Here is a 72,089-nt window from a genome sequence, read left to right as displayed (position 1 = left end):
ACTGGCAGGTTTCTAGAGCAAAAAAAAGAAGATTATTGGGACATTATTTGTAGGGCCAGTGACAGGAAACTTTACCACCAATTTAGGGTTGGTTCCCTACCCACCAGATCGTTCACCAAAAGCTGGAAGGGAGAGGTGAGTGATTCCTGTCGCTGGTGCTCCGACTGTGTTGAATCCGTTGGCCATATATTTTTTGTCTGCCCGGCCTATGTAGCCCCCCGGGCAAAATGGCTCAAACCCATATGTCGAAACTTGGGTACCAGAGTGGGGCTCGAGGCGTTAAGAATATTAAGATCTGATACTAGTAATTGCACTGTAATTGCCGTGGCCAAATTTTTGGGTTGGGCCTGGATTATCAGAAATAGGACATAATAGGCACACAGCACTGTGTTTTATTTAGTTTTTTATCTAGCTTTTACCATTGAACTGTCTTTCTTTTTTACTGTATGGAATATCCTTTTTACACTGTACTGTCTTTTGTGATGAATATAATCGATAATAAAGACTTATATGATATGATATATATATGATATGAATCGGTCGAAATCAGGAAGTGTCGGCCGCCATTTTGTGTGTTTGGTGTGTGACAGTGGAAAAGAAAGGTGGAGAACGTGAAAAGGGGGCAGGGTAGAGAGTTCCTGACCCCCTAGCCTTTGTCAGGGGGTCCCTGAAGGACCCCAAAGGGTGAAAAAAATAATTATTTTATTTTTCAAAAAATTCGCGGGGTGCGCGCACCATGCGCGCACGGTGCGCGCACTGTGTAGAACCTTAAAAAAAAAAAAAAAACATTTTAAACGAGCCATTCCATATTACAGGATACAGTCAATCTATAACTATATACATAGGTAGTTTATTGTAAAATAAATATATAAAAAATATAATAATACATACATAACTTAGCATTTAAAAAACCTTACAAATTCACTTAAAAAACCATAGGTTTCACACACGTTATAGTTAGGAATTAGCATTTAAAAACCTTGCAAATTCACTTAAAAAACCATAGGTTTCACACATGTTATAGTTAGCTGGACATTTCACTCGTAAAAAACCAATGAAATTCCCCTGTTAAAGTTAGTTCAGATAACTATAACTCGCGCGACCGCCACTCTATCACAAGGATGATGTCATCAGTGATGTCATGAGTGATGCCACTGACCATGTCATGAGTGATGTAATATGTGACGTCATGAGCAGTGGTTTGCGGGTGCGCGAGTTATAGTTATCTGAACTAACTATAACGGGGGAATTTCATTGTTTTTTTACGAGTGAAATGTCCAGCTAACTATAACATGCGTGAAACCTATGGTTTTTTAAGTGAATATAGATATATATAAACCGATATTTTTTACATCTATATTTATGCCATTGATATTTTTGTTTCATATTTTTGTACTTACCTTTTTAAATATAGGATGTTGATATTTTTGACATTGATCGAGCGCAAAACCAGGGGGGGCAAAATTTACAAATCCTCCCTGCGTCGCAGACCCGTTGTCACGCTAACTCATTCAAACACGCATTCATTGGTGGGGCCCATAACACCAACACTCATACGTTTCTCTCACAGGTCTGCACACAGGAGGAATGATGCTGTGCTGGACATGTGGGGGGGTACCTTATTACCTATAGGGAAGAAAAGTTATATTACAGAATATACATTTGCATCACCACCTATAGGATCCTAACCTTAAACATCAAGGCGCTCCACCACTTGGTCGACGGACCAATTAGTTGGACTGGTTGATGGTGATTTGGAACCACCTAAAACACATTTAAGCTTCAAAATCCTCAATTGACTTAATGGAAAAAACACAAACTCATAATATCTTGTTAATCAAATTATTTTATCTAAATCTTATTTGCAATTGGCCTTTTAGTCAATCAAAGTTGAAATTTAGTCAAATAACACAAATCGCATGACAATTTATATTTACCTATTCTTTCTTATGGGGTCTTTTCTAATGCAATTGGCTCTGCATAAACCGAATTCTCTGCTCAGTTGTCCCAAATAAAGCAGACAAGACTCAAAGTCCAGAAATTTCTTTGCTCAGCACGTCACAGTCCCAAAGATCTCCAAAGGACCAGAAAACGTGCAAGCATCTGTCATCGCCTGTGGGGTCGGTAGGGGTGTGCGGTCATCAATCGATCTCCATTCTAACTCCTCCCTATTCTACTGCCCTTTTTATAATACATTTCTGGGTAACATGAAACATTCTTTACCAATGCTACAATCTGATTGGTCAATTTGAAGGAAATTTTAACATCGTCGAATTTTCACAGACTTTTGGTTCCCAAAGAATATGTTAAGTCACTTCCTCGGTCCTGGACGTGTCCAAGATACAATGTATTCTCTTCTGGTAGTGGATATTCATTGTTCTTGTATTGGTTTTTACTAACTGAAGTTAGGCAGTCCTCCATGTTCCTATCCTTGACCAGGAAAACTGTGCTCTGACTTGAGGTTGCCCGGAGGTCTACGGAGCCATCCGAGTCTGCGCAGTAGACATCGCGCTCACGAGACGGTGGCCACTTCCGAACTCCATTTTGGATGTCATGGTTTGGTAGGCCCAAATGCCAACTTAAGCAAAACAAACACAAAAGAGTAATTAATACACAGAAATTAAGATTCTAATGTTAAACCCTCACTAATCCCTTTATGTGTTAGTAATTTCCTAGCTTTTAGCGACATTTAAAGCAATAAAAACTCACCCTTCGGTCCAAACGGGAACGCAAACGTCACAAAAGCAACATATATCATGCAATATTCTATCACCACACGTACTATTGTTAATAGGCGTACCACAGTTAGTTATTAGGTTATTCTGCCATGCAAATAGCAATGAGTCCTGCTTGTAATTGGTGTTTAGTAAAAGTGAAAAAGGTTGATTAATATAACACTGCAAACAGTTAATTCAAATTATAATATAAGTCGGTTAAGTGATTAGTATTTTCATGCAAAATAGAGGAGGTATGCGAAATTTTGCTTTACCTGCTCCATCAACATCTATATATATGACCCGATATTGTGGCATGGAGATGTTTTGGGTGTCGATGTTTTGTCAGTGAACTCTTTACAACCACACTGGTATAGCTGATAAATTGCGCAAGAACAGTTGGCAGGTTAGCACGCCCCCCATATGCAATACTGCCTTTAAACGTACATTTTAGTGGGGGTAATTAATGGCATGGTTTAGAGTGCATAGATGTCTATGCATCCTAAAAAGGAGTGTGGGACATCTGCCAATTTTTGAGGATGTCCTGCAACTGCCAAACTCTAAACTAGGCCCTACTCTTGTACTACTCCTGGCTTAATCCTACATTCCAGGAGTAAGCTAGATATACTATAAAAACCTTGGTGAAGTGGGCCCAATAGGTTGTATTTGCAATATTTCTTAATGTAGCAAGATGATTTGTCTAAAGTAAAGTTATACTATAAGCCATCTAGAGTGATAATGATTTCTGTGGCTTGTGAACTCTTCTGTTACACCTTTTAATAACTAAAAAACGAATACAAACATGAACACGTGAAAGTTCTGTAAAGATAGGATTGGCATTCGTGTAATGATTACATAGTTGCTCGAATGAAAAAGGTTGTGCCAATTCTGGTGGCATCACAGACACTGTGGACTGCCAGCCCTCTTTGATTTTTATAAACGCTCATTAACCCTGAGAATCAGACTGTATCAAGAGAAATGTGCTTCAGCGCTGATCAGGATACTGAGGGAGGCTCTTCAAAAGGACTCCTGGCCTCATGAAGCTCCTTTGTGTCTCTACAATTAGCATAAGTTTATGAAAAGATGAACACGAGATGTGATTTGCATACCAGCCTAATATTTCCTCCCCACCATACGTTCTGTTAGTCATTGTGTGCACTGTGTGTATAACAAGTTAATTTGCATTACTGCTTATGTTTGGATTGGTCTCATTGGGGTTGCGAGAGCAGGGGCAGAGGAACATGATTTGCATGTTGCAGGAGCCAAAACACTGAAGAACAGGATCGTCGCTGCCTGCTAAAGAACAGTGAGATTCTCAGCTCCACATAGAAGTAGGCACACAACTTTATTTGCTAAATAAAGTAAAATATAAAGTAACAAAAAGTACAGCTCTGGTGCATACTTTTTCGCAGTCACAGGCGGAATGACTTGATGCATTTGTATTCTCTGCCTTACTTTGCAACACGTTCATGTGTGAGTTCGTTTGTTGACATTTGGCACCCTCTAGTGGCCTTTTGTGTTGGCATTGCAAGGCAGCTGCCTAGTGTGGCCATAAAAAGGCACTGGCCCTGAAGATGATTATATATTTTGAAAATAGCTGTTCTAGCCATCTTAGTAACAAGACAAAATGTGTGACTTTTTTGTTATGAAAAAAGAAGGAGATCTAGTTTAGTTGTTAAGCTGTTCCCTTTTAAAAAGGGGGGCTTGCTTGAACCCCTTTCTATTTCTCTGTGAGTGTTGGTGTTCTGGGCAAATCCCACATCTTCCCTCTAATTTAAAAGGTATAATATAGTTGAAATTATATAGTTCAAAAAATGTTCTGACAATATGCAAGCTCCTGTGGCATGGCAGTGGTGAGACACAAAATTACAGGGCCCCCTGTCACGCAACAGGATTGACCCGGAAGAGGAAGTGACGAAGTGAAGAGCAGCGAGCAGGGAGCAGTCGGCCGGCATTTGCGCCCGAGCTCCTATTGCGCTCCTATCACCGTAACCCAGTTACCCCACTGCTGCTGCCCTACTACAGATCCAGGCCCAGACCAAGTGCGACTGAGGTAGGTGGGGGTGGGGGGTACAGGAGCCTTAAAGGAGCAGACTGGACCGCCGCCCGATCCGCCGACGAATCACCTACACTGTACTGCTGCTGTCTGCTGCTGTCTGTGAAGTGAGAGACCAGAGATGGGCAGCAAGCCCGGAGCCGTCAGAATTGCTCAAACGATGTCAGGGAGGGGAGGAGCGGCACGGTGCAGCGGGCAGCAGTTTGTCGCTCACTGCCCTTTCTCTGCCTGGCCTCGGCCCCCCCATAGCTCCTAAACCACATCTGCCTGGCATTTGGAAGAAGGCTCTGGCCCCCCACACCCCCAGACCAGAAAAACATCCTTGGGACTGTGAGTGCAGCCGCAGAGACCCAGCGGCTGCAGAGAGAGGCCATTGGAGGCCCCCTCCCCGACCAGTCATTATTTTTGAGATCGCAAGTGTGGTTGCTGACAATCAGCAGCAGCAGAGAGTGGCCCCTGGAGACTCATGGAGGCGGGTGCGGCTTGTGGGCAACAAGAGGGGCCCACTTGCTAAACACATCTACACCAACCAGTGCTGGTTGGGAGAACGTATTTCTGTCCTAGCTACAGATACTGGAGTTATTCTTTGCTGCAGTTGCCTGCTACACCTACGGCGCTGGATTCCAAGCCAGGTGGAGGAGCTGGCAAATCGGACACCACGTCGGGGTGCACCTTAAACTGCGAAAGAGAGGTAAGAGTGGCGAGGTGGTTAAAAGTGAGGCGGGGGATAGACCAGCGAGTAGCGGTAGTGAGCGGTGCCCTCATTGTTCCTCCATCTTTCTGAACCTTCCTCCACCGCCAGGTCTAGAGTCTCACCCCTCCCACTGCTCTACGATGGCATACAAGAAACTTAGGACCAGAACTATCCAGATGAAACGATTAGGCATGGAACAGCCCTTAAGTAAGAATAAATGTAAAGCTCTTCATATTGGAGCCATCCCTGGAACCATCCCTGGAACCATTGGAATAACAACAATTCTCTCAAGCATACCAAAATCAAGCGGCTCAATAATAGGAGCCAACCATGGAAATCTTCGGAGAAAACATATGCATCTGGAGAACGAATCTTTAACTTCATAAATGATCCGGCTCCTGAACAAGAAAGGAACCTTCCTAAGATTATATAAAAGGAGAACAACCTCAAGACCGTCAGAAACTAAAAGGACAAAAGACAGAGGAGATACCACCCTCAATATCAGTAAATGACTGTACCCTACCAGACATAAATCTTAAAGCAGCTCCTCCTTCAGTGCTCTTAAAACCAACAAAGGAGACTTTGCTAATACTCAACAGTACTCATAGCCCTACCTCTGACCAAATAGAAAACCTTTCTCAGTCGCCAGATTTTCCGTTATTTAACTCATTGCACTCGCTTAATAGACTAGATACAATATCCAGGGCACTTTTTCCTCTCCAAAACATTCTAGAATCTATATTGGCCTCAATGGAAAACTACATGGATAACTCTGATCAGATATTGGAAACCCAAACTGGTATTCTCCAATACCTCATAGACAAAAAAAGGGAAAAACAATGTAACCATAATCTACAAATCCCACCAAGAAAACCAGAAAAAACAGATGAGGAAACAGTACAAAGTTTGGCACTTTTTCCACCAACTGAATTTTACCCTCCAGTAAAGATTCAATGGGCGACGCAGACTGATAGGACTGCTGTTAATAAAGATGCAACTAAAGTGCCACTCGAAGACAAAATGTATTCACTTCGGAAATTATTTAAGGAGTCTTCAAGTGACATCAATATAAAAGAAGGTATTTCATTTTTTCCAATCTTTGACCAGAAAAGGAGCCAAGTATTGACAAATCAAATACTTGGTAATGAGGCAACAGTCACTACTGAATCTCCAACCGCATCATAGACAGGTTGCAGTTAAAGCAAAAGGGAAAGAGAAACAAAAATCATTGTAAAGGTAAAGGGCATAAGAAGAGAGTAAAATGAAGACTCTCTCGGCAATCAACAAGGAAAATAAAATTCCCACCATTTACATCCCCAGAAGGGAAACAGAGCATAATACTCAACTCTCAAAAACTCCAGAGATCTCCTTAATAAAAGGCCAGCTGTCACTTTTGTACTATACTAACGTTAACTTGTCGCAATTAAATCCTCTTGCACCAAACTTTACCACAGATAATTCAGATGATCTCCTTCTAGTGAACACCTCAGATAACAAAGGTTATTCTTTCCCAGGAAATTCAAAAGAAAAAGAGAAGCCGATTGTCCCTTCTAACCTAGAGATAACCGATCTGTTTCCTGTAGGAAAAGCTCTCCTGAACAGTGGGAGAATAGTAAACCTGCTCCAGAAATAGATCTGCTCCATTCTTTAACACCCTTGTAAATCAAACTAGTGGCCTTTCCAAATAAATCCCAGTATACGATGGCAAATGTTGAATTCTGGTCGAATGTGATACCCTCAAATATCCTAAAAGAGAAGGCTATCATCCATAAAAATGGATTTGATGTAGTCAAAATTGAGGAAAAATGCCCAAAAAATCAAAAGGTACAGGCAGATATTAAGATCACTTACCATACCCACATTTCTCACAGTGCAGGAACACAAACTAATGCACCTGAAGGATCACTAACAATCTCTTCTCTATAAATAATGGGGAGCGACAAATTCGGGACCACACCAAAAAAATCCTAGGTCTCAGTCCCATGATCTCTCTTGGTCTTGGATATCCAAAAACCTGAACTGTCACAAGCAGGGCAAGGCAAACAAGCTACCCTTTTAGCAGATCTTTAAGCATTGCATCATGGATCATAGCTGGAAAGGATCCTGGGAAGCTAGCTCTGATCCTGGAAAACTCACCGTTGATTGTGACCTTGCAGGAAACATGGGCACTAACATCCTTCGATCAAAAAGATTACATAATATATGATCTACCGGCAGAGGTGGCGAGAAGGGGTCACGCAAAAGGAGGCCTCCCAATCCTATTGAAGGAAGATATATTCTGGGATCAGGAAGTAGTCAATATGTGTCTGCCGAATATCCAATGTATAAAGATCAAGTATAGGAAAGAGAACCCGAACTCAATGCATGACCTCTTTATTTTTAATGTTTACATCCCCCCAGGGCCTGCGAACAATCACTTAATGATCAAAGTATTTGCCAAAATTGATTCTGTCATAGAACCAATAGGATTTCCATTGGTACTGATAGCGGGGGACTTTAATGGGAAAATCTCTAATACTTTACTGACTGAATCGGCACCTACGCATATGAGGAAATGTTGTCAATTCCATCACCGCTATTCCGTACAAAGGCCAAAGCTGATAAAAGGGGGAAAATGCTTGTTGCCTCTGTGATGGCATTTAATGGACTCATATTAAATGGGAGACTAGAAGGGGATATTCCCGCGGCTTACACCTAAAAGGGGCCATTTAGCTCCTCCATTCTTGACTACGTAATCTGCAGTTTTGACCTCTTCGGGAAAATGCAAACCCTGATTGTTAAAATCACAAAAGAAAGTGATCACGCAATTCTGTCTTTGGCAACTGAGATCCCTTTGCAATCCTCTGATAGATTGTCCCTATCTCAATGAAACGGAACCATAGAAGTCGATGCAAAACTGGGCAAATAAAATGGAACTCTAAAGCAATTGCAAAAATAAACTCTGCTATCATTACTTCATTACTGATCAATGGAAACACAGTTGCCGACCAGATAACAGTCTATGAGGATACGGCTACTGAGATAGTGGTCTCTCTGACCGGCCGCACAGCTAGGTGTGGTAAGCGTAGGGGTCACTCAGTCCTAAAGCACTCAGACTGCGTAATTTCTCTAATTTAAACAACTTGATTAGACTGCAATTTTAAAAATATTCTAGAGCCAGACTCAAAGAGATCGCAAAGCTGAAAAAAAAACGCAAACGACAGAATGCAAAAATCAGACGTGCACAAAATGATATAAACTTGGCAGATATTCAGAGTGCAGTAAACCGAAAAAACAGTAAGGAGTTCTGGAGGATAGTTGCAAACCAACAGGCACAAGGAAGAGTACTCTTCTGCAGTTCCCCCTTCAGAGTGGCAAAAGTATCTCTTTGAGCTTTATGAACCAAATTTTTATGGCTTGGCAAAACCAATACAATCTTGGCACAGAAAGGAGGAAAAACTTCACAACACGTTAGCATCATCAGAGAAAGAAATAGCATAATACATAAAGGCAGCAAGATCAACCGCCGCAACAGGCCCAGATAAAATCTCCATTAAAGTTCTTCAAAGTAATCCCGAAGACTGGAGCAAGTTTTTGGCCTCTTTATTATCTCATTGTTTCTCCACCGGGAGAATTCCCAAAACATGGCAGGGGAGCATTGTGGCTCCCATCCTGAAAAGGGATCCCGACTGTCGTCCTACGACTATTGACAGATAGCCCTACTGGATGCTACATGGAAGATTTTTGCAACATGCGTATTGGAACACCTGAAAGATTGGGCCTTCTCCACAGGAGTGATGTCAACGACTCAGGCTGGCTTTCAACCAAAGCATTCTGTGATGGATAACATTGCATCGCTGCAAACAGTCAAAGATGAATATGTAGCAATACAGCAGCAAGTTGTTTATTGCGTCTTGCTCACCATAATCGTGGCATTTTATTCTGCAACATGGTTTAAAGTCCAGCTGGGGGGCGAAAAGGGTCTGACGGGGCCTATTGCCACGAGGAACGGCCTGAAGCAAGGCTATGCTGTAGCCCCCATTCTATTTTCTCTGTATACAAGTGACCTCCCAGAGTGTTTACAAATAATTAATAATTTTCCACCAAAAATAGCTTCAAGCGACATGCACATTTTAATGTACGGCGATGATGTAGCAATTATGGATCTTACTCCGAGAGGCTTACAGAGAAACCTCAATGCCCTAAACCAGTATGCCAAAGAAAATGTACTTATACCAAACACCTCTAAAACTAAAATCCTTCCCTTTAGAGGGAGAAAGCACTGCCTTCACTATAACTGGACATTAGACGGCAAGCCTTTAGAGATTGTTAAGGAATATGCTTACTTGAGGAGAATTTTTCACAGATCTTACAAAATTCTTCCCATTTTGGGCACTTCAGCCTAAAGGCTGAAGCCCACGTAGGTGGACTATTGAGATTTTACTCCTCCTCCTCAGGTAACAGACCTTTTGCACCCATGTGTAAGGTCTACTGTTCAAAAATACCACCAATTCTAATATACGCCTCAGAATATATTCTGATCAAGGCATGGTATCGACTAAATGTAAAAGAAGGGATTTTACTACGTAAACTGCTAAGAGTCAATCAGTCAGTCCGTCCCTGTCCAAGCAATCCGCCTTGAGCTATCACAAATATACTTCGCTGGGCCTACAATCTTCTACACGCAGACCTAGGGTCTATAAGGCATGTTTTAAAATTGGTGACTTCTAGAGACGAGCCATCTCACCATACTTTTAACAAGAACTTAAGTATTGCACTAACTCAGTCTGGTTGCATGATTGCACTTTTGACATCTATGACTACGAGTCGGATGTAGACCATTGTCCCCGGCTAAAACACTATGCACACCTCTTAGACAGTCTACAATATAAAACTCCACAATGATACATCTTTTTTTCATTAGAGTATAGGGTCCAGCGTACCATAATTTTAATGAGGCTGGGGATTCTTCCCTTAAAGACCCAGACTTTTAAATGAGATAAATCGGAAAGTTCCACAGAAATTTGTAACGGAGGACGGCGAGATTTCTTCCACGTGTTATTAGTCTGTCCAAATTCGACTCTGGTAGAGGCCCGGCGCCGACATATAAAGCCTATGGGGCAGATTTACAATGCCCTTGCGCCACTTTTGTGCCGCCCTTGCGTCACTTTTGTGACGCAGCGGCGGCGTAAACCATGCGCCACTTTGCGCCCCATTTACAACGTGACGCATCTAGGGAGGTGCGTCACTTTGTAAACCCCTGCGCCACATGAAACCTGCGTCAGGTTTCATGTGCGCGTTCCAGCGCATGGGGGGCATTCCGGCGCAGGAACGGCTCGGAAAAGTGACGCAGTGAAATCTACAAGATTTCACGCAGTCACTTTTCCGACGCTGGTGCGTCAAATCCTTACGCCTGCTTCAAGCAGACGTAAGGTCTGACGCACCATGTTAGGGATAGGGCAGGTTGGAACAGTGTTGGAGTTGCGTCGTGCTTGCGACACAACTTCAGCACTGCGCCAACGTTACACTGGCAGATGCGTCATGCATCTGCTTATCCTTGCGCCACGATGCACCGCATTGTAAATGCGGCGCATCAGCGGTGGCGCAAGGACAAACTTGCGTGACGCATCTTCCCTGGCGCATCCTTGCTGATTTGCAGGGATGCGCCAGGGAACGTAAATCTGCCCCTATATGTTTCAGACATAATCTCTGCTCTGCAAAAAGTTTAATTGACTTTTGTAAACCTCCGCTTGAGATGAATTTGCTTGTTATAACCTGTATACATTTTTTTTACGTTTTTAAAAAACAGTTTTAATGTCTGAATAGTATAACTGTTTTACTACCTATTAATCATGTATTTATTGACCTTAGATCTAAATCAAATTTAATACATTCTTATTTCTTATAGTTCAAACATGTGAATCTTCACTTTATGTACTAAATCTTGCATTGTCTCGCACCCCAATAAATACATTGGTATGTAATTCTTGAGCATACAATAACAAGCATTGGCAAAGTCTGTAAGTCTATGTTTTTTTTGTTTTTCTACATATGTTAAAGGCTTTAAAGTTGTAGAAGTAATGAAACATTAAAATTCTGCTGTCAAAAGTTGGTGTGCATATGATTGCAAAAAAGTAAAATAAATCCCCATAAGAAACATATTTTTTTTACAAATTAAATGAAAGCAGAAACACAGTGGAATGGACTACCCTATTGGATTGTGTGTGCTCCAGAAAAATTATGGCGATCACAATAAAGGGAGCCACAATTTTTATACCAATAAATAACATCTAAAAACAAACACAATAAAATTAAAAAAACAACAAGCTCAAACCAATAAATAATACTACATTCATTGTCGTCTCTTTCTGAGGGGTGTGTTTTGTAAACTCATCTATAAGGTCAATGACAACGTAAAGTTTTAAACTAAAAAGGCTCTGAAATTCACCAGTTATAGTTATCTCCAGTAACTATAACTCTCCTAAGGTAACTATAGCTCACTGTCTTGTCATCAATGATGTCATATCAAACGTTGCAGTGTTGTTATCAATGATGTTATAGAACATGTTATCAGTGATGTCATGTGTGATAATTAGCTGTGTATGGAGAGTGCACAAGTACCTTAGGGCATGAGTTATAGTTACTAGAGATAACTACAACTTGTGAATTTCAGGGTTTTTTGAGATTCAAACATTGCGTTGTCACTGACATTTGCACCCTACTATAACGCCACTCAAGCCTTTGTTTTTATCAGCAAATTTCTAGGGATTTCTTAACGTACAGTAATATTTTATTACCATACATAAAGCCTACCCCTAGTGTGCAAGGCCTTCAACCATGCACTGCGGGCGGGGGGGGGAGTTTGGCCACAGGGCTTGGCCTGAATTGATTGGATTGGAGCAGAATTGATAATGGTCATTAATGGGATGGGAACTTGATAATGATAAATGGTAATGATAAAAAAGGGGAGAGGAACTTGCGGCTCCCTCCCTGTGCCTCTATTGGGCCCAATTGACCTAAATCCCTGGGGTGTTTTTTGGGGTGGGGATTCCGTAAGAGGAGGCGGCACAAAGACCACCTCCCCAAGAATCTTTGTGCCCCAAGGACCCAATCCCCCAGGGCCTTTCTTTTTTTATGCAAAGAATGGCGTGCAGCCCCCTTTCCCAAGCCAATGGTGGCCCTTGGGACCCCATCCCTGGGGCCTTTGTTTTCAATTTCAATTTATTGATCACATTTGTTTGTTAATTAAAACCATACCTGCTATTAAAACACTTTACAGTAAGAAAACTTTGTCTTTTAGGTGAGTTTCAAGTATTTCCAAAAAGACAACACAATACAATTCTACAGGTGAAGTAAAAACAAAGCAAACACATAAATGGATTATAAAAAATATAAAAAGAAGATTTTTCAGAATTGCAAATTGACAAAGTAGTGTGTTTCGTGACAACTACAGTGACCATCTTCAGTCAGCTCACTATACAAGGGCCAAAACTGTTCCAGGAGCTCTTCTCCAACAACCATTGTACTGGTTATCAATGAACAAAAGATTAAAGTGCAGGTGCTAAGAAGAACATCTATTGTAAAGAGCAAAGTTTGATTTTATCCAAGCGTTTGAGGCCCCAACACAGTTTTCAAAACAGCTTTTCTGAGTGCTAAATCAGTGCAGGTACCTTGTGTCTGATTTTGTAAGTTCAATGTCTGTTATGTTATGTTATGTTAAAGGGACTTGTAAAGCGCACTGTTACCGTTAGGTGTCCTGGCGCTGAAATGCGTTGCCTGCTGGTTGAGAGGATGAAGTACTGTCAGGTGATGCCACCCTGAGCTTTCGTTCTACAATATGCATAAACTTCACAAAGGGCACAGCAAGTGGTATATGTATTTTCTGATGGTATGCCATCACCGCTTAGCTGCAGGAACGGAGTCCCAACTGATTAAAAAGAGATTTCAGAAGAGCACGCCTTTCCTTCAGTAGCATTGGACATATACATACCATGTGGATTATGGAGTCCTTGTAGCTATTGCACAGCCTACAGTTTGTGGTGAATGTTTAATTTAGCCCTTTTCTGATGCACTCAAGAGTTCAGTACTACAATAGTTTGTATTTGATGATCTTGGAAAAACAGACAATCAAAATTGGTTGGGGGCCAAATCTTATGTAGGTGTCTAGGATTAAACAAGCATGTGCCCGCTTCACCAGTTGCTGCTTGTCTTCCACCTTTGATAAGTGCCGGATAGATTTTTGTAGAAATCTTTTAATGAAACTGTGGTGAACCATAGGTTGCGAACCTGAAGATTCTTCACCACTTTATCCAAAAAAGTACATGCTGCGGGCCTCCTTTCCAGGTCTAAAATCTACGACCACAACAAATGGTTTAGCTTGAAACTGATTTTCCGAAAAGCCCCTTGTCTTCCCAATAGTTGCTGTCATAAATCAAATTCCAACCGAATCTGAAAAGGGGACCTGTGCTTTGGCAGACAAAATACTTGTCCATAGGTGTTTATTATGAGTTGATCTAAAAGCCAAGATCCACTTCCTAGCATTGCTAAGTTCTGACTCAAATGAAATGGTAAGGAGGCGTTTTGCATGAATGACTTGTGTGATCCGGCCGACAGAAGGGCCCCAAACCTCTTTTCTCAAGCTTAGGAAAGCATGCCGCATGTAGGTGTTGGAGTCCAACACTGGTTCTGGACATCAAAAGTGCATTATCGGCATACATAGGGCATGTGATGGGCGAACCGCTAAGCTTTGGAGCCATGCACATTGACCATCATCAGTTCCTCTATTAGGTCAGCAATAAATACATCAAAAAGTGTTGGGGCCAAAATGCAGCCCTGTGTTAAGCCAGTCATGGTCTTGATTATAAGAGTGAGGATGCTGCCATTTCCCCTTTGGGCATTTGGTATTTTTTAAGCCACATTGGGCCTTTCTTTAATTGATGGGGGGGTGCGCGCGGGACCCTCGCTGAGCCAATAGTGGCCCCAAGAACCCCATCCCCCAGGGCCTTTGTTATTTTTTAAGGGAAGGGTGCACACGGCCTCCCTCCTTGGGCCAATAGTGGCTCCTGGGACCCCATCCCCCAAGGCCTCTTGTGAGTGCTTGGGTACCCACCCTGGGCACCTACAAAACATTATGTTGTGGGTCATGGGGGGGAGCCCCAAGGCCCCTGTGGCCCCAGTCAGCTACCGAGCCAGCACCACACTGGGTGTTGGCAGGAGCCAGCTGATTTTCTTTGCTCCTGCCTGGGTGGGAGCAGCATTTTCTACTGCTTCTGCTGAGCAGGAACAAAGTGGAGTTCCCTGTCTGGGAAACTGTAAAGTAGAGTTGGGGTCCCTGTGGCTGATACTAGCATGGGGGAAGGGGTGTGGCCCCCTGCCTTTCTTTAAGTAATTTGGCCTTGGAGATTGAGGTCCCCAGGCCCAAAATGGGCTTGAGGGGGGTTCACCCTCACCTTTTTTGAAGACATTAGGCCTGGGGGATGGGGTCCCCAGGGTTCAATGATGGCTCTGTGAAGGGGGCCACATGATCCCTCCCAATTAATATTCAATCAGCCCTGGGGAATGGGGTCCCCGAGCCCATTAGGGGCTCGGGAGACTGGCTGAATACCCACCTCCCCTTTATTGTGAATCCAGTGTTTGGGTAAAGGGTCCACTGGACGAGGACTCTTCCACCTCAGGGGTCAAATAATTTAACTAAAAAAGAATGCCACACAACATTTTTCCTCTTCTTTTTTTTCTAAGCCACAATCTCACAGCTTTGTAAAAAATATATATATTTTGGCCCCAACGGTGGGTCCTCCAAGACTCCCCAGCAAGGCCTGGGGGCAGGGCATTCCTACCCTTCCCCCTTAAATTGTTTTTTTTTAATTCAGGACAGGGGGCTAAGTTCCCAAGTTCTGTAATGACTGCAACTTTTTTCCTTATGTTGCAGGCAGTCAATCAGAGTGCTCGCTCCTGCAGGAGCCTGGCTTGGCCCAAGGAAAAAACCCCTGGGAAACTCAGATCATGCTATCTTTTAAAATTAGGTGCGAGGGACTCTTACGAGAGTACTTTAACCCCAACCATCTAGATATATAAATACGTTTGAACCTTCATTTCTCAAAAAACTGCGGAACAGATTTACACCAAATTACAAATAGCACACTTTCTGGACCAATATGTAGCTTCCTGAAAAATGTAGTGTAATTCTGTTCAGCAATTTTTGCAGTAGTGCTTTCTAAAAAATTCTATATATAATGAATGAGGATTTTTGACTATTTTTCTCAGCCACCACTTGATGGTTCACCCCGAAACATTCCATAAGAAACTAGTCAAAGAAGAAAATCTTTTTGGAAAGTTTTTGGAAGATTTTTCTAATGGCCCCAAAGTTATTAGCAAAATAAATAATGCTTTTTCTATGGAAACGCAAACCTAACTACAACTACCAGTGGTGACCACCAGTGGGTCATATATGTATTTATAGAGATGCGCTGCTTGTAATATGCTATTTATTACTGTTGTTGAGTGTGGGGAGGGGTACTCTGCACATCTCCATATATAGTTCATGCAATGGCATTCTTTCATGTGTATTTGTTTTTAAAAAAAAATATTTAGCCAAAGCAAGGATCCAAGGGGCTACAGTGAAAATCCCATCCACCTCAGAATATACAGAGTTTCTTGTGTGGGCCTCACTGGCAGAACTGGGTGGAATGTTTCCATGAGGAGCAGGGTAAGTACTGATGTGCATAAGGTGGGCCTTTGTATCTAAGAACAGTGGTAAAAAGACAATGATTTGGAACTCTACCCAGAGTGATTGCCTGTGGGTCCAGCTATTGGCAAGCATTCCTTCAATCACCTGTTTGTATGTTGATGTAATGCCCTAAGTGGACAAAGGTATGTCACAGACCGACTGGTTTAACCATTTTAAATCCTTGTACACTGATGAAACGCAGACATGGATCCTCTTATCCAGCTATAATGCTGGGGCAGGACGATTTGTTTGATCTAAGTGACATCACTACTTCCTTAGATGCCATAGTTCGCGGCAAAGCTCCAGGGCCTGATGGCATACCAAGGAGACATTTTTATTCATGGAAAAAATGTTGGCCCAAACACATTCTTGCCCTGTCAAATGCACTTGCAAGGGGCACTCCTATTTCTGGATCCTTGAAAGGAGTGAGGTGGTACCCATCTTTAAGAAGAGTGACAGAAATTCACCTATGAACCATAGACCAATTTGTTTATTTGACTGTATCCAAAAGGTATTCTGTCGAGCAATTTTGACCAAAATCCAGCATTCGGTTGATGAAAAAGATATACTAACTCCCTTGCAGGCTGGCTTCAGGAAGAAAACCAGTACCATAGATCAGGTTTTTTTCCCATTTTCTACCTTTGTACTGGAAAATTGTGCTAATCAGAAGGGCCATCTTTATGTGCCCTTTGTCGGTTTGAAATCAGCCTTTGATTTGGTAACCCAGCAAATGTTTTGGCTTGTACCTAGTGATTTGGGAATGACGCTGTTTTTTTTAGCTTTAGTTATATACCTCCAGAAGGGCAATTTTTCCAAAATTCGTTGGGACGGGCAAAGGCAGCTCACAGACCAAATTCCTGTATACAAGGGTGTCCATCAAGGATGTGTGTTAGCTCCTACACTGTTTTCATTATACTTGAATTAAGTTGTCCATTACCTTTCCCTTTGTCCTGCGGATGCCCCCTGCTTTGCTAATGAAAAAGTACTAACACTTCTCTTTGCTCAAGATACGCTACTAGTATCTAAAACCCCAGACGACTTTCAACACCAGCTAACTCTCCTCGGGGAATTGTGTTCCATCCGTGGCCTCGAGGTTAACAAGACCAAGACCAAATATAGGGCTATAAATGTGCACAAATCCTATAGGGGGAGGATTTCTATGAGGGGAGCTGAACTTGAAAGGGTGAACGCTTTTGATTATTTGGGTATTAAGCTAGCAGCTAGCATGTCATGGAAGCCCCACTTTGACAAAATGACGATGAAACATAGACAAGTCGTAGGTGTTCTACTGAAAGAGCATTGCACATCTTATAGTAAGCCAGTAGCACCCCCTCTACAGATCTATGACTTGAAAGCTGTGGGTTCGGCCATTAACGGAGCTGAACTTTTGAGTTTTTCTAACATTATAGATATGACGAGGTCAGAAGTTTAGTTCCTAAGAAAACTAGTCCTTCTGCCAGTCAGCACTCTGTTAGATCGCCTAAAGTTTGACATGGGTAGAAAATCGATCCAAAACAGAGCTAGGTTACAACCACTTCTGTTTTGGAGGAGACTAGTCTCCACAACTGAACTTGTGCCCTATGCCCAAGCTTTCCAGGAATTAATCAAGTTGGATAGATTCCATAAAATGGCCTGGTTCAGCAATATTAAAAAGTTTCTATCTTCCCTGGCTATGCATGATGCTTGGGACTCTCTTACACCGGAGCTTATTCCCACAAAAGAGCAATTGAAGAGGCACAATTGGGAGTGGGGAGCGCAGAACAATGATTTACTTGCCACTGACAAGGGAGCTCGGAGATTTTAAACCTGTCAGTGCATTTGTGAAATATCTGGTCATCATAACAGATCCTATGAACAGGAAGCTCTACATCCAATTCAGGGTCTGCACTTTGCCTCTCAAAGCATTTACAGCTAAATGGTATGCTTCATCATCAAAATCTTTGTTCTGCCCAGGCTGTAAAATCACTAACGAAACTGTAGCACATGTTCTGTTTGCCTGTGCGGCTTATTTCATTTGTGAACTACTTGGATTAAGCCAGTTTGTAGGCAGTTGGGTACTTGTCGTCATGAGGTTGCCCTGAGACTATTGAGATCTGATCTCAACCCTTCATTTGTCTGCGCAGTTGTAAAATTCCTGGGTAGGATGTGGAATGTTAGGAGGAAGGCGCTAAGGACTTAGGCGCAATGCTATTAGATTTTGCTTCCCTTATACCATCCCTTATAGAGACACTATGTTTCAGCTTCGGAGCCCCATTGCCTGTACCTGCACTTTCTAGAATGTTATATCCAATGCATCGAGATGAAGGTTACCCAATACTGCCAGAATACGAATTAGGTTAACATATAAATCATTCACATACTTGTAATGATGGATTTTCTTTTTTAGATTGGCATGTTTAGCACATTTTTATTGAGGCTTACGTGTCTTTTTATATGATTGTTTTTATTGTTGTCTCCCTAAAACTTTTATGGCACTTGATGCCGAAATAAAGTAATGTACTTACTTAAATACTTACCAGAAAACTCAAGATAACAAAGTGGTGGAAACCTGTACACAGCTAGTCTTCCTACACTGACCTTACTTGGTCTCTTCATCACAACAAGCCTAAACACATTCAAACATGGTTGCCGTTGCCACAGACAGACACAGCAGTGCCTGTCTTCCCAAATTAATTCATTACAAAGTTGTTATGCTGGAGTTCCAATTCCTTTCAAGATTACATCATGACAATATTACTTCTTCATAAGGATATTGCAAGGATTTCCCAGTAACTTAATAGTAAATGACCTCCACCAGGAAGCCCCAGATAAATACTGCCTGTTTTCTCTCCCACTTTTTTTTAGTGAGGGTTATTTTCACTTATAGCAAGACAACGTCATGGTACCAATGCCTGCATCATCTACCAAAGGCTGCATCATGGTACTGAAGTTGGGTTAGATGTGATTGTTCCTAAACACAATAATTTTAATATATGATCTTTACCTTTGTGAATCTGGCCTGTGGTATTTAAAAGCCTTACATAGTCAACATCAATAATAAATACAAATGGTTAGGATGTTTACCTGCTTAGTGACTAACAGTATCCTTTTTCTGCTGTACAGCGCTCTGATACCGATACGGGTCATGTTCGCGCTATATAAAATTTTACAAATAAATAAAATAAAATAATGTAAGTCCCATGATTTTTCAGACAAGGTCAGTGCTTACTTAGAACAAATTCTATATGAACAACTGTTTTGAATTGATCTTACACCAGAAATATAATGCAAATGAACATCATTTAAACAAATATTTTTGAGAGAAATTACATCCTGAATACATATTGTGATGTAAGCAGTAATCAAAACTCTGAGCCCCACAATTTGATGAACCAATCAGAACTCATCAAATTTAAAAAACAGAAGAACATTCACTGTATCAAAATACTTATATCAAACCTCAGTAAGATCGAGGTTCACTAAAATGGAGACTTCACTTCAACCTTATATAATCAAAATCAATAGTAATGTCGGCCACATCATTTTTCAGACAAGGCAGGCATCAAGAATGAAAATAGTTTGTGATGAAAGCCAAGTCTGTTAAATTGTAGCTAATAGAGACCATTCAACAGCTATGTTGAAGCCATTAGCTACTCTATTGGTTTTTCATATCCATCTATTTTCACAAAGCGTAAGAATCCGCTCTGTGTTATAATTCCAAATTGTGGCTTTAATCACACCTATAACCCACCATTTCATGTCTCTTGGGGAGTGATTTAGCTTGTTATAATGGTCAACCAACGGAGCATAATCTATTTTACATCTGATTCATGAGTGGTGATAAAAAATGTGTTTGCATATTTGCTGTATTGTCTTAACAATGTATTGTAAGCCGAAAGGATACTGAATACAATAAATCACATTTGAAGTATTACAATTTGAAAAACGTTTTCTGGTGAACTGAGATCCATTTCGAGGGAATATTATGAGTACATTGCAAGTATCACAGACCATACACTGACCACAACAAATGTGACCTACAACTGGTGGTAAACATACTTTTTGTTGCAAACAGGATTTAGTTGGTTCCATATATGCTTTCATAAGCCTGTCTTTAAGGTTTGTGCTTCGTTTAAATGCGTTTAAATGCAAACATTAATTTTTGACAGATGATAGTGTCATTATTTAATAAGATCCAATGTTTATGTATAGCTTTCTTGATTTTATTACAAAGGGTACCAAAGATGGACACACAACCTAGTCTTGATTTTTTATGTTTAGTTAGAATTTCAAAGAGAGACTATAATTGTACCAGGCCCTTTTCTTCGATCTTCCAAGTAGTCGGTATGGATAAACCTGGGCTTTGAGTTTATCCAGCAGTTGTTTTGGCCTCTGCGTATGGTGACTATCAAATCTTATAAAGGTATTTCTAGCTGTAGGTTTTGTGTTGTGCAGTTTGTTATTGTCAATTTTAATAGTTATGTCCCAAAAATTCAGATTGGTCAAATCGTGTTCAAGTGTGAATTTGAGGTTAGGTTTCAGAGAATTTAGCCTTTCTTGAAATGTTATCAATAAACTGGTGTCACCAAGCTAAATTAAGAAGACATTGACTATGTATCTGATCCATTTGATTATGTTTGACAAAAAAGGGTTGGTCATGGCAAAGATAAATTCATTTTCAAAATCAGCCATATAAATATTGGCTTTGTTAGGAGTAAAAACTGCACTCATCAAAACTTTATTGGTTTGCTCATGAAAGTGTCCTTCACAAATTGAAGTCATTTCGGCATAAGGCAAGCTCAGCACATTCAACAATGAAAGAAGTTGGGACTCGGTGGAGACGACTTTTAATTCCCAGTAGGTAGTGAATCAATGATAGTGCCACCGCTTGAGGAATATTAGTGCAAAGACTTTCGATGTCCATTGTCACTAAAATGTTATTGACAGGATCAAAGGGAAAATCTTCAACGGATAAATGAAGTGCTTTGGTTAATAAAAAGTTTAATGAAAAAATAAACATTCTGAGCCAAGGATTTCAAAATAGAACCACAGCCTGATATGATGGATACGTTCAGGTGGTTGTGTTGTGTTTTAGGTAAAATGTATAGTAAAGTTAAGTTTGTTAAAAAATATACTTCTTTATGGCTCAGCAATCCACCATCAAATCCACATTTGGTTGAAGAGACAATGGATGCTCTAAGATCAGTGGAGGGATCTGTTAATCTTTTGTAGTGAATAGCATTGTTCAATTGTTTGAAAACGTCATTAATATTGGGTTCTATCCATTATAACAATATCTCCACCTTTATCGGTTGGTTTGATTACTATGTCTTGGGTGGGTTTTAAATTCTGATGGGCAATCTGTTAATCTTTAATAAGGGTGTGTCTATAAACCTATTGCTTTTTAAATAACTAATCATTTTCAGTCAAAACTGCATTTTCAAATGTTATGATGTCTTTGGTAACCATTTGGTTGCTAGGGTGAAAAGTAGATGCCTCATGCAACCCTGTTGCGTCTAAAACAGGTACACTTTCTTTTACAGCAAAAAAATCTAGTAATCAAATTGATCTACATAAATGGTACATCTCTATTCTTGTCTTGAATGGGTCATTCCTATGAGTGAGTACAAAAGACAACCCAGCACTCAATGCTCATGACTCCATATCTGTAAGTTGGTGGGAGGAAAGATTAAATATTGGTAATGTTAAGTTAGTCTCTACTATTTGTAGTACTGGTTGCACATTTGCCTTTGGCCTGGGGTGTATTGATTCCTGTACCAGCCTTTCCTGTGCCCTCTTTGTCTCTGACCTTGTGTCAACCCTCTTTGGTCCTGGCCTAAAAAGCTTTGTTTAGATATAAATGATTGATTGCTATAGCCAAGAGATTGAGGATTTAATATGGTTTGATCATTGTCAGAGCCAGAGACTGCATAACAAAACATGACTTCTTTGGGTGGAGAAGGAAAGGAACTGGCTCTCTGGTAGAAATCTTTCATCAAATATGGTTAAGCCCTTTCTTGTTTGTATCTTCTAATGTCTTTTTGGAGTTTTCCAGTTTCTTTAGCAACACTAATTTTTCCAAACTCCTTAATGGTGTTCTCTACTGTTTTAAGTAGAGTTTTGTTATTGGTAAGTGCTTGATCACTACAATTCTTCTTTTCTGGGGAGGAGCCTAGCGCGCAACCAAGATGGCCGCGTAGGTGCGAGGCTCCCGAGGACCTCCGCGACCTCCTGAATTAATCCTGGTGATATCCTGTCCTTGTTGAGGGGACTGTGTTGGGGAACCGGAGCTGAGGCGCCACCCGTTTTTTGGGCTCGAATCGGACCCCGGACGCCGGTGGGAGCATCGATCGAAGGTTGTGGCCTTCTCCTCGCCGGCCCCCCGGATTGGAGTAGTGGGGCGATCCGGGGACAAAGTGAATAACAGCGGCGAACGGGGCTGGGCGACTGGCGTACCCCGCACTTTCACTTTCGCTTTTGCGCCCTCCTAGCTCTCAAGCGGGGTCGGACTGCGGAGCGGGGTGTGGTGGTGTGGCCTTGTCCAGGAGCCCGGCTGACCCGCCGGCGGTGGGTTGACCCGCGGTTCGGTGGTCGCCCCTGCCCCCCCCCCTGGCACCCGTGACTTGGTATAGCGGCCCGTTTGGGGTGCTTGGCACGACGGTGGCAGAGCCAGCATGTCCACCAAACAAGATGGCGACCGGGCGAAGGTGAAGACGACCCGCCGTGGCACGGCGCACCAGGCCAACAGTATGGACCGCTACACGCTCCAGAAGGGTTCTCCGGAGACATCGCGTGCATCCCCGGTGGGCCCGACGGAGGCATCCGCTCATCCGGTGGATCTGACCCTCCGGGATGTCATGGGCGCCATCGCAGAGATGAAGGCCTCGGTGGACCAGCGTTTCGACACCTTAGCGCAAAAAATAGACTCGGTCCTGGTGGATGTGAGCCTTGTGAGGGCAGACTTGTCCAAAACAAACGACCGAGTCGACTCCCTGGCCCACACCACAACGAGCCTCACGACAGACGTGGTGGCCCTCCAGAAGGAGGTGCGCCGGCTTGGCCAGGCGAGCGCCCTGATGGACCGGCGACTGGAGGACTCCGAGGGTCGGGCCCGGAGGAATAATGTCCGTATTGTGGGGGTGCCGGAGGGACGAGAGGCAGAGGCGGCGGATCTTTTCGTGGAAGAGTTGATCCTGACCCACCTCCAGCCCCGGGGGCTGAGTAAGCTTTTTGCGGTGGAGCGTGCTCACCGGGTCCCCGGGGGCAGACCTAAGACTGGTGCCCCGCCGCGGCCTCTCATTGCCCGGATTTTTAATTTCCGGGACAGAGATGCTATCCTCCAGACCTCCAGACAACAGGGACCGGTCAAGCTTGACAACATGGAGGTACATTTCTACCCAGACTTTACCCCGGCGGTCCAGAAGCAGCGGCAGAGCTTTCTTGGTGTTAAACGTCGCCTAAGGGACCTGAACCTCAAGTACTCAATGCTCTTTCCAGCTAAGCTGAGGGTAGAGGTGGATGGTCGCACGCACTTCTTTGACCGGCCCGAGGCGGCTGGGGACTGGCTGGACACTCTGCCTGGAGATCGGGGCCGGGGGGGCGGGGGGGGCGCGGCTGGCGAGGAGGGCCCACCGGAGCAGAATTGAGGGGTGACTGCATAGGCCTTGCTCTGGACGTTGTTCCTTCACCATTTATTGATTGCGTATTTTCCCCTCCTATGGAGGTCGTGCGGGGTCTGTTGGGGGCTTCCCTCCTCCTCTGGGGGACTAGTTAGTATTTTAGCTATGGGGCGACAGGCACACTGCACTTTGGGGGGGCTGTCTGGGCTCATGCAGGGGTGCAGGGAGGGGGGAGTTTTGTTGGGACCGGGGGGTGGGGGGGGTGTGTTGTTTGTTAGCACCGCAGGGCAAACCCGCTACTATGTTGTTGTTTCTAGGATGCTCGATGGGGGACGACCGATTGTTTCGACGTATGATGGGGGGTAGGGATTTGGCTGTGTTGTCATGGAATGTTAACGGCCTGGGGGATAGGATTAAGCGTGGTGTGGTCCTGCAGTACTTAAAACGTATTTCACCAGATGTTGTCTTCCTGCAGGAGACGCACCTTATAGGTAACTCCTTTCATGCAATGAACCGGCGGGGATATCGTTTGGCGGCCCATTCTGGCTTCACCTCGGGCTCGCGGGGGGTGGGTATTATGATCAAGAACTCGCTCCCGTTGGAGATTGATGAGGTGCGCCATGATGAGAGGGGACGCTACACGGTCCTGGTGGGAAGAATGGAGGGTAGAGTGTTTATCTTTATATCAGTGTACGTCCCGCCTGGGTTACAAGCCACCACATTTGCGGACCTGGGGCGCCTCCTTCTGGACCTTCCGAGTGGCCTGCTGGTGGTTGGAGGGGATTTTAATGCGGTAGCCTCTGGGTCTATGGATCGCCATCCCCCTAGGGACCTCCCCCGGGCACAGGCGTGGCTGCCCGGCCTTCTGGACACGCTGGGCCTGGTGGATTGCTGGCGATTAAAGCATCCTGCATTGCGACAGTACACCTTCCACTCGGGTGCCCATGGTAGCCTCTCGCGGCTTGATTACATCCTTGTCCCGGCGGCCCACGCAGGGAGGGTGGGGGAGGTGCGCCATCTGGCGCGGGGTATCTCAGACCACTCCCCATTGTTGTTGCATCTCGATGTCTTCCCGAGGGGGGATGGCAGGGTGGCCCCAATCAATGCATGGTATTTGCGCGACCCCACCATTCGTGCTGATTTGATCAAATCCCTACAGCGATATTTCGATGAGAATGTGGGGTCGGTCTCTTCGGCCATCTCCCTGTGGGAGGCATTCAAGGTAGTCCTTAGAGGGGAGGCCCTCTCCTTTATCTCCCATGCCCGGCGGCGCGAGCGGGAGGAGGTGACCCGGGTAGAGGCCGAGATTGCAGAACTGGAGGGTGACCTGGGAAGCGGGGTAACAGACGACAAGTTGCATGTTCTACACCTAAAGCAGGCGGCCTATCGGGCCCTCGTCACGGAGGCGGCCAGGGGCCTCAGTAGAGAGCAGCAGGGGCGATTGTATGATGTGGGTGATAAGGCTGGCAAATTGATTGCATGGTTGGATAAGAGGGAGAGGGCGAGCCGTGTGGTGCCTTTGATTGAGAGTGTTGATGGTGCGTGTGTCACTGAGCCGGAAGCCATTGTCTCCTGCTTCGCGGATTATTTCCGCGAAGTCTACTCCCCGGTTTCCCCCTGCTCGGAGGCAGACTCCCATGCCCTGCTTCGGGACATCGCACTGCCCTCCCTAACGGTGAAGGACAGGGATTCGCTGGACGCCCCTCCCACCTCGGACGAAATTGCCTTGGCTATTCGCTCGGTTGCATCCGGCAAGGCCATGGGCCCCAATGGTATTCCCATCGAGCTCTACAAGCTACGCCCGGATGTGTTGGCGCCCCACCTGCGCGCGATGTTCCTGGCGGCCCACTCGCGGGGTTCCCTCCCGCCGGACCAGCGTCTAGCCACAATTGTGGTGATCCACAAGGAGGGGAGGCCCCGTGAACGGGTCACATCCTATAGGCCGATTTCGCTTTTGAACGCGGGGCCCAAAATCCTCGCCAAGGTGTTGGCCAACAGGTTGGTTGGCGTGGTGGGCGATTTGGTCCACCAAGACCAATCTGGCTTTATACCGCACCGCAACACGGCGCTCAATTTGCGGCGCTTGCACGGGGTGCTCGCGCGTGTCCCATTTGTGCGGGAGCCGGCCATCTTGGCGTCCTTGGACGCCACCATGGCGTTTGATACGCTTGAATGGCCATACATCTGGGCGATGCTGGCAAAATTCGGGTTTGGCCCGGGTTTCATTAGCTGGGTCAAATTGCTATATTCGGGCCCATTGGCGCAGGTGGTAGTGAATGGGCGAGTCTCGGCCCCATTCGCGCTGGGGAGGGGTACGCGACAGGGCTGCCCCCTGTCGCCTCTCCTGTTTGCCCTGGCCCTGGAGCCCCTGGCGGAGTGGCTGCGGTGGCACCCTTCTATCCGTGGTCTCCGCTGGACCCCCGAGCATGAGGACCGTGTGTCCCTCTATGCTGACGATATCCTTCTGTATCTCGCCTCCCCGCGTAAATCACTGATCGTCCTGGTTGATGTTTTGCGTTCATTCGGTCGCAACTCAGGCCTGGTCATCAACTGGGCGAAATCCTGTGTATATGTGCTTTCCGGGGAGGCTCCGGCCCTACCACGGGACTGTCCGATCCAGATTGCCTCCCAAGGTTTTCGGTACCTGGGTATCTATATCACTCTTGACCCGGAGGCCCGCTATGAGCGGAATTTGTTACCCCCCCTCCGGCGTTTGAGGGAGGACGTGGTGCGCTGGCGGCGTCTGCCGCTCTCGCCGCTCGGCCGAGCGGCCTTGTTTAAAATGATGTCCCTGCCACGCTTCCTCTACGCCCTCCAGAATACTATGGACTTGGTCCCGGCACGCTATTTCCGTGAGGTGGAGGGCCTCCAGCGGCGCCTGTTCTGGGACGGGAGGTCGCGCATTGCTCTGGCTAAATTGACGCTCCCGTGGTACGATGGGGGGGTCGCCCTCCCTGACATTAAACGGTATTACTGGGCCTCCCAACTAGCTGCAATTAATCATGGCCTTTACGGGCCCGCCTTGAACCCGGCATTTGAGATGGATAAGATGCTCCTGCCCGGTGGCGATTACAATCGAGCGCTCTACGCTGGCGTGCCCGACTCCCGTTTGACGGGACCGACGCGTGTTATGGTGCGTGTCTGGCACGCGGCTAATGCAGCTATGGGGTGGAAGGACCGTTTGACCCGGGCGTCACCGCTGTATGCGTCTGAGAGGTTGGGCTCCCTGTGGACGTCGAAGGGCTTCGAGAAGTGGGACACGATCGGAATCAGCACGGTGGGAGATCTCTGGACGAGGGGGGGATTCAAAACTTTTGAGACGCTGCAGGCGGAGTTCCAGCTGCAGGGCAGTGAGTACTTTCGGTACCTACAGGTCCGCCATGCGCTGGGCTCCGTCTTCCCGGATGTCGCATCCATTCCGGAGTCTTCCCCCCTGGAGGACAGAGTCCTAGATGGCCATGTCCCGGACAGCACGATCTCCCTCATATACAAAAAACTGATCAACGATAGATCGTGCCTGCTTACTAGTCTCCGCGAGGCTTGGGTTGCCGACGGGCTGGAGCTGGACGATGAGGATTGGATTTCCGCGGTGGCCTCTCCGAAAGAGGTGGCCATCCCGGCTCGCCTTCGTTTCGTCCAGCTCAAGATCCTTCACCGGGTTTACGTGACGGGGCCAAGGCTTCTGCGTATGGGTTTTGCTGGTGACGGAATGTGTAAGCGTGGCTGTGGTGCGTTGGCGACTTTCATGCATATACTGTGGGAGTGCCCGAAGGTGGAGCGATTCTGGCGTGGTGTGCATGAGGTCCTGCGTGTGGTGACGCGTGTTGCGCTGCTGCCTGAAGCGAGGAGATGCTTGCTGAATGTATGGGAACCGAATGACTATTCGGTCCCGCAGACGCGGTGGGTGACTCTGGGATACATGATAGCCAAGCGCGACATTGCTCAATTGTGGGGATCCCAGAGGCCCCCTGCGGTGTCGGCCTGGAAAGAGCATATGGATTGGTGTATGTTTCGTGAAAAGGTGGTGTATGTGGCGAGAGGTAAGCCTGGGGCGTGGGTGAAACTCTGGGGCCCCTGGAACGCCTACCGCGGGGGTATTTGTGAGCCACCACTGCTACCGGCTGCCTCGCCTGCTCCGTCTCCCTAGATGGCCCCCCTCCCTCAGCCGCGGGCGCGCGGTCCCCCAGTCCCTGATCTATTCCCATTCCCCTCTCCAGAGTTCTGCTGCTGGTTTGGATCCCCCACTTATGGAGCACGTGCTGTTATTTTGGATCGCGGGTTGCCCTGCGGGTGTGGTTTTTTGGTGTTGTTTTGTTTCAAGAAAAGGGAACCGTACTGTGGGCTTGGAGCTGTGTGGCCTGCACCATTGATTACTCCTGTTTCACTGCTCTGCACTGCCTAGAGACTTTTACTGTATGTGTGCAATATGTTTTTGTCATTCTAGCGGCCGGCCGGATGGTTGTAGGCCCATACCTGTAACTTTTACGAACTGCAATAAACGGTTTCAACAAAAAAAAAAAAAAAAAAAAAAAAAATCTTCTTTTCTAATTCTTTTATGTCCTTTTTAAAATTGCTGTATGTGTTTGAGGGCAGTTTCAATACAGAGGATGATCAAGGTCTGAGAACAATTTTTGGCTGCGGAACTAAATTGAGTCTTAAATTCTTCTTCATCAGTAAAGATAATAGGAATGTTTTTAATTGAAGACCAATTGGTATAATATTGATATTTAAACAGTCTAAGATTTTAGCATGAAATTCAATTTATTTTAGAGCCTTTCAATTTGAGAAAGAGCTGCGTCTGGTTGTCGTTGTATTGTATGGTCTTTTGCACTAAGAAGTGATGGACCACTTGCAATTTTAGTGATATGATGTCAGAGTATGATAAGGATTCTGATTCTGACATTTTAACCAGAAATGAAAAATAAAAAAACAAGAGAAGAAAAAGGTATTTTAACCACTTGATTTAAAATCAGCCTATAAACAGACTAAGGTCTGCACTTAAATTGCCACAGAGAATGGGAAACCCAATAACCCCTCGGGTGCCAGGGTTTAATTGATCTATAAGATGAATTACTAGCAAGGGGATTGTTTATAAGATTGTTTGCATACAAATTAGCTTGTTGTCATAGAGAACTACTCCTGAGACATACAAATAATGATTAATCAAAGGAATCCAATCATTAACGTGTGAGAAGTAGAACATCAGCGTTTCATTCTCTTATGTCACAAGTACTTAAGGCCATCGTCAGGACCACAAATGTTTATGGAGTTTCACGATGACCCACAACAATGAAAAAGTAATAAATCACTTATAACAAAAAGGAAACAATTATTAAGAGACTATGCCTGTATGTTGTAATAGGTGCCCGTCTAAGTAAGTGAGATGCACAAGTGTTACACTGCAAGCAAAAGTTGAAGTGTTAAAAATGTGTAGATCACCAATGCTTAACTTTTTTGCTTTTTTTTCAAGATACTTAGTAAAATACTCATGGTCGAACACCTTTATGTGTATATTGGGCAAAAATGACTAAAATTATCAATATAAACAATACTTAATATTACTCCAATTAAAGCAAAAGTAGGAAAAGTGTTGTACCTTGTGCACATTACATTTACTATTCTCACTCCAACGTAAACAAAAGTAGAGAAAGTGTTGGACATTGGAGGGGTAAGATTTACTATTCCCACTCTAATTTAAACAACAACAGGGATGGCGTTGGTCTTCGGGTGGGTTAGATTTACTATTCCAACTCTAATCAGAGCAAAGTGGGAAAAGTGTTGGACTTAGGAGGGGTAGGGTTTACTCTTCTCTCTCCAATCTAAGCAACAGTTGGAAAAATATTAGATTTTGGATGGGTAAGATTAACTATTCTCACTCAATTTAAGGAACAGTAGTGAAAGATTTGAACTTCAGATGGGTTAGATTTACTATTTCCACTACAGTATAAGCAACAGTGGACAAAGTGCTGGACTTCTGAGGGATTAGATTTACCATTTTCACTGCAGTCTAAGCAACATTAGGAAAAGTGTTGGACGTCGGAGGGGTTAGATTTCATATTCCCACTCCATTGGCAGCAACAGTAGGGAGAGTGCTGGCCTTCAGATGGTTTAGATTTCTTACTCCCAACTGTTAAGCAACAGTAGGCAATGTGTTGGATTTAGGAGGGGTTACATTTATTATCACTCCAATCCAACCAACAGTAGGGAAAATGTTGAACTTCAGAGTTGTTACAACTACTATTACCACTACTATCTATGCAACAGTAAGGAAAGTGCTAGACTCCGGAGAGATTATGGTGCCGATTAGGATCCTGGAAAAATTTTCCCCGTACGACTCGTATCCGGTCTTTTTCCCGTACGAATCGTACAAGTGCCGTACAAACTGCCAAGTACGATTCGCATGGGAAAAACTCCATACGAATCGCATAGGGAATAATTCCCCACACGTCCTCGGGTCGGAAAATGTGTCCGACACGTCCCCGGACGATTTACCGTACAAACGTGAAAAGTGAAGTACGACCGTGCAAGTACGATCCATCCCGTGCGTCCGATGTCACAACCGTATGGAAAAAACACCGTCCGCACCGAACTCCCATAGCAACCATGGAGACCTGTGCCCACATACGCGCCGAACAGCCCCCCCAGCCCCCGTATGTACGCGCCGAACCACCCCCTCAGCCCCCGTATGTACGCGCCGAACCCCCATGTATGTACACCCGTGTACGTACGAGTCGAACCCCCACCCGTGTATGTACACCCGTGTACGTACGAGTCGAACCCCCGTGTATGTACACCCGTGTACGTACGAGTCGAACCCCCGTGTATGTACACCCGTGTACGTACGAGTCGAACCCCCCGTGTATGTACACCCGTGTATGTACGAGTCGAAACCCCCGTGTATGTACACCCGTGTACGACGAGCCGAACCCCCACCCGTGTATGTACGGTGCGTACCCCCAGCGCGTAGCGCTGGGGGTACGCACCGTACATACACGGGTGGGGGTTCGACTCGTACGTACATGGGTGTACATACACGGGTGGGGGTTCGACTCGTACGTACACGGGTGTACATACACGGGGGATTCGACTCGTACGTACACGGGTGTACATACACGGGGGGTTCGACTCGTACGTACACAGGTGTACATACACGGGGGGTTCGACTCATACGTACACGGGTGTACATACACGGGGGGTTCGATTCGTACGTACACGGGTGTACATACACGGGGAGTTTGGTGCGTACTCACGGGGGCTGGGGGGGTACGGCGCGTACCGGGCCCCCTAATCTGGTCGTTTCACGGCGTACTTCGCTTTTCTGGCACTTTTTGGGTGCCGTAGAAATATTGCCGTCCGGACTGCTGTCGGTTCGATTCGTACTTCCTGGGTCGTGAAACGCTGCCTGAAAGCGTCCCGACGTCACGTCGGAGCATTCCCGGATCACATTCGTATGTATATTTTCGTCGGTCGGTGTTTTGTACGACTCGTACGGAAATGGTGTTTCCGTACGAATCGTACTTCCATGTTTGTAATGTTTTTGTCCCGGGTACGAGTCGGACGGAGAAAACGCTCCGACCGACGGTTCGTACCCGGTTTTTCCAGGATTCTAATCGGCACCTAAATGTATTACAACTCTATTAAAGTAAACAATATTCAATGCAATAATATTCTTTAAAATGATAGTATATGCCCAAAAAAGTATTCTTACCATAGATACTCTGTTTCATGAAATTCTGGTGTTGGCAATATTTTTGACATTATATTTATGTCACACTATATTTTGAATTCGATATTTTTTTCATTCACCCTCTTGAGAAAGTCTATTTAGAAGGAGGCCAAAATGTCAGCACATGAACTCCTCCATTTTTCTTTCATTAGAGGGCAGGGGTTTCTTGAAGTTGTGAAGACCCTCATCCCAAAATGAAAGGTTCCAAAAAGGACTGCCTGCAATTAAATGAAAGTGCTGCAATTGGTTGACAACGCTATGAAGAAGAGTGCTGTTTAGTCCATTCACCCCACGACGGCTATGTGGATCAGTTGTCAAGCAACACACTACGTGTGCATCACTGCACGCTGGATCTCCTTCAATGGGAGGGAAGCAATGGCTAACTGCTGGTCTCACCACTGATTATGCTTTTTGGGGCATTCAACTGCATGCAACAGTAGTGATGTTCACCATAGAGAAATCACAAACAGCTGTCAACATCTTAGACAATTTAAATACCAAAATCTATGACTGGCATCAGCATTGGATTTGTTGCTTTCAAGGCTATGGCTGACAGAGGAGAGGTCAGAGTCCTGTGTTTAGTGCCCTGCATAAACCTTATTGCCCAGGACTTCCTCAAAAAACACAAATGCAGGTACCAACATAATGGGCACCTGTTGAATCTGCACTCATTTTATTCAGAAAAGTGAGAAAGACGAATGCAGCCTTCCAATAAACCTTAAACTTAAAAATGAGCAACAGTATCCTCCATTTTATAAAAATACTAAGAAGAGGTCTACCATCGATATCCTTTCTTTTATTTCCATGCTGGGCTGCCAGTGAAATTTATTTTTAAAGATCTTATTGTACTGTGTATCACTTCCATGGGGAAAAAAAGACACAAAGACACATAGGTATATGGAAACCACGATTGGAACTGATAACTTACACCAATAAATACCAAATGATGATGATTCATGTGATTGCTGGAAGGTCTTACAGGTAAACTAAACTTGATATGTAATGTTTGGGTGCTCATTCTGTATCAATACATGCCTTCCACCTATCACTGGAATAGCTACTTTACATTATTGTCAGGATGTTAACTGAAGTCCATCAACTTTAGGGTCTTCTGAGACCTAGACTAAACTAATACTCAATTTCTTCTCATTTTCTTGTTCAATTTGAAGATCTCTTTTTGATGAATTTTGAAAGTACCATTGACAACAGCCAGAAGAAGGATCAATGCGTTTCTACTTCTTTGGGAAATAAGAGGATTAAAAGAGACCTACCCCTGTGGACTAGAGAGAGGTGCAATAATTACGGAAATACAGGCTACTGGCTCAAGTGACAAGCTTTGATGAAGTGGCTATGAATATGTCAAACGATGGGCACAACTAAATATTTTCATTGTTTGTGTAATGAGCCTGGTACATGCAGCTAATTTTCTGCTTGCTTGGGCTCAGGATAGGAGTGAGATTGGTTCTTAGTTAATGATAAACCACTATGCCATGCCCTCTGACAGTGACTCCTCATGAACCATGCTTATCTTGACTCTCCAGTATTGTTATTTTACTTTGCATTCCACATGCCTTCCCTTATGCAAGAAAGCTCCATCACGCTCTTCCTGCATCTAAAACGGACAATGCCAGAATAATGCTGATGTCCATGTTCTTTTTCTATTACAAATATTTTTTTAACTGTGCAGGTCCACCCTGCTTTGCATTTTTACAACCTAGGTAACAAATAGCTAACATGGGAGGTTGTAGGCTGCTAAAGGAAAAGACTGAATTTGTTCTTTAGAGCCTACTGCTGATTCCCTACAGGACACATGTGATGTCATTTGCTGCTCATCAACTTGACGGATTTTGTGTTTTATCTATCACCTTTCCCTGATGCCCGCTGCCCATCCATTCAAAAACACCTAACACTCATCCCCCAGGTGGTGCAATCTGTTGTGCTGTTAGTTTCTACCATCAACAGATATCACACTTGGTGGGGAGGATGTGGTTAAAGCTACTTAAATTGTTACATAAAGGAGATTACCAAACATGCACATTTGCACACACCACCCCTCTCACCCATGCAAGAAAGGGACATCATAGTGCAGAGACTATATTACAACAATGGTTGAATAAGGATAGGTAGTGTGCAATTAGTGTTTTATCATAGATTATGCCCAATGCATTCTACTGACGTAACCTTCTCATGCGTCCTGAGACTTGAGGGCTTCATTATGCTTACTTTAGCAAATTCATTTACCATATGTTGGTAGTTGTTGTTTTATCATAATGGCTTCTGTCTTGGATTTTCAACGTACTCTGTGCAGTTGTTTTAGTCTAGTTGCCTGTGATGAAGAATGAAAATATTTTGACTGGTTCACCCACATTATTTAGAATAGGAAGAACCATGTTTCGGTAATGTCTTTCCTGTAATTGGGGGCTACCCACCACCAGCATTAAGAAGGTCCTTAGTGAGACCCTGCATATAGGTATTGGGCTGATTGGGGTAAGTGGCAGGCATTGTCTTTTCTACTCTGGTAAGAAAAGAAGTTATATGGAAGGGAAGGAGGGGTTGTTGTTTTGGCTCTGTGTTAGTAGACACCTTAGTGCTTGATAGTTACAGAGGGTAGGACAAGGACAGTAAGTGTGCAATTTTAACTGATTGGAGGATATGTGCTGCTAAGTCTGATCAAGCCATTAAAGGGAGTTGGGTTATGGTCATAATCAGTTTTCCAACAGTGGTTGCAATAGGGTTGACTGAGGGAGGTAAGGTAAGCAATCTACTTAATGTGGCAAGAGAGCTCAGGTAGCTAGAGAATAAAGAGGGGACGAAAAGGTGTGGACATAATCGGACACCTGCTATGTGATGGAGGTGTGTGTGGCTCTGCCTTTGTCATCACTACATTGGTGAAGCTTCCTGATTCACTAACCAGTAATGCCGAGTAGTAAACTCTAATAAAGAGACACAAATAAAAGAAAACAGAACACACCTCTTTAACAAAAAAATGTTGAGTCTCACCTTCACCTATCACAACAGGCCCACCTCCTCCCTAAATAATATCCCTCCAATAGCCTCCTCATAATCTCCTTTTGGATGTCTTCCTGTATTCCAGGCCTTCCTAGACTTCTTCCAGGTATTTGATTAGTTGCTGGAGGAGGGCATCGCGGTTGGGGAGTTTTGAAACCTCTGCTGCCTGTGGTGTACAACTGAGTGGCTATCTCACACAGGGACTCCAGGGTAAACCTTCTAGGAGGAACAGCTGGATGATCCAAAGAAAGAAAAAAAGAAAATGGATTTTGAAATTGAAACTGAAACCACTGAAATTCATGATTTATAGTTATCTCAAGTGATTATAACTTGTGCCCTACTGTAACTATAACTCGTGCTTCTGCCATGCACAGTGCTGTTATCCATGATGTTATTTCAGATGCTGCGGTGATGCTATCAATTATGTCATAGAAGATGACATGAGGAATGAAATATGTGAGGTAATTAGCAGGGCATGACGAGGGCATAAGTTAAAGGTTTTTTATTACTTTTGTTAGTTTAAAACAGTATGTTGAAACTGACCTCTTCACCTACTTATAACATCCTGTCAACCATTGTTTTTTTCGGTGAATTTCGAAGTTAGTTTTTATTGTAAAGTAAGATATTATTATAATTCTTAACTATAGCATCACTTTAACCTTTGTTTTTTCAGTGAATGCCTATGTTTTTTATATAAATTTAGATGTTCATCCCCGTGCACACCTGTGGCCAGTCTCTCCACTCAACCCGGCGCGGGTGACCTCACCCTCCTATGCATACCATTTGGTTGTGCATAGCGAGGGCTAACGCAACCACTTGCTGGTGTTCAAATCCCTCGCTGCACACAGCAAGGAGGTTGAGCATAGGGTCTGACCTGTCACCCACAGCAGACTCTGTTCTGCAACAATATGAAAGATGTAATTTTAAGTAAGGCAGACCTACTGACTGTCAAAGGGTCAAAATACAAAAATGTGGTGGACCTAGCATGGCTCAAGGGTTCAGCACATCAGCATATATTAGGCAGACCCATTGGCTTTAACTATAATTAAAAGTGTATTCTCATTCAAAAAATCTTTATTTCGATCAATAAGATCATAAAAGATATGCATAACAGTAAGATTATTAAAAGCCGTAGAACATGAATTGCAATGCATTACATTGGCAGTTTGTCTATTAAAATCAAGTAAAAGTACAATTCAGTTAAAAATCATCAGTACGATAAATTGTAAAACTTTAAGGTAAAACTGCGACCTGGTTCATGTAACGGGTACGAGTGTGCCACATCGCTGTTAAAAATTTGGCTACCGCAAACACAGTTGAGGGTGATGCATCGGTCTTTAGTACTCTAAAGGCTGTGTAACACTGTCTGAACCCTAGGTTTTTAAGCAGGGGAACGAGCCAATATTTTCTAGATTTGCTATAAGCAGTACAAAAGAATATCACATGCATTTCGCTTTCCAGGCGATCTAAACATACAGGGCATTGCTCGGTAGACGGGGGCTGGGACCACTTACTGGTGAATGACCTGAGGGGGAGAGTGTCATATCGCCACTGTAAGTGTATTCTATAAATTCACACATTCAATGTTTAATAATGATTGTAAGAAAATATTTTCAATAAAGTACTTTAAAAAAAACCTTAAACATGTCTATGAGTCTTTTTTTTCAGGTCCCAAAGTGCAACCATAGAACCAACCACACGAGGCCCTGCATTCCAGCCGAAGAGCATACAGCTCCAGCTCAGAGTGCTTTAAAAACATATGGTAAGCTCTCCTGGGTGCACAGATTTAATGATCAGGGAGAGTTACTATTTTTTTCTTTTTAATGTTGCCGGGGGGCTTTTGTGCTGCCAGCAGCCCTCTACAACATGAAAATAAATGGTTGGTGTTGCCCCTGCCCTATGCCTATATTTCCCTCCCTCCAAGAGTGCAGGCAGGGAGAAACATTTGTGTTTCCACCCAGTGGGAGCCTTTCTGCTCCTGCCAGATGAGAGTGCACTCTCCCGGGAAATGGGGCCCCGGTGAGACCAACCCTAGGGTATAGGGTCTCCAGGGTCAATCAAACCAATAGGGAAGGTACTGTTACTTTCAGGGATGTGTGAGTGTACTAAGAAAAAAATTCTTAGGATTCCTCTTCCTTATTTTGTCCACCACCTTTTCTTTCTCTCTATTTTTCCGATAGTAACAGTACCGTCCCTATTGGTTTGATTGTTGCCCTCAGAGCCTTGGTTCTGGACCTTCATTGGCTCCTAGTTCCCCCTCCCATTGTTTTAAGTCCCCAGGGTCAAACCATTGCTCAGGGTTGGGGGACTACAGGCCCCCTCCACTTAATTATATATGTCATCTGTGCCCATATATGTTTTAAAAGCACTGGACCTTGAGCTTTTTGTCTAATTTCATGACAGTTTGTCTGCGAATGTGTTGTAAATTGTTTTTGCAAATCATTTTTACCCCAGTTGGTGTTCCTCTGGGAACCATCCATCACGTCAAGGCGGATAGGGTATCCTTAACCTGCCCCCTCGTATGTTTTTTAGACTTATCTCCAGGACAGGGAACTCAGTTTTTGGTATCATTAGTTTGATGTGAAGTACTGGAGAAGTTTTAGTTTCAGTATTATTTATAAAAGCGCACAGTTAATTAAAACTATTGTACTGAGTGCACACATAAAACCGTTTAGATATAATTTTGCCAGGAATAAAGCATAGCCGATACCCAACATATTAATAAAAGCTATTGAAATGGATCCATAGTAATGCTGAATGTTACAGAGATAAAGTGATTGTTGTAATGTGTTGTCCTCAGGATACAATGTGCATAGCTTGATTAGGGGGCTTGGGTAGATGTAGAGGTTAGGCTTTGGTTAGCTGGTTGATTTTATGATCAGGTCTGATCAAATATTTTGTGTGCCTGCAGCAGAGCTAGAAATCAGTTGAATTAAAGCAAGCTATAATGGGAGACCTGCTGTGGCGAAGGCCCCTCCTGATCCAAACTGGTCTTAAAATGGTTCTTCAGACCTTTTTGTTTGCCTCGCATATGCAGATGTGGTGAACCACAGTCTCTACAGCTTTTCCGCAGAGTCGACAAAGCTTCTTTTGCACCAGTTCGCTTCCATGGTGGCAAGTGCAGGAGTGATGGAAGGCAGCCCAGGAGGTAACTTAGAAATTATGTTTTGATCTGAGTCTTGATGCCGGTGCTCAAGTATGGTTAGGAAGCTAGGCTGGTATATGGCACCATTATGAGCCAGGCGTAGCACCTCAACACAAATGCATCTTTGTCTGACTGTAGCGAGTTTATTTTGACTGTCTTATTTACCAAAGCTTTGATTTAAGAGAAGGTGGTAGTTGTCTCCTATAGATCTGCCAGTCCAAGGGCTGCTAAAGAGTTGTTAAGATAGTCTCTATCTTGAGAGTGGGCTCTCCTGGAGATTTCTGTCAAGAAATGATGATTCAGGGTCCCACTGTTAACCTGTTTTATCTTGAAGGAGAGGTTGATGAAAGCACTTTGCCTTGCTATCTTGCCTTGCTATCAATTATTTTACTATGCCAAATTCAAGACAGCCACGCTGGGGATGAGTGTCCCGGCAGGAAGAAGACTGACTTGAAGAGGTTGGTGATTGCATTATCCAAGTGTGCTGCATCTCTACCCATTAAGGCTTCACTTCCATATGTGTTGATTGGAACCAATTTAGCCTCAACTATTTTCAGAAGGGGGAAGAAATGTGGAAGATGCTGTGGCTGCTTTTATGTACCTGCAGGCTACTGTGAGAGCTGCTGATTTATGGTGCATAAGCTCCAGCTGCTGTTTAAAGGAGCCATGTCTGTTGAGAAGTATGCCTGGTACTTGAACTCTCTTTCCTCCTCTCCATTGTCCGAGCCCAGGGGCCACTGATGAGGGTTAGGCAGCAGATTTCCCAGAGTCATTATTTTGGGCTTCTTAAGATTAATTTCCATTGTGTTGTCTGTGGAATATAAGGCTGAGGCGCACAAAAGAATTTTTAATCTGATTCTTGCTCTTCTCAGTAGCACTTGATCATGGTAACAGAATCTTGCCCAGTTTTGGCGGGTGCGAGTTAACCTGAGCAAAGCTGGTGGGCAAATTGGCTAGGAAGAGGTTAAAAAGAGTCTGGGCTAGCACGCACCCTTGCCACAGCCCTTGATGGGTTAAGATCTTTCTCGACAGGTGAGCACCATCACCTAGCTTTATTCTCACACAGGTGCCCTTATGAAGGAGAACCAGGGCTTTCAGCAAAGGAACGGATATATTCTACTTGGCCAGTTTGTGTCACAGTTTTCCTCTGTCTACTCGGTCAAACGCAGCCTTGTCATCTATAAAGGAGAAATACAGGGGCTGCTTAGTTGTCTTGAATCGATCAAACAGCAAGCATATAACCAATAGGGGGCCGATTACAATGGCGGATGGCCCGCCACCGCTAGCCGTGCAGTGGCGGGCCCTCCGCCATCGTAACTCGATTCCCCGTCTGCCAAATTAGGATGGCGGGGGAATCGGACCACAACCCTGGCGGGTGCAAAGACCGCCTGCCACGGATCCTCCACAGGCAATCGTTCTGCTTGCCAGGCGGAGCGGTCTGCATCTGTAAAATGGTGGAGCTGTCTAGCAGGCAGTGCCCGCCAAATTACGATGCTGGCTACAGCTATCTTTTCCATGGTGGTGGAACCGCCAAGGAAAGGCTGGCGGTGATTGGTTTTGGGGCCCGTTGCAGGGCCCCCTTGTGTTGGGGGGAGGTGGTGGTGCACTGGGGGGTACCCCCTGTGGTACTCCTCTGTATTTCCATGCACTAAGTGGCAGGCACCGTGTGGTGCCTGCCACGTAGTGCAGGGAAATGCACAGCATTGCAATTTAACATTATGGCTGGTGCCGCTGCCAGCAGCGCCAGCACAATATTGAAGTGCCTGGATGCGACCGCCATGGCGGTGGTCGCATCCTAATGTGGGGTGTGGGACCGCTGACTTACAGGCGGGCGGTCCCAATCTCCGCTACAATGGGGGGCGGACTCAAGTCCGCCCGCCATCGTAATCACCCCCTAAGTTTGTTATGGTTCCTACTCCTTTGGCAAACCCTGTTTGATTGATCGGGATAAGGTGCTTCACTGTCGCCCATGACACTAGCTCCTCAAGGAGACAGCCTGCAAAATATTAAGATTCCACGTCCAGGAGTGCTATAAGATGGTAGTTTGCAGGGTCAGAATTGTTCCCCCATTTGTAGACCGGAGTAAGAGTAGAGCCTTTCCATGAGGTTGAAATAGTGTTTGAAAAGATTATGCTCTTGCATACAGGCTACAAGAGCATAGACCAGAACGATTTATCTCCTTTGAAGATAGCTGTTCAGAGAACATTTAGATCTGGTGCACCTTCTCTATGGCTTTTTGAGATTTGACGGTCAATTATTGCTACCCAAACAGGCACGAGGCTTCTGGCCGAGGGTCAGAGAGGGCGGGCATAGCCGATACTTGATGCTTTGTGATCGGTTCCAGATGAGGCGAGCCTGAGTGGCCAAAGTGATTTGAGAAGTATTGATACCAGTTTTCTTTTCAGATATTGACTGCATCTTTTGGCTGAGATAGCTCGACAAGTGTTCACCATCCTTCAGAATCTTTTGTGTCTGTTAGTGTTGAGGTCCTAAATCACACACAACTAAGGGGTAAGAGGTTAAACCCCTACATCAACCTCCCCAACAAATATCCATACACACAAAAGAGGAGTAGGAGTGCAAAGTAATAGATAATTAATGTAGCATGTGGCACATGCTTCTTTTTTTTTAAAACTGCCCTCACCCACACATTGTTGAGGTTGTGCAAGAGTTTGGCAGCTAAGCTATCATTGGCATCTCTTTTTTGGTCCCACAAGTGCTTTCTATATGCAAGCTAGGACATTCCCAGGGTCATTTTCAGTGCGTCATCAGTGGGGGTAGTACAATATGGTCGAAAAGCAGGGTTGAGGCCCCGCTTTAGCTCTTTTGCTCTTCTGTTGGCTGTCGAGCAGGCAGTTCTTTGTGTGTTTCCGGGTTGTTGATGAATTAAGCTGTGAAATGCTCCCAAGTAATGTAGGTTACACTTGTATTGTCCAAAAGCGCTGTCAGTGAGCTTTTTGATGCCTCTGAGGGTGAGGATTGTCTTCTGTAACCATTTCAGTTTCTTATGGTTTATCGTGTAAGTGCTGCTTTGCATAGCATCATTTAATTTATGACTGTCTGGGGCATAACTCTTGCTGTAAGTGGTCGCTTTCTTCCCTTGGCGTTATGGAGAAGCTGGAACAAAAGTGTGAAAGTGAAATAGAGAGCAGTGTGAAGTCTATTAAGGAGCACATCTTGTGATTGTGGTGGGAAACATCCTTAACCACGAAGGCTTTTCTACGTGTTACGTTTACAACGGTACACTTACCACGTAAACGTCTTTACCACGCATATGCCTTCCACGACCGTCTTTACCACGCAAGCTGCACTGGAATGTCTTCTTCTTCGTCCGGTTCAGTCCTTTTTACTGTCGGCGAAGATGTGTGTTAAAGGCTACAATTAGAAAAAGGGGGCTTGGGGGGTCTCCCCCCAAAAATAAAAAAAAATGTGTGAGAAAAAAAGGGGGTTTGGGGGTTCTCCCCCCCCCAAAAAAGAATATGTTGTAACGTCGGGAAGTGGAGGCAATCGGCGTTGTTTTAGAGGAAACGGAATGATGCTTCCTCTTTACGACGTCACCAAGGAAGATCAAGGAGAGGAGATGGGGTGAAGAGGTAAGGGGAATATAAGTTAAAAAAAAAAAAAAAAATATATATATATATATATATATATATATATATATATATATATATATATATATATATATTACCTACTGGCGGTCGCCAGTAGGTAGTTATAGTTAGGACCCCTTTTCCATAGGAAAACCTCAACATTCTATTTTGAATAACTTTGGCGCCGGTCGACGAATCCTCGCGAATTTCTCAAAATAGGTGGGGCGCTACGCTCCGCTCCTACCCTGAAAGTCTCGGGGGGATTCGTCAAGCGGGGGCTGAGATAAAAGGGGGGTCCCAAAACGCGTTTTTCCCATGCATTTTTCCATAGGACCTTTAGAACGAGCTACAGCCCGAACGGAAGAACAGAATTACTAGAAATTTGGCAGAGAGGTAGTCCTCAGGTCAAGGAAGTGCCTTTTGTAGGTTTGGTGTAAATCTGTAAAGTAGATCCTGAGAAAATAGCCTTTAAATCAATATATATATCTGTGGAAGCTTACGGTGCGCTTACCGTGCGCTTACCGTAAGCTTACCGTACGCGTACGGTGGCGTGCGCGAGCGCGATTCTGATTGGCTGTTAGATCTTAGTAAACATTCGAATCGGTCGAAACCAGGAAGTGGCGGCCGCCATTTTCTCTCTCGAACTGTCAGGGGGGTGAATAAAAAAGGTGGATAATGTGAAAAGGGGGCAGGCTCGACAGTTCCTGACCCCCTAGCCTTGGTCAGGGGGTCCCAGAAGGACCCTCAAGGGCAAAAATAAAAAAAAAATATTTTTCGAAAAATCGCCGTATGCGCGTAGCGTACGCGCACGGCGACCTGCGGAATTACGCGTACTGTGCGCGCACGGGAAAAAATTTTTTGCGAAAAGGGAAGCTTAAAAAAAAATAAAAAAAATTGTGAGGTAAGGTTGGCTCTTATAAGAGCCGTTGGGTTCATACAGGGATGGAGGAAAGAAAGAATGGGAGTATTATGAGCGTCTACAAACATGCTGGTCTATCTTATTGTTAATAAGGGGAAGACTGACCTCCCCAAAAACAATAAGACCACCACATTTTGTACACCTCATTTCAACACTCGCAAATCGAGGGTTGATGTCCAAAGGAAAAGAAGAAGGTGATGCTCCAACAACAGAGGAAGGGCTCAGCTGAGCTGCCGATGATGTACTCGGCTGAGCATCTGAGGCTGGGCTCTGGTGACTTACTGAAGAGTTTTCTCCAGTATGTCGAGCAAAGGTCCTTGGGTGTTTGTCCTGAAGGTGTCTCATCATAGAGTGATTTCCAAAGGAATATTTCCTACTTGGATTTCCTCTTGATAAAACACGATCACAAAGTATGCAAGTGACCTTTGGAGCATTGACCTTTTTCTCCCCCTCTGGAAAAGTGAAATACTCCCATACAAAAGAAGTCTTTTGTTTCCTCCTTCTCTGGATCATGGTGGTGCTGCTGGCCTCACTCTCAGAAGAGCTCTGCTGTTCTGCCATTGTATCCCAATGTCAATCCAGCTCCTGCTCCTAGAGAATCACAAGCAGAAATGAGGGGAATGGGTGTGGTGTGAGAAGAATCTGGAACTGAAAGTAGTATCAACCAATGAAAAGTGTTCTTTCAAGCAGTAAAGAGGGGAATGGGTGTGGTGTGGGAAGTTTCTGGAAGTGAAAGTAATTTCAACCAATAAAAAGTGTTCTTTGTAAGTCACATGGCCTACCGTGCGCGCACGTGACGCTTACGGTGCGCTTACGCAGCGCTTACGTCACTTTCGCGCATGCGCATTACACGCCCCTGCGCAACCGCGACGTTGCTTCCGGGTGTACGCGTACGGCACGCACGTATCACGTATCGCGCATGCGCATTACACGCCCCTGCGTAACCGCGACGTTGCTTCCGGGTATACGCGTACGGCACGCACGTATCACGTAGGCGCGCTGCACTAATTACGTCCAGAGCGCGTAGCGTCAGCTTACCGTACGCGTATTTTACAAGCGCGTAGCGTCAGCTTACCGTACGCGCACGGAAAAAAATGCATAAAAAAAAACCGTTCGATAATGCAGGATATAGTACATAAAATATTAAAAAAAGGCTTACAAAAAATGAAATAAAAAAAAATTGCATTAAATTATAATAAAAATATAAAATCGAAATAAAAAACCACTATCCACATTGACCCCACCCCCTGTGCTTTTGGTGGCGTTAAGTGGGTGCGCACGCCACGAATGGCGTAAAGTAACTTAGCATTTAAAAAACCGTACAAATTCACTGAAAAAACCATAGGTTTCACACACGTTATAGTTAGGAATTAGCATTTAAAAAACCTTGCAAATTCACTGAAAAAACCATAGGTTTCACACATGTTATAGTTAGCGGAAATTTTACTGATAAAAAACCAGTGAAATTCCCCCGTTATAGTTAGTGCAGGCAACTATAACTCACGCGACCGCAATCTTCTGCTGATGACATATGTGTCTTTATGAAAGAAAAATATTTGTAATATATGTATAGCTAAAAATGTATGGAAGAAGACATGGGCAAATAAGTGTCTAAATACAGTATTAGCATCAGCAGAGGATTGCGGTCGCGTGAGTTATAGTTGCCTGCACTAACTATAACGGGGGAATTTCACTGGTTTTTTATCAGTAAAATTTCCGCTAACTATAACATGTGTGAAACCTATGGTTTTTTCAGTGAATATATATATATATTACCTACTGGCGGTTGCCAGTAGGTAGTTATAGTTAGGACCCTGTTTCCATAGGAAAACCGCAACATTCTATTTTGAATAACTTTGGCGCCGGTCGACGAATCCTCGCGAAATTTTCAAAACTAATGGGGCGCTACGCTCCGCTCCTACCCTGAAAGTCTCGGGGGGATTCGTCAAGCGGGGGCTGAGATAAAAGGGGGGTCCCAAAACACGTTTTTCCCATGCATTTTTCCATAGGACCTTTAGACACAGCTACAGCCCGAACGGCTGAACAGAGTTCCTTGAAATTTGGCAGAGAGGTAGTCTACAGGTCAAGGAAGTGCCTTTTGTAGGTTTGGTGTAAATCTGTTCAGTAGATTCTGAGAAAATAGCCTTTAAATCAATATATATATCTGAGCCAGCTTACGGTGCGCTTACGGTAAACTTACCGTAAGCGTACGGTGACGTGCGCGAGCGCGATTCTGATTGGCTGTTATATCTTAGTAAACATTCGAATCGTTCGAAACCAGGAAGCGGCGGCCGCCATTTTCTCTCTCGCACTCTTAAGGGATGAGGAAAAACAAAGGCAAAAAACATGAAACGGGACTGTTTAGACTGCTCCTTACCACCTAGTCTTGATTAATGGGTCCCCACAGTTCCCCCATGGTCAAAAAACCTTTTTTTTTATTTTTCGAAAAATCGCCGATTACGCTTACCGTACGCGTACGGTAAAAAAAAAAAATAAAAAAAAAATATTTTCCCCACTCTCACCACCCCGTGTGCAAACGGTGCCCGAAGGGCAACATTTGTGAATGGCATATACATCTATGTCTTAAATGTAAAAGCTTACCTTTCACAGCGAAGCGCATAGTATGTCCTCCATGTCCGCACGGTGCGCGATCCGCATCGTGCGTACATGGCCCATCGACGGCACTAACTGCGTAAAGTGTGCGCGCGGTGCGCGAAGCGCACCGTGCGCGCACGAAACGGACTGCGTTAAGTGGGCGCCACCCCGTGTGCAAATGGTGCCCGAAGGGCACCATTTGTGCATGGCATATGTTTTATGTAGAAAATGTAAAAGCTTACCTTTCACAGCGAAGCGCATAATATGTCCTCCATGTGCGCACGGTGCGTGAAGCGCATCGTGCGTACATGGCCCATCCACGGCACTAACTGCGTAAAGTGGGCGCGTGGTGCGCTTCGCGAAGCGCACCGTGCGCGCACAGAATGAACTGCGTTAAGTGGGCGCGCACGCCACGAATGGCGTAAAGTAACTTAGCATTTAAAAAAACGGACAAATTCACTGAAAAAACCATAGGTTTCACACACGTTATAGTTAGGAATTAGCATTTAAAAAACCTTGCAAATTCAGTGAAAAAACCATAGGTTTCACACATGTTATAGTTAGCTGGACATTTCACTCGTAAAAAACCAATGAAATTCCCCCGTTATATTTAGTGCAGGCAACTATAACTCACGCGACCGCAATCCTCTGCTGATGACATATGTGTCTTTATGAAAAAAAAATATTTGTAATATATGTATAGCTAAAATTTAATGGAAGAAGACATGGGCAAATAAGTGTCTAAATACAGTATTAGCATCAGCAGAGGATTGCGGTCGCGTGAGTTATAGTTGCCTGCACTAACTATAACGGGGGAATTTCATTGGTTTTTTACGAGTGAAATGTCCAGCTAACTATAACATGTGTGAAACCTATGGTTTTTTCACTGAATATATATATATATATATATATTATCTACTGGCGGTCGCCAGTAGATAGTTATAGTTAGGACCCTGTTTCCATAGGAAATCCGCAACATTCTATTTGGAATAACTTTGGCGCCGGTCGATGAATCCTCGGGAAATTTTCAAAATAGGTGGGGCGCTACGCTCCGCTCCTACCCTGAAAGTCTCGGGGGGATTCGTCAAGCGGGGGCTGAGAAAAAAGGGGGGTCCCAAAACGCGTTTTTCCCATGCATTTTTCCATAGGACCTTTAGACACAGCTACAGCCCGAACGGCTGAACAGAGTTACTTGAAATTTGGCAGAGAGGTAGTCCTCAGGTCAAGGAAGTGCCTTTTGTAGGTCTGGTGTAAATCTGTTCAGTAGTTCCTGAGAAAATAGCATTTAAATCAATATATATATGTGGGCGGAGCCTAACCACACATCTCATCCTGAGATCTGATTGGCTGTCAGCACTTCATCCAAGAAGTGTTGGCAGCCATCTTGGGACCAATATACATGATAGCACCTCATTAAAAAGCATTGCAGTTAATAGAAGATTTTAAGACTTTAGTTACATTATAAATCATTTGTTGATGGTACCATACTCATTTTAGGAATTGTGGTATGTTCTAAGGTGATTTCACCATGTGAAAAAGCCTTCTGCTGGGATATCATGATTGAGAGAAAAATATTTTCTCATGCTTTTACCACAGAGGTTTGGAAGGTGATCTATAAGCTAAACTGAGAGCTTATTTTCTGTAAATTCACATTATCTTTCTCAGTCATGTGAGAATGAAGTCTGACATTCTCAGTAAAACATGTACATCCAACAAGGGCAGAGACTGTCAGTTGATTCCTTTGTGTTCTACTGCAGCTTTCCAGAGTGTTCCAAAGAACTACTAGAGCGCTAACCGTCCTACTTATGATAAATGTATGGCACACCTGAAGCCATCTTGCTTGGATTAAAGTGGTAACTCTTAAAACATTTAATTTAAAAAGGAACAAAATGAGGTGGTTCATTTTTCCATAAAAAGTATGATTAGTGCTGCATAAAGAACAATTAGGGCACATTTTGAGTGACTTCTCAAATCCTGGCATGCAGACTGAAACATGCACTTTCAATACCAGCAGCAGTTTTCCCTGGTGAGCAGTAGCTTTACTACAGTGATCTAATGAGCAAAAAGAGTGCTAACATTCTGATTTTATGGCAAATGTGTGACACATTTGAATGCCTTCTTGATGGAATCAAAGTAAAAAACTGAAAGTATTTCCTACTGAGGAGACTGCAGTAAATGAGGAAATTAGGAAACTTCATAACAAATAAGTCTCCCAAGATGGCCACCAGAGACAAAAGAGCCCAAATGTAGCCCAAATATCACCCAGATGTAGCCCAAGTATAGCCCAATGACAGAATGTCCAAGAATGTTCTTAAAAACAACTAGAGCACTTACTGTCTTCATTATGACAAAAGTATGGCACACCTGAAGCCATCTTGATTGGAATAAACTGGTAACACTTAAAACATTTAATTTAAAAAGGAACACAATGAGGGGGTTCATTTTGCCATAGAAATTATGATTAATGCTGAAGAAAGAAAATGAGGGCACATTTTGAGTGACTTCTCAAATCCTCTTCTATTTCATTAAAAAATTCTGACATGCAGACTGAAACATGCACTTTTAATACCAGGAGCAGACTTCCATGGTGAGCAGTAGTTTTACTACAGTGATCTAATGAGCAACTAGAGTGCTAACATTCAGAATTCATGGCAAATGTGTGACATATCTGAATACCTTCATGATGGAATCAAAGTAAAAAACTGAAAGCATTTCCGACTGAGGAGACTGCAGTACATGAGGAAATTAGGAAACTTCATAACAAATAAATCTCCCAAGATGGCCACCGGAGACAAAAGAGCCCAAGTGTAGCCCAAAATCACCCAGATATAGCCCAAATATAGCCCAATGACAGAAGTGTGCAAAACACTTATTATTTTGTGTTTTTGCAGTGTTATATAGTGCAGACTTGTCAGGTATTGGAGTGCTTTACATGAGCATTGGTTACATCACACAAGAACAAATTCATTTTGGTTGTAGACATGGGGAGACTAAGTGATTTGACCAGAATCACAGAATGTCGAGCTGAAGCAGAAACTTCAACCTGGTTCCCCAGTTGCAAAGTCTGCAGTTCTGGAAGTAACACCACATCCTCTCCCCTAAGTGCAACATTTAATCAAGTTGTCAACTAGATAAAAAAACATAAAGATAACAAATAATTTAAAAGTGCTTTGTCGCTATTTGAAAACTCAGAAAATATGTCCTTATTTTAGTCTTTTAGAGCACTAACCATAATTTTGATGCCAATAAGACCCTCTCATATATGTAATTTCTAAAGGAATGCTCTAGGTATTACAGTTTTGATTACATCAAGATGATGTCAGGCGCTCCACACTTTTGTAATAAATATAGAATGTTAGCAATCTAGTTGTTCATTAGGATACTGTTGAGAGGCAGAGGCCAGGGGCACGGACTCTGAAAATTGAAGGCAGGTAGGAGGGTGCAAAGGCAACAATTTAACCACACTGAGCAGGCAGGAAGGGCCGTGGAAGCACAACAGACTATGGAGGGCAGTGGAAAGGGGGCAGGGGCAACAAACCAACAATACAGGACTTGCAAGAGAGGCTGTTGGAGGGAAGATCTATTACGGGTCAAGGAAGCTAGGGGCGGTCCCCAGAGCCCCGGGAGCCACCACAGAACTGAGCAGGAGAGTGAGTCAGGGACAAAAGGGGCACCTTAATTTGAGCCGGGGTGCCTAGGAACGCTTGCTCCAAAAATGAAGAAAACAGACATATGAGACATGGAATTGGAGGCAGAATACAATGGCAGTTTAATGAGAAGATGCAACTTCAAAGAAACCGCAGAATAGAGACCTAAAGTACAAAATACAGAATCCAGATAATCATACAGCTGTCATGATATTCTCTGTATCTCAATTAATGGACTGACAGAGAGAGAGAGAAAACACATCTATAAATGCATCATGAGAAACAAGTTACACCAAGGAAAATGTTACCTAGGGAAACTCACATTTACTCTTAGAGCAAGCATTCCTGCAATTACAATACAACATCTTTTAAATGCAAAAGTAAAGAGAACAATGGTTAAACATAACATGACATTTCATATAGGTAAAATAGAATAAGATACTTCAAGCAAAGCCGAGCAAGACATTTTAAGCAAAGGAAGACAAGAGCTCCCAGTTCTTGGGGAAAACCTGCACAGCCTGTTAACCTACATACAGACGGCGAGGTTGTCCGTCGATATCTGTGGGTGCTCCCTTTTTATATCATTTTGTGGGCTCCTTTGCATGCTACATCTACCTACGTATGCTACCCAAAAGCTTCGTCTGCAGATTTTACCAGACATTTCGTCATTTACCCACTTAATGCTGACAATGGACTGGGTGAAAAGGTCAGTCTCTCAGGCCAATCGCTTATCGTAAGTTCCATAGAGCAAGCAGAAAATAATGGGTATTGTACAGGAATTCAATATATTCATGTATAAAATCTCCTCAGTTCTCCTAACTTGACGCTCTGCGGTTGCCACTTCCTTAAAAGCGGGAAACCTGCCCAGGAAGCAAGTACCAGTCCAGGATGCAGCCTACTGTATGTCGACAGCTTCAGGGGGATGTTGAACTTTGATACCGAGCACGGAGCACTCGGGTAGGGTGGGGGCTACTAGTTTGGAGCAGAAGGCCTCGCAGACCTGCCTTCAGACTGCTATACACTAAAATTGCAGAGCTATGGTCAATTTAACAAAGAGGCCTACATATTGAACAGAAGGGCCTACACAGGGGTTTTATGCTGGCTGAGTGGTAAGGATGTCTCAGGATAATTATATAGCAACACAGGACCCGCTGGTCAATTTAATACGGCCTACAAATGCGGCTGGCAGGGCAAGGACAAGGGTCTCATACTTCAGGTGTGGACAGAACGGGCCAGGGGCCCCCTGTGATACAAAATCTACCCTCCTTCAAGGCTGTGGCAATGTAATAGACCATTGTGGGCAGAAGGAAGAGGCAATGGTAGTACAACCATACATGCCAACAGACCCGATTCAGCCAGAAAACGTCCAATGTTTTTAAGCTCAAATGGGCTTTATTTGATCTGTCTCCTGTCTACAATATCCTCTTTTTCAATGTAACTCAAAGGGGAAAATCAATACCCCAGTTTTTTTTCAAAATCTCCCTCTTACCAAGTTCAAAATGTTCGCAAGTATGGTACATTGGATCATGGAAGGAAATGGGATAGGGACATGGACTTGGATAACAGAGGACAGGAGAGACATGGAGAGGTGCACCAAACTGACCCTGCAGGGCAGGCATCAGGGTTTGCAGCAGCACAATACACCACACAGGGCATGCAGGACGGGAGTGCAGCACAACAATCCATAGAAAGCAAGAGGGAGGGGACAGGACCATGCACATGGACAACAGAGAACAGAGGGGCAAGAGGCAATGGTAGCTAGCTGACCATAATGGACAGACAGGAGAGAAGGCTGCAGCATAACAGACCATAAAGGGCAGGAGGGACGGATCAGGGGCATTACAATGGAACAGACAAGCCAGGAGGGAGGGAGTAGGGGTCTGCACATGTAAACAGAGGGCTGGGGGCAAGGGGGCAGGGCAGGAGCAGCAAGATGGCCATGGAGGTCAGGCAGGATGGGCACTAGAAGCAAGACACAACATGAAGAGCAACAGTGAGACTGTGATGGCATACACACAGACCATGGAGGGAAGGTGGGAGGGGGTCAGGGGCAGCTAACTGACCACACAGGGAAGGTGGGAGGGGCCATGGCAGCACAGAAGACCATGCATGGCAAGTGGGAGGGTTAGTGGCAGCACAATGGCTATGATGGGCAAGAAGGAGGGTGCAGGGGCATGCACAAAGGACGATGGAGGATAGAAGGGAGGGTCAGGACCTGTGCACAGACAAGAAAGTTCAGGGGAAGGGGCCTCACAACAGACCACACGGGGCAGGCAGGAGGAGCAGTTGCAGCACAACAGACCAGGGAGGGCAGAAGGGTGTGGCAGTACAATGGACCATGTAGGACAGGAGGAAGAGGATAGAGGCATGGCATGTGGACAGGCAGGGTGGAGGTGGCAGGGACAGGTTACAGTCATCTGACAATGCTAGGCAGGTGGGAGGGGAGTGGCAGCTCAACAGAACATTCAGAGTAGATAGGAGTGGCAGGTCCATGGGACATGGTGGGCAAAAAGGATGGAGCAGGGGCATGCACAAAGACATCGGAGGGCAGGGGGAAGGAGAATAGGGGCAGCAAGCTAAGCACAGAGTTTAAGCAGGAGGTCAATGATGGGGCATAGAATTGGGCAATGGAGGGCAGGAGGAGTGGACTGGTACATCATACTAAATTGAGGGCAGTGGCAGCACATCAGACCATGCATGGCAGGAGGGAGGAGGCTAGTCCATGGATTCACACAACAGAGGATAGGGAGGAGGGGGATGGGGCAGCAAGCTAACTGTTCAGAGAAGGCGGGTATTAGAAACTTTATTGTTTTTAAAACATTTTGTCTGTGCAAACTACTTAAAATATGAACAAGTATGCAGCATAATCTCACTTTTATTCAGGAAGAAGAAGACGTTAGTGACTGTGACTCCGGGCTCACTTGGCAAAAACACCCCCTGACCCTCCACCCCCTATCGCAAAATGTAATGCCCGTGAAAAGGGTAGGTGAACACAGTGTTATATAGAACATAGTCCTGAGAGCACGATTGAAAATGAAAACTAGATATAGTGTATGGTATAAACTATGCACCAAAAAGTGTGATATAAGATGAACCAGGCGTGAAATATAATATGCAATACATTGTGCGCAATGACAGATTCATTGGAGAGCGCGAGATAGCACAGGCACTAGCGTGTGCTATGCGATATGCGCCTTGGAGTGTAATATGCACAGGGCAGTGTTGTGTAACCTAACTAGTCTCTAAAGTTGTAATATAAAATATGTGCTGGGGAGTGTAACGTTGCATATGCACTGTGACAAAGATATGGATCCCAAATTGTAATATGTATGGCATAGCACTGTGCGTTATAACATAGGCATCGAGGAAGGCACGTTAGATGGGGCAATATAACCCGTGCGAAGACAAGTGTGGCATGACATTTTCACGGGGTGGTGTTACAGTGCACATGGGCTAGAGAGTGTCATAGCATATGCACTAGCTAGTGGAATACAATACAGAGGTGTGTGGCACTCGGCAGGCAATGGTGGGTGTAACACAGCATTGGGCTCTGTCAGGAGCGCGCTGTGACTCGCAAGTGATGTTCGTCCCCTTTCCAGAGAGTAAAATAAAAAGTATTACACATCCGGCAGTGGATGTGTGTTTTATTAACTGTGAGGGGGGTTTCTTGCATAGTTTTGGTCGAATTTTTGTCGAATCCCCTTTGAATGGCTTGGTGTGCATGTGTATTAAATGTGCCCGTCAATAGCTACCCATGTTTGTATAAATAAACGACAAGGGTGTCTACCGGGATTAGGCACGGTAGAGCATCAGACATGTCAGAGCTTCACTAGTGGTGTAAATACATTCCACGTGGATTAATTGCATGCATAGTCGCCTTTTAATGAATATCACGCAAATCGTCATGGTGATAGGTACGTACGGTTTGTCCAGCATGTCCTAGGTGTGTCTATAAATATATATTTTTTAAAAATAATAAAAAACAGTGGCCGGCCCTGGGGATTGGGGTCAAAAAAATATAATTAGGAGACAGGCCCTGGGGGATGGGGTCATCAGGGCCAATAAATTAGAATAAGAAGGGGAACCACACAGCCCCCCTTCTTAAAAAAATAAAATAAATAAAAGACTGGCATCGTGCCGGAGGCCATGCCCCCTCCATGCAACACTCTGCAAACGCGCCCCCAACAGGCATCTCCAGTATGCGCCAGGGAGCTGCGCTGCAGACAGGTGTTCTGAGGCCAAGCCCCTTTTTACACCTCTCTGCAACGCAGCTCTGTGGCGCTTACTGGAGGTACCTAGTGGTCTAGTGTGACCCTAGGGACCCTTAGGATTCAAGGGGACTTAATCTCTCAACTTAGAACAGCCACAGGGCGCGTTTACACAGTGGTGAAGGGAGGGGACGGGGCCTGAGGTGACGTGTGCAAACACGCACCATGGCACGTTTTAAATTGGGGATATAATTTCCCTTCAATACTGAGGGCCCCTGGGGGCTAACTAGCCCACCAAGTGCTTCCAGTAAGCGCCACTGAGCTGCATTGCAGAGAGGTGGTCCAGGCCGTGCCACTTTTTACACCTCTCTGCAACGCAGCTCTGTGGCACTTACTGGAGGTACCTAGTGGGCTAGTTGGACCCTAGGGACCCTCAGGACTCAAATGAACTTAATCTCCCAACTAAAAACGGACACAGGGCGTGTTTACACAATGGTGAAAGGAGGGGACGGGGCCTGAGTTAACGTGTGCAAAAACGCCCTGTGGCCTGTTTTAAGAGGTAGTTTTAATCCCCATGCCCTATTATATACTAGGGGCTTATAGAGGAGGTAAGGCTAATCACAGGGGGACCCCAACGCATAATGTTCCCTAGTGTATGTAGGTGTTTTCACTGTATTCTAAGTGTCTTTTAACATAGCACTGGCTCTAGGACTGGTTAGTCAGACTCAGTTACCACCAGTATCCGTCTGAAAAAGTTGAGGGTACAGGATGATTTTGCAACAAGGCTTCTTTCTGCTCTTCTTTTTGTTCTTTCTGCACGTTATCCTTCTTCCTGCACTTATCTTCGTATTTGAGGACTTCTGTTGCTTCTTTCTGCACTTCTTTTGTTTCTTTCTGTGCATTTTTTCTTCTTTCTTCACATGTCCTATCTCTGTAGGCATAGTTAGAAATTAGCATTTAAAAAACCTTTGAAATTAACAGAAAAAACCATAGGTTTCAGGCACGTTATAGTTAGGAATTAGCATTTAAAAAACCTCAGAAATTCACTGAAAAAACCATAGGTTTCAGGGGTGTTATAGTTAGCTGGACTTTTCACTTGTACAAAACCATTGAAATTCCCCCGTTATAGTTAGTTCAGCTAACTATAACTCGCGCGCCCGCAATGCACTGCTGATGACGTCACATATTACATCACTCATGACATGGTCAGTGACATCACTCATGACATCACTGATGACATCTCAAATGACATCACTGATGACATCACTGATGACATCATCCTTGTGATAGAGTGGCAGACCTCCTCTCACCCTAATATAACCTTTGATACACACATTCAAAAATAGAGACTAAAATTTTCAAAACAATGGACATACCAATACCAGTTACAACAACCTCTTCAGTAATTCTAAGATCCACATACACATCCACTCATTCACCAACAGTCCAATACAGTCACTCATACATGTACTCACTCATCATATGTACTCATACACCTATACATCCTGTTACACAATGCCACTCATCCATAGTTACTCACACACATAGTCACTCATGCTAATAAAGAATCAAACATACATTTACTTGCATATACAGTTATACACACACCACCACACTTACTTCTACGGAAACTTACACATACTTAGGCTTTTAAACAATCACTTATAGAAACACATACTTATTCATACAGGAACTCTTTCAATCTCTCACTCTCACATATACTCACATATATACACCAATAGTCACATATACTAGTTTAAAACATATGTAGTTACTCATAAAGACACTATTGAGACAGTCATTCACTCACTAACACACCCATACACACACTCATCCACCCATACAGTCCTGCACACATACTGTGTTCAACACATACAAACAGTGAGTCACTCATTCATGCACCTATGCACTACGTAATACCCCCACCGAACCATGCAGACACTCAGACTGATACTCAAAAAACCAACTAATAACCTATATAGACACCCATGTAGCTACTCACCAACCCATGCAGCCACTTATACACAAAGTGAGAGACTGATACAGATATTTACATATTTAAACATTACTCACTAAGCCATGTATTCACTATGATACACTTAATCAGTCAGTTACACAATCAATTTTTCAAAAACAAATCATCCATTTAGACACTTATATACCCATTTATTCTTCCATCGACCTTGAGATATACATATATAAAACATATTTAATTTTCAGAATAACACACATTCACTGGATGATGTCATCAGTGATGTCATCAGTGATGTCATTTGAGATGTCATCAGTGATGTCATGAGTGATGTCACTGACCATGTCATGAGTGATGTAATATGTGACGTCATCAGCAGTGCATTGCGGGCGCGCGAGTTATAGTTAGCTGAACTAACTATAACGGGGGAATTTCAATGGTTTTGTACAAGTGAAAAGTCCAGCTAACTATAACACCCCTGAAACCTATGGTTTTTTCAGTGAATATATATATATATATATATATATATATATATATATATATATATATATATATATATATGGATTGAGGGTAACGGGCAGGGGTAATTCTAATAAGGATTAGGGGCTGGGGGGTCACGTAAGGGTACAGGGGAGGGGTATAACCTTTACCAAGAGTATGCCATTACCATGCATGAATTTACAACGAAAATCGTTGTAAAAGTATGCGCGGTAAAGGAATATTCGTGGTAAAGGTTATGCGTGGAAATAGCATTTCGTTGTAACGCATGCGTGGTAAAGGCATGCGTTGCAACGGAATGCGTTGTAACGACATACAACCGATTGTGGTGGGTAAAGGATGGTGGGCAGTCCTGTTGGAAGCAGCCGTTGGTTGCACATAGGTTCAAATCCTAGAGTTCTCGAATGAGCTCGCTGCCCTTTTTGTCATACTTGAAAGATGGCATTTTGGACTTCTGCATCCTGTCAGAGAGCGTTGCGGGCCAACTGTAGGTCCTCAACTGGAGTTGATCCCAATAAATTCATGTTAAAATCCCTGGAGAGGATGATTTCAGGGGAATGTAGTCCATCTTGCAGGCCTGTTATTGTGCTTATCTGATGTTCTTTAGCGAGCTGTTTTAATTTCGTGTTGGATGTACATAGATATTCATAAGTGTTAAATTGAACCTCCGTGAATTCTGCTTAAGAGTGATTACAACAGTTTGCAAGTCTCTCCAATCTATCAATTTCACGGAGTGGTTGAGCTGTCTTGATGAAGATTGCCAGGCTGCCACATGGGTGCCCGTAGGTGGCTGGTGGTGTACAGCTGAGATGTATTTTGTGTAATTCAGTTTAAGTTTGTTTAATTTCACATCTTTATTTGGAAATGTTCCATAATTATGTGAAAGAAAATTGCGTGAATCTCGAATGCCTCTAGTTTTATTATGTATTTTTTTCTGGCATTGGAGATTAACTCGTGAGATTAACCATGTAGAACATATTTGTGCTTTGCTTAGGGTGATTTGGGGCTGTCCGTTGTAAGAAGTGTACTAAATTTGCGTTTTAGGTCATTATCTTGTAGAAGAATGTGGGAAATGCTTCCACGCAGTATCTGCGACTGATTTTGAAGGACTCTGCAGCATTAGAAAGTGATTCAGTGAGAGTTTTGAGTACCGGAATATTGCAGATTAATACTAAAACAGAAGGGCCCAATGTGGTCTGGAAGGCCTCAACCTGACAACTGAATTGAAGCTGTTGTAATGGCACTGTTAACCACTAATAGTGGCAATTGTATTAGTGTGGTTATTTGCCTAATCTTCTTTGCTCCCAAATGTGAGAATTTAGGTGTACATTAGCGATTTTTAGTGGGGTGGAGTCCTATGTGGCATAACTGGCACAATTTGTGATATTTTGGGAATTTTCCCTTCCTTGAAATTTTGGAAATTACATATTTATGGCACTTCGTACAATTACGTGACATTTGCGATACAAATGTACCATGTACATGCAATTTGTGACAACTATTTCCCACAGGAACAACACAATGCGAGTGAGTGTTGTTGGCAGTGTTTTTTTTTTTGCACTTTTTCAGCGTGAAATGCATTCTCACGTCAAAATTGACACAAGGGCACTAGATGACAGATTTTCATTTCATATATTCACGCATAAGTTTGCTGAAATTTCCCGTAATTAGGTAAAAGCAAATTACCCAAATGTACCCACACTTCCGGTTCTCAGGAGGCAGGTTAGGTGAAGCGGGGCAGGATGTTTGGGAACTTTAGGCTGTCTGGTATGGTATGGTTTGCAGGATGTTTACAGAGAGAGACTAAATAGGCAATGGCGGCAGGGCCGGACTGGGAACCACAACCGGCCCTGGCAAAGTGGTCAGCAGGGCCCCCCGGGGATTGGGGGTGTCTCCGGGCACTTTGCCAGGGCCGGTTTTTGGCCGATTTCGTTACAAAAACGGCCCTATAACAAAAACAGCCCCCAAGGGCCCAAACCCGGCCCCCACCCGTGTGACGCACCGGGGGATTGCCCAGTGCCTGCTACGGCCAGTCCGGCCCTGAATGGCAGCTCGCAGAGGAAGTGCTGCGGGGCGGTGGGGTGGGGCAGGGGAAGGGCAGGGTGGGGGGTAGTGGACTCTGACATACGAGGGAACGGAGTAAAGTAAGTAAATAAATAAATAAAACTATTTACCTTGCGCTCGCTGCATTGCCAACTTGGTGATGCAGCGAGCACAAGGTAAATAGTTTTATTTATTTACTTACTTAACTCCATTTCGTCGTATGTCCGAGTCCACTACGCCCCTCACCCTGGCCCTCCCCCGACCCGCCCGCCTCCCTGCCCTGCAGGACTCCCTCTGCGAGCCGCCACTGTATATGGTCTCGATGTCAGAAGGGCAAAACGGGCTGCTCGTCCTGGCTTAAGGAGTATTCAAGGAGTCTGACAACAGAAGATTAAATTCATTGAAGCTTTGGATTGTATTTGTTGTCTAGTAATGTTGAGCTGTCAGCTACTGTTACCTCGAAGCGCATTGAATTTGCAGATACATAGTGAAAGCGACCTCTAAACGGAGGTTAGTGGATTTTCTAAAGAAAAACACAGAGCTCTGAATGGCCTTATGTACCTACCCTGTACTTTGATGGACGCCACAATTACACCAGTTCATTGTAGTCTGAGGTGTTTTATGTGTACAGTGCCTGGTCTCTTTGAATAGGCCCATCATGTGGTCAACTGTGAGTGTGCAGGTCTCAGTCAAGTGCAGTCAATCATTATGTTTTACAGAAAAGACAAACTGCAGACAAACAAAACTGCTGTGTGAAACTATGATTATAGATGATTCAAAAACTGACACTGCTCTCTCATGATATCCTGCACAAAGGCATATTGCCTGTGTAATGGCACTCAGGCTGTTATTCATAACTCAAAGTTGAAAATGTAAAACCCAATGCATTTCAAGCAAACTGCCCTTCCTCAGGGGTCACTGTGATACAAACAAATCACATGAGAACCAACAACACCCAGCACAGTATCAAACATGCGGCATAAAACTCCAAATATGTAATCTAACCTCCACCATGTTCATTCAGTGAATGAATGGCCACTAACCAAACACATGCGTGAATAAAAAATAAAATAAGAATAAAAACACCTACATAATTTGCACAACACAAACCACACAAAAGTGTAACACGTCAACAAGTTAAATGGCGTTCCTTCATATTTACACGAAACACTAAGGTGCCGATCACGATCCTGTAAAAACCGGGTACGAACCGTCGGACGGAGCAAATTCTCCGTCCGACGCGTACCCGGTCGTCAAAATGTACAAACATGGAATTACGATTCGCACGGAAACACCATTTCCGTACGAATCATACAAAACCCCGACCGACGAAAATAAACATACAAATGCGATCCGGGAAAGCGCCGACGTGACGTCGGGACGCACACAGCCTGCCATTCACGAACCAGGAATTACGATTCGCACCGACGTCATCCCGCACGGTGAATATTTTCCGGCTGCCAAAAACTGCCGGGAAATCAGGACGACGCGAACAAGGAGTACCTGTACGCGACAGACAGACATGGACCCGAACCTACGTGTCATCCCGGCCCTTATAGCAGTCGACCTCCTCTACAGGTTCCGACGCAGACGCCGCAGAAGGTCAGAACAACTAAGGGAGGGGGGGTAAGGGGGGAAAGGGGGGGGCAGGACCAGGGGCAGGCCACAAAACCACCACCAATGTCACACAGCACACATGCCCTGGACATACCTGACCCCCATGCCCTGGTCACTACGAGGGGGTGGGGGCGTGTCCAGCAAAGCCAGCGTCCGCCACAAAGGAAGTGTCTGACGACGCGAACCGGCAACACAACTATACAGGTACGTCCCGTACCCACGCCTTAAGAGCGTGGGTACGAGTCGTACCACGCCCACACCTACATCACCCCAACAATGGCGGGACGGCTGTACCCACGTGGCAAAGGCCTGGGTACGGGTCGCACAAGCATCACATAGCGTGGGGACGGATATGTACGGACCGTACCCCCACCACTGTATGCATGGAGCGTACCTCCAACCCCAACAGTGTAAGTACGACCCGTACCCTCACCCGCGTACGTATACGTCCCACCCCAACAGTGTAAGTATGACCCGTACCCTCACCCGCATACATATGGAGCGTACCCCCACCCCAACAGTGTAAGTACAACCCATACCCTCACCCGCGTACGTATGGAGCGTACCCCCACCCCAACAGTGTAAGTATGACCCTTACCCTCACCCGCGGACGTATGGAGCGTACCCCCCACCCCAACAGTGTAAGTACGACCCGTACCCTCACCCGCGTATGCATGGAGCGTACCCCCAACCCCAACAGTGTAAGTACGATCCGTACCCTCACCCGCGTACGTATACGTCCCACCCCAACAGTGTAAGTACGACCCGTACCCTCACCCGCGTACGTATGGAGCGTACCCCCACCCCAACAGTGTAAGTACGACCCGTACCCTCACCCGCATACGTATGGAGCGTACCCCCACCCCAACAGTGTAAGTACGACCCGTACCCTCACCCGCGTACGTATGGAGCGTACCCCCCACCCCAACAGTGTAAGTACGACCCGTACCCTCACCCGCGTATGCATGTAGCGTACCCCAACAGTGTAAGTACGACCCGTACCCCCACCTCATATGCATGGAGCGTACCCCAACAGTGCATGTACGTACCGTACCACCACCCCAACAGTGTAAGTACGACCCGTACCCCACCCGCGTACGTATGGAGCGTACTCCCACCCCAACAGTGTAAGTACGACCCGTACCCCACCCGCGTACGTATGGAGCGTACTCCCACCCCAACAGTGTAAGTACGACCCGTACCCCCATGGAGCGAACCCACACACGTGTATGTACTAAGCGTACATATTGTTAAATAGGAGGGGTGTGTGCCTATCACTCCCAGCAGTGCCCAGAGTCAGGAGGGGTGGGTGCAGAGTCCTCCCAGCAGTGCCCAGAGACAGGAGGGGTGTGTGCAGAGTCCTCCCAGCAGTGCCCAGAGGCAGGAGGGGTGGGTGCCTATCACTCCCAGCAGTGCCCAGACGCAGGAGGGGTGGGTGCCTATCACTCCCAGCAGTGCCCAGAGTCAGGAGGGGTGTGTGCAGAGTCCTCCCAGCAGTGCCCAGAGTCAGGAGGGGTGTGTGCAGAGTCCTCCCAGCAGTGCCCAGAGGCAGGAGGGGTGTGTGCAGAGTCCTCCCAGCAGTGCCCAGAGGCAGGAGGGGTGGGTGCCTATCACTCCCAGCAGTGCCCAGATACAGGAGGGGTGGGTGCCTATCACTCCCAGCAGTGCCCAGAGTCAGGAGGGGTGTGTGCAGAGTCCTCCCAGCAGTGCCCAGAGGCAGGAGGGGTGGGTGCCTATCACTCCCAGCAGTGCCCAGATACAGGAGGGGTGGGTGCCTATCACTCCCAGCAGTGCCCAGAGTCAGGAGGGGTGTGTGCAGAGTCCACCCAGCAGTGCCCAGAGGCAGGAGGGGTGGGTGCCTATCACTCCCAGCAGTGCCCAGATACAGGAGGGGTGGGTGCCTATCACTCCCAGCAGTGCCCAGAGTCTGGAGGGGTGTGTGCAGAGTCCTCCCAGCAGTGCCCAGAGGCAGGAGGGGTGGGTGCCTATCACTCCCAGCAGTGCCCAGATACAGGAGGGGTGGGTGCCTATCACTCCCAGCAGTGCCCAGAGTCAGGAGGGGTGTGTGCAGAGTCCTCCCAGCAGTGCCCAGAGGCAGGAGGGGTGGGTGCCTATCACTCCCAGCAGTGCCCAGATACAGGAGGGGTGGGTGCCTATCACTCCCAGCAGTGCCCAGAGTCAGGAGGGGTGTGTGCAGAGTCCTCCCAGCAGTGCCCAGAGGCAGGAGGGGTGGGTGCCTATCACTCCCAGCAGTGCCCAGAGTCAGGAGGGGTGGGTGCAGAGTCCTCCCAGCAGTGCCCAGACGCAGGAGGGGTGGGTGCAGAGTCCTTCCAGCAGTGCCCAGAGTCAGGAGGGGTGCGTGCAGAGTCCTCCCAGCAGTGCCCAGAGTCAGGAGGGGTGTGTGCAGACTCCTCCCAGCAGTGCCCAGAGTCAGGAGGGGTGTGTGCAGAGTCCTCCCAGCAGTGCCCAGAGGCAGGAGGGGTGGGTGCCTATCACTCCCAGCAGTGCCCAGAGTCAGGAGGGGTGGGTGCAGAGTCCTCCCAGCAGTGCCCAGAGACAGGAGGGGTGTGTGCAGAGTCCTCCCAGCAGTGCCCAGAGGCAGGAGGGGTGGGTGCCTATCACTCCCAGCAGTGCCCAGACGCAGGAGGGGTGGGTGTCTATCACTCCAAGCAGTGCCCAGAGTCAGGAGGGGTGTGTGAAGAGTCCTCCCAGCAGTGCCCAGAGTCAGGAGGGGTGTGTGCAGAGTCCTCCCAGCAGTGCCCAGAGTCAGGAGGGGTGTGTGCAGAGTCCTCCCAGCAGTGCCCAGAGGCAGGAGGGGTGGGTGCCTATCACTCCCAGCAGTGCCCAGAGTCAGGAGGGGTGTGTGCAGAGTCCTCCCAGCAGTGCCCAGAGGCAGGAGGGGTGGGTGCAGAGTCCTCCCAGCAGTGCCCAGATGCAGGAGGGGTGGGCGCAGAGTCCTCCCAGCAGTGCCCAGAGGCAGGAGGGGTGTGTGCAGAGTCCTCCAAGCAGTGCCCAGAGTCAGGAGGGGTGTGTGCAGAGTCCTCCCAGCAGTGCCCAGAGGCAGGAGGGGTGGGTGCCTATCACTCCCAGCAGTGCCCAGAGTCAGGAGGGGTGTGTGCAGAGTCCTCCCAGCAGTGCCCAGAGTCAGGAGGGGTGGGTGCAGAGTCCTTCCAGCAGTGCCCAGAGTCAGGAGGGGTGTGTGCAGAGTCCTCCCAGCAGTGCCCAGAGGCAGGAGGGGTGGGTGCCTATCACTCCCAGCAGTGCCCAGATACAGGAGGGGTGGGTGCCTATCACTCCCAGCAGTGCCCAGAGTCAGGAGAGGTGTGTGCAGAGTCCTCCCAGCAGTGCCCAGAGGCAGGAGGGGTGTGTGCAGAGTCCTCCCAGCAGTGCCCAGAGTCAGGAGGGGTGTGTGCAGAGTCCTCCCAGCAGTGCCCAGAGGCAGGAGGGGTGGGTGCCTATCACTCCCAGCAGTGCCCAGAGTCAGGAGGGGTGTGTGCAGAGTCCTCCCAGCAGTGCCCAGAGGCAGGAGGGGTGGGTGCAGAGTCCTCCCAGCAGTGCCCAGAGGCAGGAGGGGTGGGTGCAGAGTCCTCCCAGCAGTGCCCAGAGGCAGGAGGGGTGGGTGCAGAGTCCTCCCAGCAGTGCCCAGAGGCAGTAGGGTGTGTGCAGAGTCCTCCCAGCAGTGCCCAGAGTCAGGAGGGGTGTGTGCAGAGTCCTCCCAGCAGTGCCCAGAGGCAGGAGGGGTGGGTGCCTATCACTCCTAGCAGTGCCCAGAGTCAGGAGGGGTGTGTGCAGAGTCCTCCCAGCAGGTCCCAGAGTCAGGAGGGGTGGGTGCAGAGTCCTCCCAGCAGTGCCCAGAGTCAGGAGGGGTGTGTCCAGAGTCCTCCCAGCGGTGCCCAGAGGCAGGAGGGGTGGGTGCCTATCACTCCCAGCAGTGCCCAGATACAGGAGGGGTGGGTGCCTATCACTCCCAGCAGTGCCCAGAGTCAGGAGGGGTGTGTGTAGAGTCCTCCCAGCAGTGCCCAGAGTCAGGAGGGGTGGGTGCAGAGTCCTCCCAGCAGTGCCCAGAGGCAGGAGGGGTGGGTGCCTAACACTCACAGCAGTGCCCATGGAACGCAAAGGGTGGAGTAGCCACAGATACCATGGCCACAAATTCCAGTCAGGTGCACAAAGACCCTGCAGTACATGTACCACATGTGTGTGAGGCTGGGAGTATACGCATGCATAGCGCAGAAAAGAAAACATGTCCACATGAAGTCATGTCAATAGTCCACATACACAAGTACAATGACTATCAAGAATGGCACGAATGATGCAGGTGGAGACATCGCTCAGCATGCATGTGCAAAGTAGAAGGAGTCCGTTGCACACCCAGCTAATGTACACACAGCTCAGCGCTAAATATTGGGAACATCCTGCAGGGAAGAAGTCAGGGTACACAGAGGAAGGAATACACCTTTGGACAATTTCACCATGCAGCAACTGCTTACATGAACACAGAAACCTAGCTAACACCGTGTGATGGCACACAGATCCCAGGGTCCCCCCTATGACCAGCACACTACTACATTTCCCACACACCCAACACATGAACACCACCCAAAACCATGTAGGAGCCCCACCAACAGCAATACCAGCAAAGCAGTAGTGTTCCAAGGGGAAAAAAATAAATTGCTTTATTCAGCATGAACCAAAAAATCTTGTTTGTAGGAAGTTCAATATTTACAAAGCCCATAGGGCAGTCCAGAAGTCACAGCTGGATGGGGGACACAGTGGGATGCGTGTCCCCTAGCTTGCCTGCACAGTTACATTCCGTCGTCTTCCACAGGGGTGAGGGCATCATGTGGGGGGGAAGAAACAGGCACCGCAGGGACAGGAGGGTGAAGGGTAGGCGTCGTGGGTGCAGGGATGGAGGACTCCACCACAGGGGGTGGGGCAGGGCCAAAGGCGGAGGCCAGGATCTCGCTGCACACCTTAGCAAGGTCCTCCAGGGAATCCCCTGCACCCGAAGGAACCACAGGCCCCAACGGGGGGGGGGGTCAGAGGGATGGGTCGCAGCGCCACTGGGGGAGGGTGTAGACAGGGGGGGGGAATCAACCACCCTGACCGAGGACTTCCTTGACCGCTTGCGTGGTGGTGTCACTGTGGGGCTCAGGGACAGAGCGGCCATGAAGGAGTCTTTGGGGGGGATGTGGCCAGGAGAGCTGAGGGGAGGGGATTTGGAGGGAGTGGATTGGGTGGAATGCGGACTCCCACTCTGGCTGCGTGTCACACGTTTGCCCCCGACCCAGGGGGTGTGCCTACTTCACCCTATGTGTGCGTGTCAGGAGGTGTGCGGTGGACCTTCCCTGCTGGTGTGGTGCCTGTGTGTGTTGTGGTGGGTGCATGCTGACGTCTGGGTGTACGTGGGACAGGCATGGGAGTGGGAAGTGTGGATGGGGCAGGGGTAGGGGGTGGGATGTAGCGCTGCAGGAGACCCACTGCTGCAGTCAGTGTCGAGTCTATCGACCTCATCAAGCTGCGTTGGTCAGCCTGCGATGAATGAATGCCCTCCAAGTATGCCTCCATGTTGTGCAGCACTTGGCTGTGGCCATGGAGGACATTAAGGATCGCAGCCTGACCAACCTGCAACTGCCGCTGGATGTCCACAGACTCGGCATTGGCGGCAGCAGTGGAGACAGGGGCAGGGGGTGCGGTGCCTGGCAGGAAGGAGACATGTGGTGACCGGGCACGCTGGGAAGGGACACAAGCAAGTGGGAGGCGGCTGATGGCAATGGAGGGGGCGGGGCGAGATGTAGTGCCGCTGTCAGCTGCTGGTGCAGCCGCCGCCCACTCGAAGAGATCATCCTCGGACCCGTCAGCTTCATACTCTGTTGTGCCAGTCGACAGGTCCCCGGCTTCACTCTCCTCCGCCTCAGTCCCACTTGATGTGCCAGCCCCGATGTCACCGCTGGCACGGGTGCTCGGTCCCTCTGCTCCGTCTGTGCCCATGTCTCCCTCCGTGTCCCCCGACGATGCTGTGGGCAGGGTGAAGAGACAGAAATTAATCATACACCTGTATACATATGTCACATGAGTCCAATCTACATAGGTCACAGTGCATAGCCTGAAACAAAAGAAGAGTTACATCTACAAAACAAGGTACATATGTAGGGCATGCAAGACACAGTTGTTTGACCCACCATGCCACCGAAAAACTATGGAGAGCATGACACAATAGCAAATGAGATGGAATGGAATTTTGACTGAGGAGCAAGGCCCTGGGGACAATCCAGCACTGCATCTGCATCACACAGCGTGGCAGGAAATAGGGATGAGCAGGGACCATATCCAGGAACAAGAGGCACATGCAGCCTAGGTTATACTGAAAACATGCCCACCATGACTGGCCCACTGCACCTTGAGTGCATGTCCAGACAAACATCACACACTGGCCAGTCCTAGCAAGGAGATATCAGGTTGTGACATGAAGTCCATGCCCGCACCACCCACCCCCTACATGAGACTATTATTTGGAGACACAGGAAGCACTTACATCCCTTAGTCTGGGTGAAATACACATGGGATGCAACAAATCAAGGTTGCACACAAAATACCCAAGGTGCGCCTGTCCAAATAATCATGTACGAATGGCCATCATCAGATGATTGTAACAAGACACATAGGCAATGTCCACCGTGAGTATGAACAAGGAATATCAGGTCAGGCTGTACAGTGGACACTTGTACTACATTTCACGTCAATATACATTTGGCCAGGGGACAATGGCACAGAGCACAACCTATGCTGTAGACACAGATATTGTCGACATATTTGGATTACAAACATGATACCTAGGAAAATATGCCCCTGGGGACAGTAGTGGCCACAGAACTCCATGCTCCTGAATGGGAATGACTGCAACACATGCTACCATCCCCGCACTATGCGTACCGCACACTCATGCACATCATGTCACAGGCCACCACATAGGACATGCGTGCTGTAAGGCATAACACTTGAGAGACTAACTCCCATGTCTGGACTCAGCATTAGTGCCAACTGACATGGAACCCACAAGACCAGAACTGGACAAGGCACAGGCAAGGTCCCACAACCTGTTACACACCACCCCCACACATGATGCTGCAGGCATTGTACACGTGGAGAAGGTGCCAGGCTACATAACCTTGTGACGGAGTGACTTCACACAGACCAGGGAACACATTGCAAGGAGGGGAAGGGAGGCAGGAGAGCACTGCAATACTGTGGGTAACAGGATCTGCACAGCACCATTAAACCCTGGCAGTGCATCCATGGAACAGTGCACTTACAAATGCTGGTGAAACACAACAAACACACATGTACCTACCCCCTTCCTGCTGCTGCATCTCCTGTAAGCGCCTGTCCAAGTCTGGAAATACCACCGCCAGCACACGCTTGTGGATGTGGGAGAGACGGCGGCGCCCGCGGTTCTTATGGCTCTCAGGTGAGTCCCCCAGCAGGACCCGTGCGATCCTCCGCGTCCAGCACCGGATATCCTGCCAGCGTTTCCTCACCTGGGACAGGCGCCGCTTCCGACCATCCGCACTCCTCACGGCACTGACGGCGGTCAGCCAGATCTGCTCCTTGGCAGAGGCGCCTACCTGTGAGGATGAACAAGTGACACTACATCAATACACCTGCAACATGTCACAGAGACAAATATGAGAACAAATTAGCTGGTTACAACAAGGCATGTCATGCAGCCAACGCATTGCACCTTTGCCATAGGGACATACTCCTCTGGGGAAGGGCAAAAGCAGTACGTGCCAGTGAAAGTACACAGGTGGAATGAGGGCAAAGACACGATAAATTATAAAGGCTCACACTGTGCATCACACCCACCCCTCCTGTCTCTGGGCACTGCTGGGAGGACTCTGCACCCACCCCTCCTATGTCTGGGCACTGCTGGGAGTGATAGGCACCCACCCCTCCTATGTCTGGGCACTGCTGGGAGGACTCTGCACACACCCCTCCTGACTCTGGGCACTGCTGGGAGTGATAGGCACCCACCCCTCCTGTCTCTGGGCACTGCTGGGAGTGATAGGCACACACCCCTCCTATGTCTGGGCACTGCTGGGAGTGGTAGGCACCCACCCCTCCTTTCTCTGGGCACTGCTGTGAGGACTCTGCACACACCCCTCCTGCCTCTGGGCACTGCTGGGAGTGATAGGCACCCACCCCTCCTGTCTCTGGGCACTGCTGGGAGGACTCTGCACACACCCCTCCTATGTCTGGGCACTGCTGGGAGTGATAGGCACCCACTTCTCCTATGTCTGGGCACTGCTGGAGGACTCTGCACACACCCCTCCTGACTCTGGGCACTGCTGGGAGTGATAGGCACCCACCCCTCCTGTCTCTGGGCACTGCTGGGAGTGATAGGCACCCACCCCTCCTGCCTCTGGGCACTGCTGGGAGTGATAGGCACCCACCCCTCCTATGTCTGGGCACTGCTGGGAGTGATAGGCACACACCCCTCCTGCCTCTGGGCACTGCTGGGAGTGATAGGCACCCACCCCTCCTGTCTCTGGGCACTGCTGGGAGGACTCTGCACACACCCCTCCTGACTCTGGGCACTGCTGGGAGGACTCTGCACACACCCCTCCTGACTCTGGGCACTGCTGGGAGTGATAGGCACCCACCCCTCCTGCCTCTGGGCACTGCTGGGAGTGATAGGCACCCACCCCTCCTATGTCTGGGCACTGCTGGGAGACATCAGGCATTCCCCCTCCCTGGGACCCCCCCTACAGTACATAGCATGTGTGTCACACCTGGACACAATGGCAGAAGTCACAGTCACAAAAAAGGGACACAGTCTGTGCTAGTAGCCTCTGCACTCACCTGATACCCTGGTCGCCCATACAGCAGGGGGTACTGTGGGAGGATCACATCCAGCAATGCCAGGTTCTCCTCCAGGGTGAATGGATGTGACCTCTCCACAGACCTTGACATGGTTCCAGGGAATCAGGAGCAGCAGCAGTGTGGTAGAATCGAAATATGTGCAGGCAAGTGCTCCCTCATGGGACCTAGCTGCCTTATATCTGCCTTGCTGGCCTGTTTCATGCACAGGAGTACAGAGTGATTGGTCACTCACATTTGCATCCTATGTTTCCTCCAATCCCTTCAAACCTAGCACAGTCAGTGGGTTCTTATTGTGTTTTTTTCTTCAGCATGATGTCAACCCCACAAACACATTGCAACAAAGTAGATTCATTCCAACTGACTTCTGCTGTGCACCTTCCAGAACAAATTCAAAATTAAAACTTGGTCTCCATGACAACCAGCATGCATGTAGGCCATAATATTTGTCCCTCATGTGTCCCCTATGTAAAAATGAGCTTCACACACAGGTACGGTGCGTTCCGGGGCCCTAGGGCACCCCAAATGCATAGCAACGGCCCGTACAGGCGTGTGTTTACGGGCCGTACCACTATGAGTACGCATACTCAAGAACACCCATAGTGGTACGGCCCGTACACGCGTGCGTACGTTCACTATCACTATGGGTGTCCTCGCGTATGCGTACTCGTAGTGGTACGGCCCGTACACGCGTGCGTACGTTCACTATCACTATGGGTGTCCTCGCGTATGCGTACTCGTAGTGGTACGGCCCGTACACGCGTGCGTACGTTCACTATCACTATGGGTGTCCTCGCGTATGCGTACTCGTAGTGGTACGGCCTGTACACACGCCTGTACGCTCACTATCACTATGGGTGTCCTCGCGTATGCGTACTCGTAGTGATAGTGAGCGTACAGGCGTGTGTACGGGCCGTACCACTACGAGTACGCATACGCGAGGACACCCATAGTGATAGTGAACGTACGCACGCGTGTACGGGCCGTACCACTACGAGTAAGCATACGCGAGGACACCCATAGTGATAGTGAACGTACGCATGCGTGTACGGGCCGTACCACTACGAGTACGCATACGCGAGGACACCCATAGTGATAGTGAACGTACAGGCATGTGTACGGGCCGTACCACTACGAGTACGCATACGCGAGGACACCCATAGTGATAGTGAACGTACAGGCGTGTGTACGGGCCGTACCACTACGAGTACGCATACGCGAGGACACCCATAGTGATAGTGAACGTACGCACGCGTGTACGGGCCGTACCACTATGGGTGTTCTTGCGTATGCGTACTTACTGACCGTACACATGCCTGTACGCTCACCATCACTATGGGTACACATACGGCAGCACTCCCATAGTGATATGGGAACGTACACAGGCCCTCTTAGCAGCAGTAATGGTTTTCACACATCAGAGTGGTGACAGGCAGCACACAGGAAGGAATAGGGCTGACATACTTGTCCATGGATGGACATCAAGGCATTGTCTGGGCAGTACTACATGTGTGGGGCACAGGTGTGACAGGCAGTGATGTGGCACATTACTCCTGAGTCGAGAAAGCACCAGATGTATGATGAGATGTGTACACATGTAATGAGTGACGGTGCAATGTGTGCCAGGCATGCCCTTGACTCCTTTGACATGTGTGCATGTCGTACTGCACACTTGTGATGAGCGTCACTGGCATGGCACGGATACCAACACACGGAAGTGTCCCCTGATGCCCGGTACAGGGGTTACCACACCTGACATGTCACTACCCACGGTGCACGATGTGACTATGTCATGTATGTGTGGGGGGTTCCCATTAGGTTGATGTTGGAGCTCCCTCAAAAGCTGCAGCTGTTGCAGCAACCAACATGTGTCTGTGTGTATATTGACATTGCACACTGTTCCGCACACCATGCCACATGTGGTATCGGATGTGAGGTGCGTATGTATGCATAGGACACGGAGTAGCGTAACAAGGACATGTCTGCATCCTCTCTATGAATGTGTGGTGAGTCATGACATGTACACCTTCATGGCAAGGTGTGTGGGCTGTCCTAGTGTAATGTCATGTGACCTGTGGCTCTAGTGTTCCGCTACCAGTCTCTGCAATCGACATCCTACTTCTGCTGATGTGTGGATGTATGTCACTCCTGTCTTGCGTCTGGCTGTTCACTTGCACTGGGACACAGCTAATCCCATGCCATGGCATGTGGAGGTTCACAATCTCCGTGTGTAGCTGGGTCTTGGTAGGAGTGTCACCTGGCAGCCATACATGTCCAGGGCATGTGGCACATACCTGACTCCGTATGTAGCATATGTGTATAGACAGATTAACATGTGCTCAGTACAAATTAATTGTTGTTGTGGTGCACTCACTCTTCCTTGTCACTTCCAAATTACTGCAGAGCGCCGCCTCTTCCCCGAGCAATTCCGGACTTGGCTGCCATGCGGGAGAATGACTGTATCCGGTGCTACCGCTTCCCCCAACGGTTGATTCTGGATTTGACGGCGAGACTGGCACCACACCTGCAACCGCTGCACAGGTATCCTACGGCACTGACACCCAAGCTGAAGGTAATGGCAGCCCTACATTTTCTAGCCACGGGTACCTTTCAAAATACCATAGCTCATGTTGGTGGCATGTCCCAGAGCATGTTCTGCCGTGTGCTGCATGATTTCTTAGAGGCCATGTTGATTCACCTGGATGACTTCATCCATTTTCCTACCCCTGAAATGTTGACTGGGGTCAAGCGTGGATTCTATGCCCTGGGAGGGATGCCCCATGTCATTGGGTCCATAGATGGGACTCATGTGGTTTTGGTACCACCACAGGCACAGGAGGTAGCGTACCGGAATCGCAAGCACTACCACTCCATCAATGCCCTTGTGGTGTGTCTGTCCAACATGGTGATATCACATGTCTGTGCTCGTTTTCCAGGGTCAGCACACGATGCCTACATCATGAGGCGTAGCAGGGTGCCTGAAATGATGACGCAGCTGTGCAACGAACGAGCATGTGTTGTTGGTGGGTACAGTCTGTCTGTCCTGTATTTTGCGTAGACTTCCAGCACGACCGCTTCTCCTGTCCTGCTTATGTCCATGTGCTTTCCATGTAGGGGACGCTGGCTATCCCAACATGCCATGGCTGATCACACCTCTCCGCAACCCCATCACGCCGGCCCAGCTCCGCTACAACACCGCCCATGACCGGACAAGGCGAGTGATAGAGAGTACGTTTGGCCTCCTGAAGAGCCGATTCAGGTGCCTACACAAGACCGGCGGCGCACTCCCATATGCCCCGGCGAAGGTCTGCAAAATCTTCATGGTCTGCTGCATGCTGCACAACATGGCAGTTGAGAAAGCTGTGCCACTCATCCTGGATCAAGATGACCAGGACCATCCACCCGTGGAGGACGAAGGGCTTGGCAATGGGGCTAGTGATGTGGAGGATGTGGAGCCGCAAGAGGACATCCAGACTCGGCTCATACGTGACTTCTTTGCTTAGTGGTGAGTACCAGTGTCTGAGTGTGCACGCATTGGTCCCCGTGTGGCATGTGTTGCGATGTGTGTCTCCACCTGCATGTATGGCACGTGAGTCAGAGGTGTGTGTGGGTGTGTCACTGGAGTGATGGTGCCAGTGATGGTTGTATTTCCCCAGTCATAATTGTGACCTAGCATGTTGTCAACCATACATGTGTCGAGTACATGCACATGCAAGTGGCTGTGCTTTTTGTGGCTGACTTCTTGTGTGTCTCTCTTCCCCAGGTACTTGCGCATGCCGTCTGCTGCTTGCATTGTTGAGGCACTGCTATTCCTCATGGACACGTCATCGCGTGCTGACTCAGCGTTACAGGCACGGACACGTTTGGAAGTCTCCTTAGGGTAAGGGATGCATCAGGGGTGTATTGGGTGTGGCAGTTGTTCACGATGTATGCACACTGCCCCTGTCGATGTTTGGTTCCTCTGCAGACATGTTGCATCACCATGGTACACATTACATGCAGCTGGGTACACCTGAATAGATGGTCAGACTTTTTGACAGTCATCTGTGATGGGATAGTGGATTGTGATGATGGCATCAATGTGTGTAACACTGCCCTCGGACACATACGGTTTGCATTGGCTTGACATGCTGTGGGACTTCCACATCAGCGGATCAATGGTGTATGGCAGGCTCTCCGTGAGCAGCTGGGGGTGTTTAGCTGTTAGCCGACACTTGTGTGCCAGTTCCATGGCTATCACGCATTTGTGCTGCAGAAGGGGGGTGTCAGTGTTGGACCCACATGTTACTCCACATGACCTGTGTATGTGTACTCCGAGTTGCCTCTGCAATCCCGAATACATGACTAATAAAGGTGTCCCTATGCCTCCAAGGTGCCTCTTCTCAGTCAATGCTGGTGTGTTGCCACGGTGCCTCCGGCATGTCTGGCTTGGTTTTCCCTGATAGTGGCTATGTGTCTATGTGTAGAGTAGCAAGA

This window comes from Triturus cristatus, chromosome 1_2 (assembly GCF_964204655.1).
Source record: "Triturus cristatus chromosome 1_2, aTriCri1.1, whole genome shotgun sequence".
Classification (NCBI taxonomy): Eukaryota; Metazoa; Chordata; class Amphibia; order Caudata; family Salamandridae; genus Triturus; species Triturus cristatus.
Note: the sequence above shows the minus strand (reverse complement) of the source record.